The sequence below is a fragment of the Apaloderma vittatum genome, unplaced genomic scaffold (genome assembly GCF_000703405.1).
Source record: "Apaloderma vittatum isolate BGI_N311 unplaced genomic scaffold, ASM70340v1 scaffold9622, whole genome shotgun sequence".
NCBI classification, from domain to species: Eukaryota; Metazoa; Chordata; class Aves; order Trogoniformes; family Trogonidae; genus Apaloderma; species Apaloderma vittatum.
In genome coordinates, this window is record NW_009705277.1 from 15,077 (window position 1) to 75,536 (window position 60,460).

At 38.5% G+C, this 60,460-nt stretch overlaps 1 protein-coding gene across 1 annotated transcript; it reads right to left on the minus strand.

Moving 5' to 3' along the window:
* Positions 1–22,576: 22,576 nt before the first annotated feature.
* LOC104270853 (neuronal cell adhesion molecule) lies at positions 22,577–57,632 on the minus strand (the record flags this gene model as incomplete). Its single annotated transcript, XM_009865333.1, has 14 exons — positions 22,577–23,088; positions 23,664–23,675; positions 32,747–32,825; positions 35,811–35,942; positions 40,173–40,325; positions 41,358–41,483; positions 49,707–49,742; positions 50,860–51,036; positions 52,245–52,367; positions 52,568–52,772; positions 55,757–55,872; positions 56,151–56,376; positions 57,251–57,321; positions 57,435–57,632. Coding segments are annotated over 14 exons (1,892 nt in total), but the record flags the coding sequence as incomplete, so codon positions are not given.
* Positions 57,633–60,460: the final 2,828 nt, after the last annotated feature.

Below are 60,460 nucleotides of genomic sequence, written 5' to 3' on the forward strand. Positions count from 1 at the left end.
CCCAGGAAGTTGGCCGGCAGCCAATGAGAAGCCGAGATGGCTATGATTGACCACAGTCATGATTGACTAGTCTTTAAAATGGGGCTCTTGCAGCAGCCCCCTTGGAGTTACCTCGTGGTGATGGGACTGCTGAGGTTGTAAAGTCTCCTCTTTGGTATAGGGGACCCCTAGGCAAGGTCGACCAGGTGAGAACGGGAACCCCCACCTGGTTAAGGTACCCCTGGCAAGGTTGAAAAGGTGAGAACGGGAATCCCCGCCTTTTTAAGGTACCTTATTGAGGACAATCAAGATGAGAAAGGGAACCCCCATCTTGATTGAGGTGAGTGTATGATAACCCGGATTATCATTCTTTTGTCAAGGGCTAGTATTTGAGCTTGATCTTTCCCTCAACTGATACCGAACCTTTAAATTTGGAGGAGCTTATATTCCATAAATAAATTTAATTTAACTACATGCATGAATTTATTTTTTGGATATGTGCGCGCTACTCACCTCCTTCTTTACACAGGATCACCTACAGCAGGTCACACAGGAATGTGTCAAGGTGGGTTTTGAATGTCTCCAGAGAAGGACACTCCACAACCTCCCTGGGTAGCCTGTGCCAGTGCTCTGTCACCCTCACAATGAAAATAAAATTCCTAATGGCTTTGTGGAACCTCCTATGTTCCAGCTTGCACCCATTGCCCCTGGTCCTGTCATTGGACATCACTGAGAAGACCCCTTGACATATTTATAAACATTTATGAGATCACCCCTCAGCCTCCTCTTCTCCAAGCTAAAGAGACCCAGCTCCTTCAGCCTTTCCTCATAAGGGAGATGTTCCACTTCCTTCATCACCTTTGTGGCTCTGTGCTGGACTCCCTCAAGCAGTTCCCTGTCTCTCTTGAGCTGAGGGGCCCAGAACTGGATGCAATATTCTGGATGTGGCCTCACCAGGGCAGAGTAGAGGGGCAGGAGGATCTCTCTTGACCTACTAGCCACAGCCCTCCTAATACACCCCAGGATGCCATTGGCCTTCTTGGCCACGAGGGCACATTGCTGGCTCATGGTCATCCTGCTGGCAACCAGAAGCCCCAAGGTCCCTTTCTCCTGCACTGCTCTCCAACAGGTCAGTCCTCAACCTATACTGGTACGTGGGGTTGTTCACCACCTTTCTGTATCAACTCTCTATGATGTCCTCTTCCCTGTGGCCTGGGCTACACGTAGCTGTTCATGTGCATGGCTAAACACTTCAGTGCCCCTTAAAATCTAGGCCCTAAACTCTTACGTGTCTGTTTTTTTTATCAAAGTGAATGTGGAAATTCTCTGTAGGAGGTCAGAACATTTACATGCAGTGCGTATTCTGGGTTGTACGAGGATGGCGAGAAACTGCATCTCTGATCTCAGGTTGCCTGCAAGGGCAAACTGAGTGTGCACAGGGGCATCCCAGAGGCAGTCCAGAATCCAGGGTCTCTTGGGTCCAGATAGTTCAGCTAAGATAGACAGGATGATGGAGTCACAGTGAATTCACAGCTTTTATGAAAGGGGACAGTTATTCTGAGCAACAGGCCCTTTCTCTTACCACCTGCATCACTGTACACTATCGCAATGTTTTTAAGTAAAAAAAAAGAAGAATCATTTTAGACTCTAGTTTTCTTCATTTCCACATAAAGAAACAACAACAAGGAAACATCTGGAAATAGAGTAGTTCTAATCATTCTCCTCAGTTGCCCCTGAAGTTGTGTAGGAATGTTAATAGCCATTATATCCATGAACAGCTCTGCAGGTCAGCAAAGGGGAGATGAAAGACAGATCAAGAAGTGTGTCTGCACATAAAACTGAATCCTGTGTAATTCAGGGATCTAATGAGCGTTTTTCCAGCTCTTCTTATGAGAGAAGTCTTCTATTAGAGTAACATTTTGCCCAGCACAACACATTCCCTTTTTCTAGAGAGTCGGCAGGGGGAGAGGACAGAAGCTCTTCAGGCTGTGGAAGTTGAACTTAATAGGATTCACAGGAGAGATTTAAGAAGCTAATCATCCTTATAGCTGCCCAAGTCCAATTTTTATCCCCCAAAGCTACTAAACTTTTTAAGCATGTATTTTTGGCAGCACTCTCCAGCAAATATCTCCCCTTGGAGCACAATGAATCATGTAGGCTGTATTATATAAATGAAGTTCTTTGCCATCTCTGTAACCCCTAAATACCAGTGAGACATATAACTAGGTATTCCATTATTTCACCAAGCTGACCGAGTCTTAGCCTTCCACTTAATAAAGCCAGAAGACAGACATTCAACACAGGGCTTGGGACATGATGGCACACAGCCAGGAACTCATTGTATTGGGTGCCCCAAAAGTCCTATCCAAATAGGAGGAAGGCTCAGCTGTCTACATCAGGGTGCCAAACAATTGTTACTTTTGCCCTCTGCCAGCTAAGGGAAATACCATAGATGGCAGTAGGTTTGATATTCCATGTGCATCTCTGCCTTTCTATATAGAGGAAAAAGGATGGGCAAATGCAAACCAAGCAAATGATTCATTTGCGTATGTTTATCCCTCCCTGGCTTGCCTCTGCCGTGGGTTCAGCATCCTTTAAATGAATGGAGTAGGAGGAAAATGGCTGGATGGTTGCACCCAAAGAGTTGGGGTGAATGGTTCAATGCCAAGTGGAAATCAATGATGAGTGGCATTCCTCAAGGGTCGATATTGGGACAGGTGCTGTTTAACATCTTGTTGGTGGCATGGAAAGTGGGACTGAGTGCACCCTCAGCAAGCAGATGACACCAAGCTGTGTGGTGTGGTAGACACACTTGAGGGAAGGAATGCCACCCAGAGGGACGTGGACAGGCTTGAGAGGTGCTCATGCAAATCTCATGAAGTTCAACGAGGCGAAGTGCGAGGTCCTGCACCTGAGTCGGGGCAATCCCAAGCACAAATACAGGCTGGGCAATGAATGGATTGAGAGCAGCCCTGCACAGAAGGACTTAGGGGTGTTGGTGGATGAAAAACTGAACATGAGCCAACAATGTGTGCTCACAACCCAGAAAACCAATCACATCCTGGGCTGCATCAAAAGAGGCATGGCCTGCAGCTCAGAGGAGGTGACTCTCTCCCCCTACTCCACTGTCATGGGACACCTACCTGCAGTACTGTGTTCGCCTCTGGGGCCCCCAAAATAAAAAGGACATAGATTTGCTGAGCAAGGCCAAGGGAGTGCCATGAACATGATCAGATGATTGGAGCACCTCCCCTGTGAGGGCAGGCTGAGAAAGTCATAGCTGTTCAGCCTGTAGAAGGCTTTGGAGAGACGTTACTGCAGTCTTCTAAGTACTTAAAGGGGGTCTACAGGAAAGACGAGGAGGGATGTTTTGTAGGAAAAGGAGTAATGGTTTTATAAAAGAGCGTAGATTTAGACTAGATATTAGGAAGAAATTCTTCACTGTGGAGGTGGTGAGACACTGGAACAAGTTGCCCAGAGAAGCTGTGGATGCGCCCTCCCTGGAAGCTTTCAAGGCTGGCCTGGATGGGGCTTTGAGCAACCTGGTCTAGTGGGAGGTTGTCGTGGAGGCACCCAGAAAAAAAGACAGGGCTGCTACAAAAAGTCAGAATTTATTCTCACTCAAAAAGTCCCATGCACTCTGACAGACAAAGTATATTACACATTCAGATTCAGATGCAAGTTGGGAACTATCACTATGTACTGGATTTATGAATTTGCGACTATTCCTCTAGAAATATGAACAAAATGTGCACACGCTCACTCACTAAAAGGGGTAAAACCACTCACTCAAGGGTACCCAGCAAATCACTCACCCACAGGGGGCAAGGGCTCTCTCAAGGATATCCAGAAGTATCGATCACCGGTGTGGGGTGCTCTCAGTCCGGGGAAGCTTCCTTGGGTGTCTCGATCCAAGGCGGAGGGAGTGTGTCCCCCAACTGCTGACCTGCTGCTCTGAGGAGGACCAACTCAAATCTCAAACTGGCTCTCCAGCGAGGCACTGTTTATACCTGAGTGGAGTCTGGCTGTGGTCAATTTTTAATTAGCTCAGAAGCCAGTGCACAAAAGACATGGTAAACAAAGTCATCAGGCCTCAATGGCCGGCTTCAGGCCTTAGCAGGCCTCAATGGCTGCCAGTGCCAGATCCTTGGAGCAGGCTTTTGCAGGGCCTTGTGTCCTGTCTTTTGCAAGGCCTGTTGTCAGGGAGGTTGCAACTGCCATAGAGGCGTCCCTTCCCATAGCAGGGAGGTTGGAGCTAGATGAACTTTAAGGTTCCTTCCAACCCAAACCATTCTATGATTCTATGACAATATTGCTCATGGTTTCGAAGGAGATATTTAGGTACTGCTTGGACACCCCTTATGTCCTATAGACCTGTCCTTGCCATTGGTATAACGCTTGTGAAGAGGGCTGCCAAGTGCTTTTAGCAGGCAGCAAACAAGTAGGGATGTGAAATAACTGTAGTATTTGAGGGTTTTATCAGCTCGCTTTAGAAGGGAGAGATACACAGCTCTGTTTTCCTTGAGCTCCCAAAATTTCTCTTTAAAGAAATACCCATCTTGGACAAATCTGTTATCTCCATAGCACATCCTCCTTAAAACATGAGGGCATTATCTTAGCTTAGCAAATGCAAGGACACCTGGTTTGATTACTGTCCTTTCTGAGAAACCATGAATGTCTCACTTCACAGCAGTTCCCTTCAAAAGAAACGTGTATCTCGGGCCTATATGGCAGAAAAGGTTCATTCATCAGTGGCTGGGCTCACCGCCCTGCTCTGGGAGACAGCCAAAACTCGTCCGAACCTCACAGCCTTGATGCTCAGGGAAAGCAGGCTAACTGAGATTTTCTCATCATTTCTTATTTAGTGCAGCACACTTTGGTGTTTACTGCAGCGCACTGGAAAAAGAGTAGGGCTGAAATCATGTAGATCTGGAAGAGTTGAGCTGCCACCATTGTTTTCACCAAGTCCAGCAAAGCTGAGGGGAACCCATACACAAATGTTAGATTCCTTCCACCTGCTCTGCTCCTATTGCAGAGGCAAAACTGTCTCATGGCTCCTGGGCACAGGAGAGCACAACATACTCTGAAAACACTTAAGAGAAAAGTCCTCCTGCTAACCTCAGGTACCAGTGTCAGACGAATAAAAAAGTAAATATCAGGGCTTTGATTATTTCAGTTTTCAGAATTCATGCACAACCCATGCAATGAACCTCTCCAAGAAGTGTCACATTCTTCAATCCTTCCTGTGGGTCATTAGAGTTTTCCAGCTACCATGTGCTTGCAAAGCTTTGTCAAACGTTTTCTGTATTCCTTGTCTGGAAACAATTTGAGTCTTGTAGGGTAAATACTGGGTGAAAACTGTCAAGATTGATAAGGACGATGAAGACACAGAAAGAAAGACCTGGAAGGTATCGAGATGTTCAAGACATATCTGGAAGAGGAGTTTATGAAGATGAGGAGCCGCAGTTATGTGAGTCTTCCACCTACCCAATATTCTGTGAATAGCAGCTGTGGCTGTGCTGAGTCAGGCAGCAAGAAATCTCCTCAGCTGAATGAAGACTGTAAATTAAATACTATATAGAGCACCTGGGTCTTTTTGGATATCCTTTAATCATCTAATTAGTCCCAACATTGAAAACTGCACAACCGTACTTCAATTATTATCTGTTTTCTACCTAGACAGAGTAGTCACCCCTTCACCTCAAGAAAAGCAGGTCAGTGCCAGTGTGTATCAGTCATACTATGTGAAAATAAAATGTATCTTGTTTCTGGGGAATCTCTCATCCTGAAATTGTTATCTTTGCACTTGAAGAGGAAGACGTTTAAATTGAGATCACCAAGGCTGTCTATCAACTTGGATGATAAATTTGCACTCATTCCTATAGAATTTAGGAAATAGGATATTTCATAGCAATTCTGAAGATTATTTTATTTTGATTTATTTTCTTTGTGGTGTCATGCTGATAACACGAAAGATACGCAGTATCACATATATCTACAACAGACAAAATAATTACACTAGTAGACTACTAAAGGCTTATTTCATCACATTTTTATAACATTAATATGCTAGATTAGAATATCTGTCGGTGTTTGTCAGATGAGTGCCAAAACCCAGTAATCACACAGTTTCTGGGAGCTACTTCTGTACTCCCACAAAAGCTGCACTCATTTACTTTCAAACTTGTGGCTACGAGCCAGTGCAAATGGGCAGCCTAAAATTATTAAACAAGGAACTGCTTCTTCAGTTTTGAGAAGCTCTCTGGCTACAGACCTTGGGTAGCTCCTGATGCTATTAAATCAAAAGCCTGATCCAGTTCTTAGCTTTGTGTGGGAACTTGCTCAGACTTGCTTCATTTCTTACTTGACCAGGGCTGAGCTTTCCAACCTGCACAGTTTCTACAATATTTGTAAACTGCTGATGGTACAGAACTGTATTCCTCAAACATTATTTTGCATTCTGGTCAGAAAAAATAATTAGCATAAACATAATTCTATGATTGCAGTGAAAAACTTTGCTTTCTCGTGGTGCTAAACCATATTTTTAATTGGATTCACAAACTGAATTAGTTTTATATAATTGCCTTGGATTCTGTAGTTCAACTGTTAAAAATCATTATCCTGGCTGGCCCCTAGCAGTCTTTCCCCACATCTGACCAACCAGTTCTGAATACAGACACGTGTGAAAGGCTGCCTTGTGCTCCAGGGGATAATGGAAATAGGGGAAGCTATCAATAGCCAGTGCAGGCTAATGGAAGCACATCTCTGCGGGGGCTGAGCAAGCTGATGACTGGTTGTTAATTATACGGGGCAAGTTCAATTGCATTTCCCTGCAATAGGTTATGTCTGTTTGACCATGATATCTACTCATTTTATATATCCGTTTAATTACATTGTGGTCTTCCTATTTGCAAAATGCAGAACCTCTTATTAAGTAAGTAATTCAGAAATATATGTTATCTCATTTTTAAATGTTTTTTTGTGAGTCTTATCATACAAACTCATAAAGAATTTTCATTGTATATGTATGCAATAGAAATACTAAGGTATAAATACTATTTTGGTATCTAATTTCTCCATTCCAAAAGAGCAGTCCTCAGCCTGCTCCATGTATCTCTCCTTTTTATCCTTACCTTTATATATCTACAAATGGGCCATCAATGGCTTCTGCATAGAGCTCCTCTGCTCAGCTCTTTCCTTGCTTCCATTGGAATTGATTCAGCCTCCCTTTCGAAACTTCTCGGCACAGAGCTTTCACAGCATTTTTGGAGGAAGAAGTATTGTGTCATCCAGCTCAATGCCTCTTCTGCTTTCAGCACAGCAGTCAACAGATTTTTTCTTGATATCCCATCCTATATGAGTTTTTGCCTGACCCCTTTTTAAAGATCTCCTTCTCCTATGTGATCCATCTACTTTTCTCCTGCACTTCAACTCCATTTACTTTCCAAACTCTCCTCATGATGTCCTTTCATTGACACAGTTCAAAACTTTGCCATATCTATCTTCTCCGTTCTGTGACAGTCGTATTTGATTTTCCTTCATATTTTATTCTCTGTCCAAATATTAATAGTTGTTCTGTCAAATCTCTCTGTCTGTGTCTCTCTGTTTCTGCCTCTTGGGAAATAAAAGTTAGATAACTTATTACAGTAATTGGAGTTCTTCTGAGGCCTTTTGCCCATTTATTTTCCACACTTGGTAGTGTACACCCCATGAAATTGGAAAGGGACTATTTTGGACCCGTAAAGCCATTCATTAAAGGATCCTTTGCCACTGCAGAGTCCACGTTCATTTAGTTTGCAAAGCAAAGAGTGCCAATCATGGAGTAAAGGATGTCTACACTAATATGTCTACTTCAAAGTTAGAGCCATGAGAAGCCCCTTTGCTGAACTCAGCAAGTGGTTTGAACTCAGCCAGTCCATAAACAGTGAGCAATGGTTCAGCTGCAGATCTGTCTTCGTAGAACTCATTTTATATATCGCCATGAAAACATTCCAGTTAAGCAGCCAGCTGTGTTATCACAGCACCAAGCTCTGACCCTTGGGGTTAGGTAGGATCTGCTCAGAACTAAAGCCTCAATAATGTTTCTTTCCTACTCTTCTCAGACCTTTATACAGCTTCCAAATCTGAATCACAGTAGCTGTATTCAGTGCCTGGAAAAACAGTTCATTATCATCTCTCCTTAGTCTTTCCAGTACTCCTTAGGTTGCCAAATTGCCATCAGTGCTTTTACTCTCAGCCTGTATTTATCTTCGTGTCCCACTGGCTCAGTTTCCTTTTGTGTTCTGTGTTCCTTTGGGAATGATAATTAAAAAATGTATCACGCATTTGTTTGAAACAATACCTTTTTTAAGTGGCATGGCCAGCTGCAGGCTAGGGTGCCTACTTGCTCTTATTCTAGAGGCATTCTCCAAAATACACCAGTATTAAATCATATCACTAAGACCTGTGGACCTAGTATAAAAGAAGGCTATGGGGCTTCACCTCTTAGGGATGTCAATGCACAAGAGAACTGGGCTCTGAGGGACCTAAAGTGTCAGGATTCAGCTTTTTTTTTGGCAGTTGTATGGGCAAACCTAGAAGTTTTATGAAATGTTATTTGCTGTTCATAACTCATTGATTTTGGATGGGACCTAGAGGTTTGCACTTGATAACTAAAATACTGGGTGATGGGATATCACTATCAATATAATCTTTACAATTTTTGTATTATGCCCAGATGTTTTGTAGCCATTTTATCTTCTTGGGCGTACTTTCAGGCTATTTTTCAGGCACATATAATGATTTATGCCCTATCTCTTAGAGTGAAACTGATTTCACTGCAGTAATCACGGTTTCCAGTCTATCTTTTATCAATGACATCAACTCACTCACCAACTCGATGCTCCATTATCCCAGGAACATCACACTGTTGTGGTATTACCTTTCCCTGAAGGAGGCTGAGTTGCTTTTATTACTTCCTGCTTGAACAACTGCTAATCTCTTTTCTGGAGTTCTTCCAACAGGATGACTATACTTTTGACAACACCGATTCAAATTGCCCTTGCCAGGATTTAACAGACTGAAATATCTGTCTCACTTTCTTCAAGGACAGAGGTTTGACTTCCCATGGAATCGGTGATTTAAAAATAAGTGTTGGGTTTTGTGCAGTTTCCCATTTATCCTCCTGTTTTGATGAACTTGCCCATGTTCTGAGCCTCCTGATGCCAAATAGATAATTATTGGTACACATAGACAGGCTCTTTGAGGGTTTACAACCTGTAAATCTCATTGATTTCTCTTCCTACGCAAAACCTAAACTACCTATTTTCCTGCATTAATTTTCTGGATGGTGACTTCTTAGTTTGTTAACAACAGCTCCTAAATCATCTGCTTACTTTAAATCTAATGTTTAGTATAGAATAAATTTTGTTAAACTTAAACCTGGACTTTACTGATGTACAAAGAATTTAGATCTTCTAGGCCAATAACTTAACAGCAGTCACAGGACAAATACGCACTGTACCTAGCCTTTACAAAGTGAATACTGTGGCTGAATGCTCAAAATATAGTGAAGGGACACTCCTATTTCTAAATTAACAAATTAAATTCCTCTGACATTAAGCAGTAAAACTGCAGTGATTATTATCTAGAAAGCTTTCAGTTTTAGCGTTGAATATAATGCCTGCAACAGGGCTTGGGACTTCCTGGGGTTCCTCCCTTTCCTCTCCCAGTCTGTAATGCGCCTCTTTACTCTGGGCAGGAGGATTTAAGAGATGGGCCTGAGTCTAATGGTTGGCTGCCAGTCAAGACAATTGACAAAAATAAGGGGAACGGCTTGTCAGTGTCTCTTGTGAGACGATGAAGATGAACTTAAAGACAACACGTAAGGGTTTTTTCAAAGCAATTTAAATCAAATGAGATGGCCTCATTTCATTTTTAGTATCACTTAGCACACTGGGATCTCCAAAAGCCTCCTTGTGCCATTGTAACGTAAACAACAACCACCACAACAACTGATTCCTTCTGATGCTGCATCTGATCTCATGGAAGGAAATCACAGATGTGAAAGAGTAGGAAAAAGAGACACATGTAATTACGTTGAGATCTCTTTTCCAAGTTGCCTGGATTCTCAGGTAGTCCAGGTTTCTCATTTTTACTAAATGGCTATTTCAAACCAGTTTAATACTACACAGCTCAGCGAGAGGAGGTTGACAGGAACTGGTTGAAGGTCAAGTTCGTTCTCCTTCGGTGCTGGAAGGTACAGGCACCACAACAGAAAGCTGAACCCACTGGAAAAAAAGATAATTAGCAAAGTATATGGCAAGAACATTGAAAATTTGATCTTTTTTCTGTTAACTTCACTGCCAAATAAATTTCAATTTACCATTATTAATCACAGGAAGTTGTTCAATTTGAAGCTGATAGCATACACGTCTATAGCCTACCACCTGTAGCCTGACTATCCAAAACATAAGCAGAATTTTCTTAGCTTCTTTAGCGCTCAGAGCTGTTTTCAGGGTGGTGTGGGGCCCTGAAGGGACTGTGCTTTTAACCGTGCCTGTGTCTGGATTAAGCAACAAAACTGTGCACTCAGATATTAGGTCCATTAACAAAGACTGCATTTTTAAATTGAGAGTGTGACTTAGTTGATTATCCATTTAGTCAGAACACGATTGCTGAATACCCTTTAGAATAAAGTATTTAAATCAACCCAATTCTCCCCGGATGTCTTATTATCCACTATTCAATAAAAGAGTGGCAATTACTTGGCTCTAAAAGTGCTTTTTTCTTTCCAACAAAAACATTTTAAGGCATCACACAAGTGTACATGCGGCAGTGGGCAGGAAGTCTCCTTTTAGGTTTGGGCAATCAGCCATTCATCTCTGTTTTTTTGTTTCCTCAAGGTTAATCCTTCTTTCATCAAGTTTTAGTAACAGTGATTTTTTTTTCTAGATGGATTTATTCTTGCCAATTCACATAGGAACCCAATGTCAAGATCTTACAGATTCATTTCTTTCAAAGCTTTAGAATCAAATATATCTGTGGTAGAAAAGCCTTGCCTTGGTCACTTATACTTTCCTTATCTCTGATTTTTTTCTCCAATCTGTTGCTTTCCTATTTACTCACCATCCTCATTCCTCCTGTGCCCTTTTTTTCTGGCACTTAACCCTCAATTCTGTATAGGCATTAGTATTTGAATAAATGTATACATGAAACATAACTTACATTTGGTACACATACCCGCCACCCTCTATGCAAGCAATACATTCATGACTTCTGACCTATGCACTTTTTCTCATTTATTGCTGCTGTTAGTTCATATCTCTAAAAATTAAAATAGTTGGTTTACTTGGAATATCCCTTCTCAGCATCATTACACAGATGTTTATATCTCTTTGAAAAACACGCTTTAAATGTACATATTTAATACTGGCAATTTCTTGTGTCTCAAGCAAGTAAAGGAATTTAGTTGCATATTGTCTGAAGAAATAGATCGTGCTGTAAAACAGAGAGAGGAGAAGCAAGTAGTCTCTGACAAGCCAGCCTGAGGTAAAACCTGTTTGTGATCACAAAGCAAAAGCTAAGCAATAAGACACACCAGCTACATGAGATAAATTAACTCTGTTAGGATCTCCCTGTATCCAATCATTAGCTGAGAAGAGTCTCCAACATCTCAGAGAAAAGTGGAATATTCTCCGTGGTCACCACTTGTGATTTTATCTGACAGTGGGGTGAACTCTGTGGGATCTCCCATCTCGCTTTCTGGTGGGCATAGTCACTTCTCTGCTTGTGGAGATGGGTTTTCTAGATCAACTATTTTCCCAACATGTCCAGAAAATACAACTGGGTCACTTTGGGCTATTTTCTTTAAAGTTATCATTGTTTGAGGGATGTCCTCTCTCTCTTCCTCCCTCCCTTTTCGGGGTGGCATAGCTGTCATGGTGAACGAATGGGAGCACGGCAGTGCAGTTATATGCATGCCTTCAGATAGAAGAGGGCTTAGGATGATTTGCCCCCCAAAGCCAAAGAGGAAAGCCCTGTTTGTCACCTCCCTCCATACATCTGACTCTGCAGGGGACAAGCTGCACCCACTGAGGCTCAGCCTGACCCTTCTTTGTCCCCAAGTCTAAAGCTGTGGTAGTGGTATGGAAATCTACTCTTCTATGGGACAAACATGGTGTGTTCCAGCTGTTTGGTGTACGGAGCATGCCAGGTTGGTGCCAAAGGGAGCCAGAGCTCACACAGTCCCATTCCCATTGCCTTTTGGGAGTGGATACCTCCAAGGCCCTACAGAGCCCTTGCAGAGCTCTTCAAAATAACCTGGTAATGAGCTGATGGCGATGCTGCGGGGCTGGTTGGGTGTCGGCAGTGAGCCTGGCCTGGGGATGCCTCTAATTAACAGCAAAGATAATAAACCTGCTGAGGCCAGCGCAGAGTCAACAAGGCTCCAAATGTGTGTTTGCATTAGGACTCAACTTCAGTTGTTTTCTCAAACACAGAATGAGGCAAATAAACATGTATCGACGTTACATTGAGCCTTAGACAGGAATCATGGAGAAGCTTCAGCACTTTTTTGAGCTTTCTGAGAACTTATGACCTGGGTATATGTATATTTTTTAGTGGAAAATATATATATTCTGGATGGGGCTTGAGCACACCTGTTGAAAAGGTAGGGCTGCAGTTGGTTACTACAATATTGCATTACTATCATTGCTTGGTCACATGCAGCTGGGCTGTGTGCCATTCATTTTAATCAGTTTATAATTCAATTTTACCTGTGGTTACAGAGAACACAGCTCCTCAAATATGATTTGGGCTATAACATCAAGGCTAGGGATGTCTGCAGCTTATTAGGATCTTAGAAGGGGAAAAAATCAGCAGTATATAACTTAATGAAGTTGAAAATGCTTCCTGCAAGGATGATGCAGGGACCTGTACCAAAAGTGAAGCAGAATGCCTGGGGCTCTTCAATCTGGACAATAACCTTTCAATGAACATATTTATCCAGCCAAACTGTATAAAAACCATATTGGTTTTAGAATAGCTGCACCAGGCATTTTCAGTGCATTGCCTGTTGCTGTTAGGAGCAATGAAACATGGAGAGAATTACAGGTCACTCCTGAGCCACACCACGTGAGTCACAGCATGTGGCTGCGGCCAGCCTGCCGCATCTCAGGAATATACCAATTTTGTATGACATAAGATTTCTCAGGATTTAGCTTTATATTAATACAATAGTGTACTCATTTCTGAAGTGTTTTGCACAAACTGTAATGTTAACTTGCTTAAGAAATCCATGCCGATATCTAAATTTCTGCTGCTTCACATATGCCTCAAGTGTCTCTATCAGAGTTAAAAAAGCCAAAAGTCTGCAGAATAGTTCTGTTTAAGTGTGCTGTTGGCCAGCATGTGAGGTAACAGCACAACATACACGCTGTACAATCATCTGCCTATCACAAGGTTGGTAACAAGTGCTAATAAAAGGTGGCACAATATATTCAGGGGTGCATTTTCAGTATATAGTTTGTCTGCCCTGCCAACAGCTACCATATCAAGCATTTTCCACATGCGTTCTGTCAATTAACGTTTCTGCACACAGCGTCTAATGGCTTGACTTTTACATATGTCAGAGATTATTGCAGGAATCAACCACTATTGCAATGGAAAAAAGATCCTGAGAATGACACGTGGCTTTACCCACGAGAGCATGTCCTTCCCAGGCAGCCATGGACCCATGGCTGTCCCCGTCAACCTCTTCTATCATCAGCACAGTTCACTTGTGATCAATCATTCCAGACAAAGAGTAATTCAGCAGGGGTTTAGACACATAGCCCTGTGTAATTCCTGCTTTGGCCATCTCCTTTTTTTTGCCCTGGAACAGAGTGGCCAGACACTTGCAGAAGTGAAAGCTTGACTGCCAGCACCACCATCACACCAGCTGGGAAGGAACTGGGCCCTCGGTGCTGCTGGGTCCCTCTATTTTCTGACCAGGCTCTTCCCATGCTGGTGAAGGAAACACACCAACTAATTCATTGGAAATAAATGCAGCACTTTCTTAGAGTGTGCAAAAGTGGCTGTGAGGGGCTGTTCCAGTGATGAGGAGCCTCATGACAGCAGGCAGACTGCTTTTTCCTCACCTTAGTAAATATTCGTGACTGTGTTGATGCAAATCTCTCCCCTGTGTAGGACAAGGGCGTGATCCTGCTGACTTAGGTGAGTGTCTTCATGTGTCTTGGACCTGCTACCACGTGACACACTGTCCTATTTGTATTTGCTGGCCTGAGTAAAGGGTGAGCGGAGCCCTGGTTTACTCTCTATTCCTTCACCTGTTTGTAGAAATAACTCCAGGTGAGTCAGTTCTTTATAAAGATATCTGGTTATTCCAAATGTATAGTATTTGTAAAGACAAAGTTAACAGCCACCCTGTTAGCAGGAACCATTTCTAGTGCATGTCTGGTTAGGGTCTCAGATGTTCACCTAGCACTTTGAAGGGGTGAAAAACCAAGCCTCCTTCAATCATTAACCTTCCTTTAGTGACCTCTCTTTTCCTTTTTGGAGTGGTGGTGGGATTTGGCCCTGGGTGAGACCATGGAGTCTCAGTGGTGCTGGTTCCTTAAGGCTGTGCATGGGGAAGATGAAACATAACCCTTGATGTGAGGCCAAGACAAAAAATAATGACAAAATCTTTAGCAAGGCTATAACTTCTGCCCCTATAGATTTCATTATACATTACCTTCAGTGGAAGCTGACCCCCTAGAATTTACTGTCTTTCCATTTGAAGTAGAGTAATTCATATGTTTCACACATTAGTTTTTATTTTGTCATTGAAGTAGGTGATTTTTTCAGATTCAATATCTCTGTATTTTTATATCAATTCAAGTCTGACAGGGAAAGCTAAATGCAGGACTAGGCTGCACTGATTGTCACATCTGATTTTTGACAGACATAGTCTTATGGTATACAGCAATTTTTCTCTGAACATCTTACTGAAAACCTCATCATCCATGGATGAATGGATGTAAAGCACTCTTGAAACCTATCTTAGTAGATGTATTGAAAAAAATAAAAGTGTGGCAGGCAACCAAAACCAGAACCAAACCTGCAGAAAAGCTTGAGATGAGTGACAGGGAAATTCATCCTGTTTCTTCTGTTATCTTTTACATGGAACATCAAATTCTAGCCATTAAAACCAGAAAATTTTATCTACAGTTTAGAAGGATATCACAATGATTCTCCACAAGAGTTTGCATGTAGAATTAAAACATACTCTCTGAGAGTGAGCCTCTTAAAAACATGGACTATGCCTCTGCTATGGTCCTGTCACATTATTTGTATTACAAATCTTTAGTAAAGAACTATGAGCAATAATCTCACCAAAATCAGCTACATAATTAAAGTTGTTTGCTGTATTAGTATTTTTAGTAGAATATTTTTCAGTTGCAGCCTGAAATACACAATTTAGAAAAGAAAGATCATGGTTCTGCTGTGCAACTGCCTCCAGCACGTGAACTGGCTGTGGCTGCCATGTCCCTGCTGGAGGCTGCTGTCATTAGCAGAGAAATTCTGACACTCTATTAGACAGTTATTTGCTACAAAAACATCATTATGCAAAATTCTGCCCAATGACCTGCCTAAAATGCCACAAGCAGAAGCCTCAGCTGGTGTAAATGAATGCAGCTTCATTGTTTTTGGCAGGGTGGTGACTGCCTGCTCTGTCTGAAACATCTGTCCTGGGTTCTGGTTTTCAGCATTTCTGCTCTCACCACCAGCAAAAAGAAACAACTTGCCAAATTTTCTGTGTTGTTGATCATTAACCTGTGGCTGCATTTCAACCTCTAACCTCAAACAGTGCTCAGGGACATGGTTTAGTGGTGGACCTGACATCACTAGGTTAACAGCTGGACTCAACGATCTTAACAGTCTTTTCCAACTAAAACAATTCTATGATTTCATTCTATTTTGTGTGATGCTGATACATGCTGATTTTTCTATAGTAGTGTTTTGAAAACCTGTTTTTTTTCTCAGTGCCTTAGGCTCTGTTATTTTATTCTGCTGCCTCGATCCATGCAACAAGTCTGCTACAAAGTCATGCCCTCCCCGCAAATGTCTTCCCTTTCCACTCCTTGCTGTCACCGTGAGATGATGTGATGCCAGCTCCAAAGGGCAGAGCCTCTGTCCTCCTCACATGAATGGGCCCTGATGTGCTGAGATGGTTCCTGCAGGCAGAGTCCCTCTGAAGATGATGCTGTCTGACAACGCGAATCAATTCGGCGTTTCTTCACCTCGTTTCAGAACAACGGGGCTCCTATTGGTGTGATACTGAAAATGGGCTGCGTGTTGCCTGTCCTGATCAAAAGGATTAATAGTGGTCACTATCATGGACACACTTTAAAAGGAATGACTTAAAGGGTGTCAGAGCAGGGAGACAGGCACAGTGCTGAGCTTTGCTCCTGCTGCTGCAACACCCGCCCTGCAATCTGCTCTGTGACAGCTATTCCCATCTTCATGCGTCAAGACCTTAAGCCTTTCTTCTTTGACACAGAGATTAAGGGCAATCCTGACAAATTCAAAACCAGATCAAGTACGGCGCTCTGGTGAGATGAACTACTGGCCTACAAATTACCCAGCACAGAGTAATTTTGCAGGTTGCAGGGTGGGCAGCATATCCCCTGTTGCTGAATCCATTCTGTGTGGTGGAGGCTTTAAGTGAATCATAAAAGCTGAGCTGGTTGGCTACAAACCAGCCAAATCAACACCATTTTTTTAACCTTTATTATCGTATAGCTGCCAAGAACAGCTACCTGCAAACACTGATCTGCAAACTGACAACCCTGCAAGGTGTCTGGCTGGTTGTGGATTCTGCCTCCAAAAAGCATTATTTCCATGGGCCTTTGGGACGGAGAGAGATGCTGAATCTCAGACTAAGCATCCCTGTCCCATAGTTCTTACCAATTCAATTTGCAAACAGCAATTCTGCCCCAATTGTCCCTGTATTTTATGATCACTGTAACAAATGGGCGAATTAGAATAAGCTCATTAATATTATTGCTTACACAAATAGCATATTGTTTTGTTGCAAAACAAGCAAATCATTATGAACTTATGTCTTATTAGCCACTATTTTATAGTAGCTTTATATATATATGTATGCATGTGCGTTCACACAGGATGTGAACTTAGGTGCTATTCTTATTAGGCACTATTTTATAGTGTCTTTATATATGTATATATTTATATATGTACGTGCATTCACATGGGATGTGAACTTCAATGCACTGCTTTGGGCAGCGGTTTTCCCCAGGCTTCTACTAACCAACAACTGTGACTTCCCTCTAGTGGTCAGTTATTATTTTTAAAAATGAATGATTAAAGACTGGGCTGCCTCTCACATTTAAGAAAAAAAACCAACAGCTTGCTTTAGAAATATATGAGCCTCCCTTTTGACAAAGTTTATGGTCATTGCTTAATAGAACAGCAGAGGCTGTTTTCTTATTAAAGCAAAAATTTGGAACCAAGCATCTGTTGGGAAAAAGCCAGGAATTAAAAATAATCTCAGCTAAATAAAAGTTACTGCTGGCCAAAAAAAACCTGTCTCACTTTTTTTGTTTTCTCTCCTCAACTTTTTTTTCTGAAGAATCTTCAGAAATGTTGATTTTGGTATTTCAGCTTTGGAGTTAATTTTCAACTGAGTTTGACACAAGTTTCAAAGATTAGTTAAGATTAGTTTTCTTAGATTCCTACACAGCTTCAAACAATGGCTGGATAAATATAAACTAACCAAACTATAAAATTGCCTGGAAGGAGAATGACATACTATCAATCTATTATATGTTGTTTGTCGACAAAGTCTGTTCTACACCAAGCAGGTTGTGCTGCTCAAGACCAGCAAAGGCTCCTGCTGCCTCTCCCATGTGGGTACAGCAGCCTTTGGCAGCTTCTCTCCTTTTCCCCTCTAGGCCAGCTATCTTACTGGCTGTTTCTCAAATCTTTACAGGAAACCTCAAATATGATACCGTTTTTCTTTCTTTTTCTCTATCCCAGCAGTTCCATTTTTGCATCCCTTCCTTCCTACTATGCCGGACAGGCTAACTTTTTATGCTGGCATGAGTGTGAGGCCTCTCTCCTGACAGCACATATATTGCAGACCATCTGCTTGGAACATATCCTGAATATTGCTATTTAGAAAATTTAAATCTGTCCCCTTAGTCCTATGAATACTTGAAGCCCTCTAGATCTTTGCAAACACAAGGCAAAGCAATATACAGAATGGACTGCTATCCTCTGTCAGACAAGATTCCAGGTTTCAAGGCCAAAGCATCCCTTTTTGGAGGCCTTTGACTGGGAAACAGGGCAGCACCTTCTGGAAGATACATATCAAGTACAGTTTATTATCAGAGGGAACTGTAGTTCATTCCTTAATACAGCATGAGACCTAGCAATTTTTAAGATGTTCAGCACCAGAATTAAGCAGTCTAAACTTTTCCTGTTTGAAGGCTGAGGTCTGAAAACCCAGGCAAGCATATTTGTACAACACAGCTGGCTGGGGACTGGGTAATCTTCCTCCTTTTCACTTATATCCAAAATGTAATAGAAAGCCAGGCAGAATTAAACCCAATTTACAGCAGCAGATCAGACTTTTTACATGATGCCATGTTTTGTTTTGTGGTGTTTCGGTGTTTTTCTTTTCAGGTGACAGGGAAACCACACTAACATCTAAATCCTTTTATTTTACCTGAGGACCTGAGGGTAAGGGAGAACAGGACAAAAGGCTGGCCAGGTCCCAGTGACGGGAGCTGTCTCCTGCCCTGCCTCAATCTCCAATTTGTAACATCTGAAAACCCATTACTTGCAAGCTGGCTTCAATTTTATCCCACAGGGCTTCCCCAGGGGACAAAGCCAGTGCTGCCAAATTCACAGTTAGGCAAATTTCTCCAACTCCAAATGAAGGATCCATTTTTCAGTTATTAAAATTTATCTTAATTTTTTAGCAGCTCATCTACATGTAAGCATAGTAAGGAACGTTGTTTATATTTTTGTGGCCAGAAGTAGTGAGTTCACAAGGATCATAGTTTTCCTCTTTGTTTACAGTCACGATGGATCACATCCACTGTCTGTCAAAGTCCTGTTGACATGCACTTATCTTGACAGTTTGGTCTAAAGTTTCCACTTCATGTGTACAAAGAGCAGCAAGAGATCCCTTCAGAGATTAAAAAATCATGGCCTGTTGGATTTATTTACGACCCAAGGGGCATCATTTGGGGGCAGATTCACACAAGTAGCACATTCAGTTATTTCCATCTTCCTGTGATAGCAGTTGTTGCTTCTGCCAGCTCTCTGAAATGGTCTTTCCAAAGGTAGTAGGAGGGGGAAGACTGAGGGAGGGAGGGAGATAGAAACACAACAAAGGACACTTATTTTTCTGAAATTATGGAAACCTCATCCTCTTCCTGCTTTTCTCCCTAGTTCTTCTTTCAGAGAAGAAAACACTTTCATAACACAGAAAATAATTCTTCATATACTAAATCTATAGGTTCTGTCTTAAAACAGGCCAGACAGCATACAAAGAAAATTAGGTTCCGAAATATTTTGCCACTTTGCCTCTGCAATGTGGAGCCATGAGGAAACTGTATTTTCCTAGGAGCAATGTGAGAATAGAAGATTACAAGAAAAATTACCATTGGGGTATCCTCTTTAATTCCCTCTGGATTTATACAATCACTTCAGTGAGAATAAAACCAAAAGCAAAGGTATATCACTAAAAGGAAAATGTAGCAACTATATGTATTAGTACACTGTGGGGAACATGCACAAAGAACGTACGTGTGTCTCCAAAAATGGTTATCATATGAATTACTCTGTCTCAACAAAGCCTAGGGAATTCAGACCCCTCTTTTCAGGAATTATTCTTAAATCAAAATAGAAACATCTGTATTTCACATCTCCCAGTCAACGCACGTTGCTGGAAAAATCAACAGGTACCTGTACAGACCAACAGGCAGCCCAATATCTGAAGGTGCCAGAACTGAGACTATGCAGATGACAGAAGCTGGAACAGCCAGGGGCTTCCAATTATGCACAGGAGGGCTGACAGAATGGCTTCTGATTCAGTGATAAAATCCCTCCTTCAAGCATCATGGCCAAACATCAACTTTCTGATGTATCTCCTGAAGCATCTGTATCCCTTGGGTATCCACGGCTCTCCTGCAGTCTTCTCTGCAGAGCAGTTGCCCTCCTGTTCAGCCTGTTTCCATTCATACACAGAATAGACAAGATATGAAAAGAGCATTGCAATGGATTTTGTGTACTGTAAAAGACAATAATTAAAATTTCCTCACTTCATGCACTGCTTAAAAACAGACGCCCAGAATTCTGCAGGTCAGACTATGCCTTTAGGACACAAAATCCTGATTTGGGATCCTATCTGAGGGCTCCTAATTTCAAATAAACATTCTTATTTTCTCTTATTCACTCTTGCAAGTACTGTCTTTGTGGTTTTTTTCTTTGCAGAAATACGACTAAGTAAAACATCCATGGAAGTAAAATGTAAATACCAGGAGATTTCAACGGGAAATGGTCAGACAAATTCACATTTTTTCAAATGGTAGCAAGTAAATATATGCAACTTCCCATAAAAAATTTGGCTGCAGTAAGTAAAGTCCTATAACATCATGGGAACGACTTCTGCCAGAGTTGTTTCATGCTTTTTTCCACTTTGAATTCTTAATTACATGGTGAATCAGATGTGATTTTTACAGCTAGTGTAAACAGAACAAACAGTGATATTTTAAAACCACATTTATTTTTAATACAAAATCTGTCGCACTATTACAGAAGTGAGCCTGTATGTTTACCCCCACATGCACAGATAATTCAGCATCTACAATTAAATAAGAGCAAAATTATATTTCTCTTTTACCAAAACCATTGGCAAATCTTACTAAGAAATGTTCTCTTTGTGCTTTGTAATCAATGTTTGTAGAATTCATTTCTTATTTCAGTTCAGTTCAGTTAAGAAAAATGATCAATGGAAAGCTCAAAGGTGCGAAAGAAGCTTATTACAGCTAGCTTACAGTTGTGATTACTCCAGTTGTGCTTTACCTACAATATATACATGAAAGCTGCGAGGTGTACTATGGTCTAATGTAATGCACTGGCAAAAGCTCTGCAGGGTTTAATTAGGAATCTGCAGTAAATAAGCAGAACAGTTCACTATTTCGTTTCCACAGCAAAAAAAAATTAAAAATATTTAAGTAGATGCTTTAAAATACCATGCACACCATTGGCTATAGTACTTCTTACACAGTACAACATAAGCTTTCTTGTTTTATTTGTCTGTAACACCTAGAAGCATATAGCATCTACGCTTTAAGTGTATTTACAAATTCAACAAAATATCTACATATAAAAAGCTTACTTAAAATTAAACTTGATGCAAGTTATGAAAAACCAATTTATTGGCAAATGAAACTGAGCATTCCTTCAACCATAGGTTGTTATAAAAATTTATACTTGGAGGTAAACATTTGATTGATATAGTCTGTGAGAAAATAATTTTGTAACCGATAATGGTAATCTTTTACCACTAAACCATATTAGCACTTGTCAGATTGAATTCTGTGGTTCCGAGCGGTCACCGCTGCACTGCTGCAGGGGGTGGATAATTACAAAGCTGCCACACTGATCAGGCCAGGACACAGAGGGAAATGCGCTCTCACTGGTGTAGTCAGCTGGTTTAGTTCTTTAAGAATTCATTTTAGAAGAGCTTATACCTTTCTGCGTTAGTAAATAATGTAATTCTGGTTGCCTCATCTTCATTTTTTAAAGCCTTCTAAGGCCATGAAAACATGTTGTGTTGTAACTGTCTCAAAAGCATTTATTTTAATTTTAAAAGGAAAAAAAATCATACTCTTGTGTTATTTAAAATATTTAAACCTTCCATTTTTAGCATAATGGTTCCATAACACTTTTTTTTTTCTTCACATTTTTACTTTATTTGGCAATGATAGTAGTCTGCTACTCACAGTTTACTGCACCAACTGATTTAGTCGTACAGCGCATTATGGAATGCATATTGTATAAAGGCACTGAATGTATTTTGCCCTGTGTTTTCTGGAATATTTTCTCTCATTTTTAAAGTTTTTCTTTCAGTGACTGTACAAATTCCAAAATGCATTGCAATGCGTATCTTTTATGCCCTAAAATCAATTCAATGTGTTTTGATGTAAAGATAGAACACTGTACTGCTGTAATACTTGATAGATTAAAAAGGCTATAAAGTAATAGGAGCAAAGAGCAGATAGTAGGGTCTCATTAAGCATCAGCAAATGCAAGTGTCATACTTAAATCATTTAGCAATTATATACTGTACATACTCTTCCTAACTGTCTTGCAAAAAGACATATGATAGCTAGACATTAAGTCACCAATTTCACAACAATGTCCACAAAGACATTGAAGTTCTATATAATACTACTATAACACTCTGACAATGAAAACGGAATTCATATCCAGGGATTCATCTGAGGACTGCATAACAAATTGTCGAACCATGTTTTTATAGTGTACACGAGATTATCTGTGAAATCTGTAGCATTTTTTCCCATGCATTATACGTAGGTTCAACAGGAAATAAAATTACAAGTCAATGTTATTTTTTTGTGTCAGTTCCTTTAAAAAAAAAAGTTTGAACAAAACTTGAATTTCGTATTTTAATTTGTAATAACATACCACTTAATGTGTCATTATGCTGTGTAACTGTATTGACCTGCATGTTCTCATAGCATTAACGTCTCAGGGTGAGGAGCTCCGTTACCTGCATGTTCATAGTATGAGAAGGAGGATGTACAAGTGCTTTAAACAAACGGAAGATACAAGGGAATAGAGTTCTGTGGTTACACAAATGAATTCATGGCATTTACAGGAGAAGGAGCCTCAGAGCTTTCATTTCCTTCTGCAGGTTCTTTCTCTTTTTTACCACTATATTGTCCAATAAAGGAACCATCCTCATTGAACTGACCATTTACACCTTCTCCATAGTCAACTAAACTATCATCACTGTCTTCTTTTTTCACAGTTCTGTCTGAAGGCGTCCGGCTTCCTTTTTTTAGAGGTTTATGGTCCTCTGCATCACTGGAGACACAAACAGACAGACAAAAGGAATTAACTGATGCATTACATATTAAGTCAAAATCAGTCATGCATGCAGCGTTTATAAAGAGCATGTGTGCAGCCCTATAATCCTTTAGTAAACCCACATCACATTGTAGAGACAAATCAATATGATGCAGTTGACATGAATACATGGTGTAAGGATGGTTTAAACAGAGAATGTCTTCAGTGGAAGGGGGAGATTGTGGTTTCTTTTCCCTTTTTTTTTTTTTCCCCACCGTGCATGACTTTTCAATGATAAGACTTGGGCCCTTGGCTTGGAAGCAATTTAGATGCAACTGCAAGCATTAAAAAGTGGGTTGAAAAGTTATAAAAAAAATAATTTATTTGTTCTCCAAAGTAACAAGCTTATGATGTGCTGTGAAGTTAGTCTGTTAAACTTCTTACTTTCTTTGACTCCTTGAACATGAATGAAAAATGAAATCGGTTAAATGAAATATACTGATTTTCTTTACTAGTATAAAGAAAATAAAAATTCTGCATTTCAAATAATTTGTTACATAATGCAGGCCAGACTTGCAATTTTTCAACCTTACCTTTCAAGAGACCTACATATTCCATTAAAAGGGTGCAGAAGAAACAAATGAAAATAGCCTAAGAAGAAAAGCAAAGTCCATATCCTGATAGTGATCAGTATTTTATCAATAATAATTTGCTCTTAAAATTGCTAAAACATTTAATGTACACAGGTATAGCAACAACTTAGCTTACAGTAGCTACCGCTGAGCAGTTAAGAGCATGCTTAGTTTTTGTCATTACTTATCAGATCAACCTTCTTATCCTAATCCATAACTGATAACACGTTCTGACAATGATGGTGGTGATTTGGAGGACAACGGGAAAAGTAAAGGAAAGGAAAGGGAAGGAAAGGCACGGAGGAGAGATCCCTGTGGAAAAGGACTGTGGTCTTTCCCTTCTCGGTGGGAAAGCTGCAGCACCATCAGAATCCCCAAATAAATCTGCAGCTGTGGTAAGCTTGTATTTCATGAAATAGATGTAGTTGGGCTCTTTTCAGAATCCTTTACGCTGCATTTCAGTTTCAAGATGAAGATTTCGTCAGCAGCTCTAAAGTATGTATAATTAAAAAACCGATCTTGCCACCTGCATTTTCAGGTTGTCCAGAACAGAACATTTGACTTTATTTGCATATATGGTACACAAGAGTAAGTGTATTTTTATTTAAAGACTCCTGACTTACGGAAAATATAAAGAAACATGCATAGAATATCAAGGGAAAATATATTTACTATATTCACAACATTTGACTGAATATGCATTCAGCAAATCATTTTAATTCTGAAATATGTAAACCCAAATACCTTAGTTCTCCCAATAACTGTATTTTCTCTTTTTTCCCTAATGAATATCTTTGAACACTCAGAGAAACCACATATATACAGCACACACAAGGTCACACAGATTACATTGTTAGCCAACAAATGCCCTGTTCAGAAACATTTCACTGTTGCTAGATAACCATCACACCAACCTTCCATCAAGCTGCTTCTCCTCATCTCACCACCTTTTTTTTAAGACTCTTAAGTTTTGAGATCCTAAAAGAAGTACACCTCTAATATGCATCTACTTATGGAAAAAGCATACTAGAGATTTTATTCTTCTGTGCATACACAAGAAAGAAGTGCTAGGAAGATCTATCATTAACATGTAAGATAACCTTCGTGTTGAAAATGCACGAAGACAAAAACTCTAAACTTGACTCTGTCAGTCTTGACTTTGCCTTGAGTTACTGCTGTGTACATGGCACAAGGACAAATATCGTATCATTGATCTACTGTGCTCACTGATATTGCAAACATATAGGCTGGTAAACATTTAACAGAATGCTACTGCACGTCAAGTATCCAGCAGCAAAATACAAATGTGTGTAATGCTGCAAACACAAGCAGATTATGGAGACATTACTGAGCAGAGTTCATTCTTGAAGGACCCTATATTAAAAAAAACTGAACACAGAATCAAGTGTTTAAAAATCACATGTGATGCAGTTTCTCCATCGCCCTCATCAGAGAGCATCAGAGTCACTGTAACATATTATACAAAAGAAACGAAGACCAGACTCTCACTTTGAAGTTGTACCAGGTCCTATTTCTAAAGAATGACCTGCAAGTATTCAGTTTAATGCTTTCTGGGTAGTAGCATTTAGTAAAGAACATTGCACATATATTTTGCTGTTTAATTTTAGATGAGTAGCTTCATAACTGCTTACATGTTAATATGTAAGAATGAAAATAAATAAAATTGCATTTGTACCATATTCCAACTAGTCAGGAAACTGCAAATATTCTAAAGTGTAACCCTGTTCAGTGTAATTTGCTAAGCTGGAAAATACATTAAATAAATAATACACCATCACTGTATTGAAAATATCCATATTTTTGTGTTTGATCCCATATAAATCTTGATTTTAATTTGTAACATATAAATCCAGGTACAAGAACTTCTGCACTTAGGGTTTTTGTGTTTGCATTTTTGAAAATAAAACTTATGTGCAAGCCAAACAATGAAGAAATACTTACACAGTTGGGTGCACTGTGTCTATGACTTTTCCATATTTTAGTAAGGATGCAGAGTCAACTATCTCTATAATTAAAAATAAATAAAACTGCAGATTTACTCAGGAGTGTACCTGCACAGGGGTGAGCACTGGTGTAAGAGCATGGTTACAGTCGATGAAAAAATCACATCTGAATCTAGGAATTCCCTCCCTTTTTGGACTATACAAGTCCAGAAAGAAGTTCTGCCAAGAGTCTGGCAGTGGAGAAAGATGTGGGATTATCCAGGGTGCTTTTCACTCCTTATTCAGGAAAAGGAAACAAATGCCATGCTACCATTTATTCTTTATCCAACTGGATTAGGAATCTTGCTTTAGACAAACATTATATTTTGGGTAGAAGGGAAAGAAACTGAGGAAGAAAAAGCAAAACAACAAGCAGAGAAAAAAATGAAGACTTCAATGTTTTGGACAGCACTTTTGCAACCCTAGGGGTGCAAAACAGAGAAAGGACCCTGGTGCTCTGTGCGTATTACTATATTTTCTGTCTGCCACCAAGAAGTAAACTGCAAAAGTCACTGAATTCCTTTAGAATATGCATGCCCAAAGAGCTATAGAAAACTTTAGGCTGCAGAATACGTAATACTGTGTTTCAAAAAACATGTTAGAGCCATAAATTTTGATACAGTATGTATAGGATATGCTAATCTTGCTTTCGAGCGTTCATAAAACTATTCCAAAATGCAACCAGGATAGCTCAAAATGTCTTTTAGTTTTCGCTTGTGGTTTTGCTTGATTACTATTATACTTACCTAGTGTAACATCATGAAATAAAAAGTAAAGTGCAAATTGGATTGACTAAAGTTACAGTGGAGAACTGAAAAAGTTTTTGAAAAGTGTCATATATGCAGTGCATAAAATTATTCGTGAGACAACAAGTACTGGGAAGGAACAAAACAAGAGGTGAGAATGGGTATGAATTCTGTATTTAGATCAGACAGCCATGAAAGTTAAGTGTAGTGATGCTTTTACTATTTATTTGATAAATAAATACCATACTAGTAGCTTTCTAAGGATGAAAGTTTCTCAATGAAGACTGATATGTAACAGTCATTTTGTTAAGTACTGATATGTACCACACACATTTTTTGCCCTTTTAGTTGGAACAGTATTTAATATTGAAGTATACTCTAAAAGCATGATATAAATACTTTTCATAACAATTGCTAATATATGAATACACATTTCTTCTTCTTAGTTTAATGAAACACATATTAAACTTGAAGCTAATGGTTAAGAGAGATAAGATGTATGGAGGTAACAATAACATGCAAGTGCAAAGTACAAAATTATTTTTTTTAAAAAAACCTTACTTCCACTTCAGAAGCTCATCTGTTATTGAAAGAAATATGTACCTTGAAATCTCCTTTCTTCTTTCAACCTTTCAATTTTTCTTCCTTAGATATGGGAACATGCAGCAACCAGTCAGAATGGGGAAGACAGTTTTACGATGCCTCTGCAGTCCAGCAGGCAACTAGTTCCCACTAAACTTTGCCACATTCATAGACATGCAAAAAGACTCAATATATGGTTAGCAATATACTACTTTTCCTTATAACACAACTGTCAGATGAAAGGCAACATAAAACAAACAAAAAGGGTAAAGCATTCTGGGCTGTTGGATGCAGAAAGAGGATGTAGACTGTTTTCAGTCGGCAGTAAATTCCTTTTCTCTGTGCTCTCGGGTCAACAGGCCAGAAATATTTAAGTGTAAGCAGTCATGTAAAGCCACAGAAGTACCTTACATTAGGATTTCTCTGCAGGGTCCAGGAGAACCTCTGCCCCAATACCTGGCAGGTTTCTGTTCATGCTCCTAAACTGATAGGACTGTGCAGATGAAAAACCCTGTCCCTATACACTTATGCACCAGTATCAATCCAGACTTCAAAACTTTTTACTATTTCTAATCTACCTAAGACAAAAGTACATGTGTATTAGTTTTCTGAGTAGTTTTTCTTCAGCATCTCTGTAATATCCAGTCTTCAATCCTGGCAGAGACTCAAAACCTGAAAGATTAAGCTCTATATTTGAAAGGCAATGGGTTGAAAAAAAGTTTGTTAGTCAAAGAACCTTACTCACTCCTGCTTGAGAGAAATTCAACCAACTTTTCACCTTTGTTACATCCGGTGAAAAATTATACAAAGGGAAATTGAAGCCCTGATTCAAAAAACAGTGACACAGAAGTTCACTAAAATGAGAACTCTCAAAGAAAGCACGTGTGTATAAATGAGAGCACTGTAAGACCATTGCCGAATCCAACTGGACTACTCAGAGACAAGAATTCTTCAGGCAGTCCATTGGCATCATCTCTTGCACTAGAAGGGACTGAGCTTAGAATTACAGTGCTGAGGCACAAGTCATTGCTAGCCCTCCCCTGGAAATACACCTAAGCTGCAACAAAACTTGAGTAACTACAAGAGAAAAAAATACTATTGTAGTTACAAGATATATTCTCATTGTTAATCACCTCAGCAGAAAAAAGAATAATATATTATCCAGCAATCTCAGAACTCTTCACCAATCATTTCCAAAAAATCTCCCATAGCATATCCAAGAATTTCTACAGAAAATATTCTGTCTGACAAAATGTTGAGGAAAAGAGGCAAAATAATTCAACAAAATGTGTAAACATCCTGAATTACCACATTAGCAGTCCTACTACTGTAGTTGCCTTGTCTGCAGACTGCAATGAGATGAAATTAAATAGGAAATGCACACTTGCAGTCTCTCCCTACCCATGAATCCACAAGTCTGGATTCAGGGCCCAGGATGGAGATTTAGACTAATTTATACACATACACTGATCTGAACAAGAGTCTGAGATAATTTTAATTTAAATGATCATAGAGTTGTGGTACTTGTATTTCTTTCAGTTACTTGGTGTAAGCGTTGACTGTCCACAATTTCCTGTCTCAGCCTCCTACGATTCAGGAGATCACCGGGATTGTAGTGCAGTTTGCTACAAAGGTGCTGCTTTCCCTTATTACGTAAAAGTGCAGATACTCCTCTAGTCACAGGAAAACAGTGTAACTGGTCATTCTGTGGTTCCTGAAACACCTGTAATTTGTGTAAAGCACTATTTCCTTCAGCAGATGGCTATGGCAGGAAAACATGATGTCAGCTGGTTCTGCAGAAAGTATGCTCTTCCATGAAGCGGGAGAATGCAAAACTTCAAACAAGTCCAAGGCATCCTGGGAAGCCCAGAAACTGAATGTGACAAAAGCCTTCCCTAAAATTAAGTTATTACTTTTGCAGAACATCTTAATTAGTCACTAAGATTTAAGTAATTTAACAATTTAAATCTTATTTTGAAATAATTTATTTTCTAAGCATTGGGCTTACTTGCCCAGAAATACTGAAGTCTATTCAGTATGAATTTCCCAGTCTTTCACTCCCCACAGTTCCTGAGAAAGGAGGAAGCAAGTCTGTGTTTTTAGAAAGTTCCTCTTGATGGTCTGGTGTTTCTCTGAAAGTGAGATGACCTTTCATATTTGGCATGAAATGACTGTGAGACCTTATACTTTCCCTTCCCTCCTTTAAACTTCGGAGGAGAACGAAAGGAGCTCAGACACTTGTGAGGGTAAGAAAATGAAGAGCTTCCACCAGAGCTCTTTTTTTTCAGTTGATGTAAGCAGTGTTTGCGTTCTGAGAAGTCCCTCATGATCTGGACCAAGGATTCACCAAATAGCTTGCCGCCTGTGTAGGGTAAAGACAGCAATTTACATTTTAGATCTAGTGATGAGGTCCAAGGACGGAGCCATATAGCTCTCCAGGCTACAGTGAGGCATGCCATGTTTTTAACAGTGAGTCTAAGAGAATCCTCAGCTGCATCATGAATAAAATTAGCTGCAATTTTACAGAGCCTGCGTTTCCTCTGCGTGGCACCAGATGGGACCCATTTCTTTTTGAATCTAGCTCGTTCTTCCCCCAACCATATTAGTAATGCTCTAGAAGCGTAAGCACAGTAGATAGATACTCCAAGCTGGGCTGCAGCTAACTTGAAAGATCTTTTAATTGCTTCCTCAATCTTTCTATCGGTAGGATCTTTAGGCAAAGCATCCACATTAGCAGGCACCGATGGCATAGAATCACTAGTAACCAATGCTCTGTCCACGTGAGGCAAAGTGCCCCACAAAGCAGCTTTATGCACTGGGAAAGGATAGAGCTTATGTAGAACTGCCGGGGCTTCATGCTTTGCCTCAGGATTACTCCAAATCCTAGAGACAAGATCTTCCACTGCTGAATCGATAGGAAGTGCATTATCTACCTTGACTTCTCCAGAGGGAATAAGCAGCTCTTCTGAATGGCATTCAGATTTGGAAGATTTTAGCATTAACGTTCTCTTTATGTGCTTGAACAGGTAATTCTGTTTTGCCGTGTCAAACTTACGCAGAGGATCTGGCCCTTCTTGGTCTTCTGTAGGGGATTCAGATGACATCTCTCCATCTTCAGGGGATGACTCAACCTCCAAGCCCTTGTCAGCCTCACATTTCTCCTTCCCAGAAGCTCTTTGATCTTTTAAATTGTCCACATGGTCAGACTCAGAAATTTGGGAACTGGTCCCAGTTGCTTCTAGAGGAACCACTGGAACTTCTGTAATTGATACTCTGGGATGCTTTACGGAACGGAGCCTAGTCTGTGCCGCAGAAGTTATGCTTTGTCTGGCTGCTGTCAAAGCATCCTTTAAGACAGTAGCTAGTTCAGGCAAAATTACAGATTTCATTAATGAATTCTTTTCAGATTCAGTGAAGTGAGTAGTAGCAGGTCTTACCTTCCTGTGGTAGGAGCACTGAGCATCTTCTGAATCTGAGCTGTAGGCTGGGGCATGGCTGAACCAGTGTTGGAGAGAAGAATGCTGCCTTGCCAGTGAGCCATGAACTGAGTTGCTGCTGAGGGGTTGCTGGAAAGGGGATGGTTGTCCTGCCTGAGAATCTGAGCTCTCCTCCGACCCCATTATCTGTTGCTCAGAAGCATGATGTCTAGAGCCATGCCTGTACTTCCATTCGTCTGACCTCTTTTCCTCTTGGCAGAGGGAAGCAGAGACAGAACTAACCCTTGTAAGCTCTGAAGACTGCCTAGCCCTCCTCCTGGTGTAGGAGGTCTCTGATCTGGTGCTGGAGTATTGATCCCCTGACCTTCTGAAGAAGCTGGATCTGTCAGATCTCACAGACTTTGCTTTGGTAAAGACAGGGTCTGCTTCAGGAGAATTGGCACAGCTACCTTTTCTTTTCTTTTCCTTGTCCAGTTTCTTTCCTGTCCAAGCAGACATGGACCTGAAGTGATGAAAAAAGGTCAAAATACTCGAATTCCTAGATCTTTCAAAAATTACTCTTTTTTTTAATGTTTTTTTTCAAGGGAAACCCTATACCCTTTTTCCTCAAAGAAGCACTGCATCATGACCAGTGCCATGTGAGGCAGACACACTGGGAACTGAGTGACTGCAGTGACGCTGGGGTGCAGAGAGGGTGCCAAGATATCTTCTGTAATCTGACTGGTTGCTGCTGCTGCCCTGTCTCTAAGGAAAAAAGAGGAAAGCCCAATATAGACTAATTACACAGAAACACATTTTAGAAAGGAGTTTTTGCATGGCAAATAGGATGAGCTCTTTTGTGTGAACAAGACTGAAAGCTTGGCATGCATCTGTCCATATTCACTAGACAAGAGGTAAATAAATGCATTGTAAAATAATTTAATAAAGCACTAGATTATTCTACAGATTAACTCAAGCCATTTAAACATGCAGAGATAAATTCAAATCTTGCTGTAGGTCACACATGAAAGCAGACTTCAATAGTCTTACTCTAGGCCTGAGAAACCACATACTGAAGTCATGTCATTTGTGCAATTCTGTATGAAGTTCTGTTTCTGCTGCTGAAAGTTCCAATTATCAAAAAACAGGAGCAATAAAGAAGAATGCAAACTGGATTGCCAAGGAAAACCTAAACAGTACTTATTTACCTCTGCTTCCAAACATTGCTTCACACTTCCCTTTTATCAGCTGATTTATCCATATCCATATGCATTTACTGGTATAATAAAATACTATTCTGAACTCATTAACCTAAGAATACAGTGTTATTTAAAAAAAAATCAAAGAAGTATAAACAGAAACTGCTCTTTGGCATTCAGAACTGTAAATCTATTCCAGTCAGATCACGACACACATTTCCCTTATAAGAAGAAGCTATGGCAACAGAATGGATTCTTTTTGAAAAAACAAGATTTTTCTATGTACATTTGTAAATGCCACATCTTCAAAATAATAAAGGGCTTTTACAGTGCTTTTGACACAGGAATGCACTATAAAATCTATGTAACATCCATGTAAAATATATTATTGACATATTTAGAAAATAAAATGGTGCTTGTTTAATAAGCTATACTCGTAATTGTTATATGAATAGACTTGCCAAGGCAAGCTTTTAGTAATGCCAGGAGATTCAGCTAGGCTATGTTTACAATAAGGGAAAAGAGTCACGAATCAGAGCTGTGTTGCATGCTTTGAAGCTGCTTGCTCTGTATCTTGTACTGAAATACATGAAAGGGAGATTTTTTTTCTTGTGGGACATTTCTTCACCTCTGTGTATAACATCCCTTCCCTGTTACTGGATTAGGTGTTAGTAGTCACAGACATTCTAAATGCATTTGCTTTCCAGTCAGTAGAACACAAGTTTGTCTTTATTAGGCTTCAGTTAGAAACATATTTTCAAAAAACATAACACTAAATGTGCTCCAACCGAAAGAACACTGTATCTGGTATTTAGTTATCTGAAGGATGGACTTGTAAATACAGATTGCTCACTTTGAGACAACTGTGTCTGAATCTGGATTTCACCTTGCACTAGTGAATGGCTTATTCTAAGCTTGGATGTTTAATTATTTTTAATGGCATGGTGGAAATGCCGTCTATAGCTTTATACAACACTGGATACTGAATCTTTGTCAACACGGAAAAAAAAAGTTAGTTTTAAATTAATAAGTGTGATGTTATATACAGTACATGTGCGACATGAACAGTGAACATGACAAACCACAACAGTCACTCACCTGTATTCACCAAATGTTCCGTCATCTTCCTTCATAGGTTGTATTTCTGGATCTGCATGTGCATCCTCCTTTTCCTTCACTAAAATATTTGAAATAGCAATTTTTATCATGGAACTGCAGGATGAGAAACTTAACAGCTTAATTTCTCACATTTGGTAGGGATGTGGTTTCAATAAAAAACATTTTTTGAACTGGGGCCTTAGGTTGCTACATTTTTTATTTTGAAGAAAAAGATCTGTTAATTAGTTATAGAATTTTATTTTCATTCAAGTACAAAATACTGCATGTCATTCTGCATTAATAAAGCTCTTTAATTTCTAAAGAGAAATCCTACAAAAATACTTCCTTTACTTATGTTATTAACAGAGCTCTTGTTTATTGAAATCTGAATAATTTAGATTTACTTATCCATGCTCCATATTTCCTCTTAATCCTCTCATACTGACTGATAAAATTGAATCAGATTTACTTGTTTTCACTGTCTGTTTATATGCTTTCTGCCTTCATTTCATGCACTAAGACTCCAGGGAATTTAAAACAGTACTCTAAGAATTATTAATATTCAAAAAAATAGGTGTGGTCCGTTAATTTCTTCTTTTCTATACCATGACCAAAAGCAAGGCAAACTCACTTAAACTGGATACTAAATTTAATAAAATTACATCTCTTGCACATCCTTGTTACAGGTTTAGTCATCATTCACTGCTGGGAATAAATCCAGGAACGTCACTTTTCCCTATAAAAACACTTGCATGGCACTGTGTCCTTTGACACAGAAACCCTCCAGCACCCCAGAAGGCAGACATATATTCCAATAAGTTTTTTGGAAGAGTAAAATAATACGCTGACTATTAGAATTATCTTCATGGTTCTTCCCTTTGTCTTTTCATTTCTGTTTTTCTGGCTACTATTCTAATCTTCCCCTTGTTTAGCAGATACAGTTATATAATCCATTATAAAATCTCTTATCTTTTACTCTGGTAATTTCCACACTTAATTTGTACATCATTAGTTTATATGCTGTCATTTAAGATTATATGAATCACCCTGGCAGTATTTTCTAAGACTATAATTATAGTAACAAAAAATACCTTGAAATGTATCTGGCTGCTATAATTTCATGCTGAAATAATTCATTACTTTTTTCAAACCATAGGCAATATCAAGATGACATGCTAAAAAGTACAACGAAAAAGAGTTAATAACTTTGTGCTCTGCATTTTTAACTATCTGTGGAACGGTACATTTGCAATGACACAAGAAATACAATTGGCTCTAGAGTCACTCCTACAAACGAGAACATACTGAATCTGGAAATCCTATGTACAGTCAAGATGTCCTGGTTCGAGCTAAACAGAACAAATTCTACTTTTCAGCTCAGTCTTCTCTGAGAGGCTGCACTTCCTCAAGTTAGCAGCATGTTTTTGCAGACGGTGTGCACAGTAGTAACACCTGATGTTTACAGTTATTGCCAGGGATTGGGATGCAGAAAGGCTTTTGCTGATACTTATTGCTATAGTGACCGAGGTCACTGCTGGATCCTGTGTAACACATTGGGGATGGTGGGAGGTAAAAGGGTCACTAGAAAGTAAAAGGTTGCAGCTCCCATGAGGAATGAACAGAACAGGTGACCCAAACCTGACCAACAAAATATTCCATTCCACATACATCATATTCAGTATAAAGCTGAGGGATCACAGGGCTTAAGCCCTCTTCTTCAATGACCGGTGTCTGAAGATGACACTGTCTATTCCTCCACTTTAATCCTGAGCCAGAGTTCCTGAATCCGGCTCCCATATCAAGCTCCCCTCTGCTGATGAGCCTGGGGCTTTCCCCATGCCGCCTACTCTCTAGCATCAATAGTGGTTGCTATCAGAGGGGCTTTGGGTACAATATCGGGTTCGTATATATTTCATTTTTTCCCTTACGCCCTTATTAGTACTATTATGGTTTAATTAAAGTTGTTTTAGTTTTCTTCTCATAGAATCATAGAATCACAGAATGTCAGGAGTTGGAAGGGACCTCTAGAGATCATCCAGTCCAACTCCCCTGCCAGAGCAGGATCCCCTAGGGCAGCCACACAGGAACGCGTCCAGGTGAGTTTTGAAAGTCTCCAGAGAAGGAGACTCCACAATCTCCCTGGGCAGCCTGTGCCAGTGCTCTGTCACCCTCATAGGAAAGAAATTTTTGCTCATGTTGAGGTGGAACTTCCTGTGTTCTAGCTTACGTCCATTATTCCTTGTTCTATTACTGGGCACCACTGAAAAGAGATTGTCTCCTTCCTCTTGACATCCACTCCTCAGATATTTGTACACAGTAATAAGGTCCCCTCTCAGCCGTCTCCTTTGAAGGCTAAAGAGCCCCAGTTTTCCAATCCATAAGTCTCTCTACTTTATTCCCTTTTCACTTTGGTGGGGGAAGAGATGTTATTAGAGAGCATTTGTCATTCGTTTACTGTCTGGCTCAGCCCCAACCCTTGACACAACGTCTACCTTTATATATGTGTGTGTATATGCATATATGCAGAAGCAGAGAAATGAAGGGTATAGCAGGGATCTTCACAGAGTAATGACAACCTCAGCATCAAACTGACCTCTACGCTTTTACTCAAACTGTGGTTTACTCTCTTCTAGATGGTGTCTTGTTCCAACTGTTCCCTACTTCTGTCAGTTTCATCACTTCACTTGTTTCATCTCCTAATTTTTCTTATCTTTACTCAATTCTCTCCACCAAGAATCCCTTTTTAGCTACATGAGACTTCAGAAAGTGGAATGTACAGTACTAGTGGGAGAACCAAGCATCTCAACCAAAGCTCAAACCTCTCTAGAGAGGCAAGGTAATATTCTGACCCTCCAGGAATGAAGGAGATACTTTTTTTTTATGCTTAAATAGACTGAGATTTTCTAACAATAGGCAAATTGCCCCTGACAAGCCTACCTAATGATAAGACTGTTTTACCATGTACACAATGTAAATGTAAACCAGCAGCAAATGTAATTTCCCCAGTAAACCTGGGATTCGTCTTAATGTATATGATTTTTACTCTCATGGTTATATATCATACCTGGATATTTGCCACCCTTATTTCTCCTTATGAAGCAAACAATCAGTAAAATCAAGATCAGAAGAGCGACAGCACACATCAGACCAATGAACCACCCTTGAGTAGCGATGTCTACCTGCCGACTTGCCATTGCTGGAGAATAAAAGAAAAAAACCAAGATGTTTTGCTGCATTTAAATGCTATGTTAATTCAGATAAATAGCTGGTATACATTGTTCATTAATTAAGGAATTACATTCACTATGAAAATCAGTATTAAGAAAAATAGTCATACTGTATTTTCTGAATAATTTCATTATTCAAAATGTTTCCAAGTACATGTGCAGAGAACTTACTTCTGAGTATATAAGAATTGCCAACATTTAAGCTTAGCAACTGCTTTGCAAAATCTGTGCACGTACTATGTTGCTTTCCACAAACCTCAAAACTATTCTCAACCATTTTACATTAATTAAACTACGGAAATTAAATTGCAAATTATAATTCATGCAAACATGTCAACTGCATTCTCAAAATGAATAAAGAGCCAGTAGTCATTAGCTAATGCACTCCCATCAGTCTGAAATGGGGAAGCAGATGGGTCATTCAAGGCTCTAACATTCACTTTCAACTGAAAATCAACAATGAAGCATCCTTTAAAGCCTTATTAAGCATCATGTTTTCTTCCTCTCCTCAAGCCTGTACCTCATCCTACAATTTATCATGATTGCCATGATTTAGCATTAGTGAAGACTTAACACAGTGCAATTGGGAAGCTTTTCCTTGGCACTGCTTGTCTGCAAATGCTGACTCTAGCTGGAAAATAATGTAAATGATAATCAAAATACACAGGAAACACTACAGTCACCAATAAGGACAGTGGCTGGGTCTCTCCTACTGGTCTCCAACACAGCAGGAAGGTTTTCCTGGTGAGGCTTATTTTCTACTCCCCTGTTTGGAAACACATTACAGGCAACTGGCCTTAGGATTTGCTGTTGGGAGGAAGTGGGAAGGGTGAGAAGAGTTAGGGATAAGACAGAAGACATGGAGGAAGACGGACACTCATCCAAACCTATCTTGCTCATTCTTCACTTTCTCCTCCAGTCTCAAAACCCAAGAGTTTGGAACGTTATGAAGAGTTGCCCAATAGACCTTGCTTTTTTCGGGAAATAGAGGCAAAGATCACCTTCCCACACGAATATAGGGAGTGACAAGCAAAATACTTTCTATACATAACTCATATGGCATTTTCATCCAGCATTTGCTGCTTTTTCTGGCTTCATGAGTTAAGGTAGCAGATCACTCACAGCCAGTATATTACCTAGAATTTTAATAAGGATAAGTAATATTCAGCTTGGTGCACACTTTGCACTAGGACCAGATTATATTTGAGACCTTCGGTCACTGTCTTTGTTTGGATGCTCTGGGTACATCTATATCTGCTAGAGAAGATGCGTAGACTTGCGCATGAATAGCTTTACACAAAGAGATGTGAAAGTCCCCGAGCCCCAAAGGATTTCCACCTCTCCTTAGACAAGATACGCTTTTAAGGGAAGGCTCATAAAAACACATCAGAGAGAAACTATTTTCAGTGGAGCATTGACTGTTTTTCTAGCTACAATTCCAAGTGACACAGTGTAAACTCTCCTCCTTACAAAACATGTTGGATAACAAACTGGGAACAGTCCTGCACTGGTGCTGTCCCTTGATCAATATCTGAGCCTGGCATGGCAGGCAGCTAGCTGAAAAGAGGCTGCACTGGGCTGGCAAACGCACTAATAAAATGTAACAATATTCAGTTACAGGCCAGAATTCAAGCGACCTCTCATCGTTATTTACTATATAAGACAAAGTCTGAGACAGCTAGCTTCGAATCATCAGCTCTCAATGGTCCCAGATTCCTGAGGGTCTTCCATAGACTGGATGAAAACTCAAAGTATCTCTGATGTCTAGAGACAGTATTTACCCTCCATTCCATATGGAAGATCACTGTGTATTCCACTTTAGAAATACTACACTAAAATTAATTCTTTACTTTCTTTCCCCTTTTTGGTTTTACTGGATAAGTTATGACTTGACTTTCATTCAAAAAGATAAATGAATTAATGTGCCTGGCTACTGTGGAGTTACGGTTAGGAGATTTCCCAGCCTTCATTTAAGAATATGTTTTCTGGTATTTTAGGAACAGACTCTTTCTTATATGCATAGTAATTTAAATTATTTTTTGATAAAAATGTCTTCAAGTTAGATAAATATATAGCTTATATAAATATATACATTTATACTTTATTTACAACATATACCATATATAAATATATAAAAGGATCATTTCAGGAAAACAAAATCACAACGGCAATCTTCCTCTGAATTATAAATCAAATTAAAATAAAATTTTGTTTCTACATTGTGGTTAAAATTATTCCAAGTTATGCATATATGCATTCATAATAAGGCATTAAAGATTGTGTAATATACACTCTGACAAAATGCAAAAGCACATATAACATTCAAATGTAATAAGAAATAGCATCAAGCAAAACAACTCATGCATAAAAATAAGCAAGATAGATGGCAAAGAGTAAAGATCAAAACTTACTTATGCAGCTTTCTTTAACTTATTGCATATCCAGTAGGAAAGAGCTTCTAGATCTCAGTGCAACTTTAAAAATGGCACATTCCCTGCTTATGCTAAACAAATTATCTGCTTTAGGCAGAAAGACATTTACTCTTGGTGCACTGTTAATGTAGGGGTCAATGCAAGACACTGCACTGGTATGCTTAAAAGGATAAAACTCCACACTATGAAAATCCTCTACAGGAATGTTTGTGATTAAGAAAAACATGGCAAAAGCCTGATGTATGAAATATTGCAGTTTCATTCCTAATTTAGATAATATTCCATATTCCAATATTTTCCTCTTTGTCCACTTCGGTTTTTGTGGTATTTAAAAGCTTTGATCTAGGCTGAAGACAGTGTGATGCAATACTTTTCTGCAAGAAATATGCTAAGAAGTATAATTTAATGCTGGATACTGAACCTTTCCATTATCAAGAAGCAGAAAAGAGTGTCTTTAAATTCCCCTCCTCTTCAACTACTCAAGGCCATGAGCCAAAGTGACCAGGTACATACAGGATTCTTTATCTAATGGCTCGGTACCTTTTGTGCAGAGAGATGTTTTTGGGAAGGCTTCCATTCAGCTTGTTTTGAATTATACTATAGTCTTGATCCGCACTTTATTGAGGCTTTAGGCTTTGTATGTGTATTTGCATAAAACTTTACAGATCAACTTTTATACCATTAGCTGTCTCTGGCATAAATAACCTCTGTGTTTAGCCCATACATATTTACTTGGCAGTGTTACTCAGCATCATGTTTTTGAAGCTTTCCTGCAACATGATAAACTGTGAACAGAAATGGCACAAAGTAAAGCAAAAATTATGATTTTAGAAAGTGCCTGCTTTCAAACTGGCATTTTCATTGTTTACTTTGTTGTCTGATGTTCATTGCACATTGTTCAAGCATATTTTCATATTTAAACCACTTTCTTAAATCATAATATTCTGGAGTTGGTGACACTACTGCTCAATCACTATGCACTGACCAAATGCTTGGAATGCGTAGAAGTGGCTACGAAGCACACAACAAAAAATATCAGCTGACCAAGAACATGCTGTGATGGCAATGACATATTCAGCATAATATCAAAAAACTTCCAATAAAGCTCCTTCTCTGAGTTAAATGAGCAAGCATTACTGATTTGCTTATGAAGAAATACGACTGAAATTTGTGCATAAGGAACTGAAACAGCCTTACTGACAGAGAGAATATAGCTGTGACATCAAAATCTATGTAAAAACGGCATACGACAGGAACAGAAAGGTTTACAAGTAGGAATCTATTAACTCTGGTATAAATAGATTACGTGAGACATCAAACCACACTTCTAATTATGCAAACATTTTAGCTCAGGCTTTTTGTATTAAAACTGATCGTATACAGATTGTTTGCATTAAAAATATATACTTTGCTCTCTTAAAGTACACATTATTCAAATACAGACATCTAATTATATTAACTAGAAATAAATAAAATAGGTCATCTGCAGCGCAGAGCACAAGGATCAAGGTGTGAGCAGTGAGTATCTTGCCCCCAATGTAAGTATCAGATGAGTAGAATGAACTGAAAGGATAAAAACATTCGTAATGCACATAATAAATGTGCTGGCATTATTCAGGATTTTATAAAACAACTTGACATCGCTCTATGAGAAAAACATGCGAAGATGCTAGCTACCACATCTCTTAGCTAGAAGCAATTCAACGTTTCAGTGCTTGGTCTACCACGATTCTGACTACAACAGGGAATTGGGACGGTGTGCCTCACCTGGACCTGTCTCAAACACATCCTCTGAACTCCTAAAACCAGACAGGCCCTCAGCACCAACCCGGACTTTATATGCTGTTCCTGGTGTTAAACCCTTTAAGACAAAGAAGCTTCGAGAACCATTTACAATTTCTTTTTTCCAATCTTCTTTGCCTACAAAAATTTCAGGAAAACAACATATTGGAATTTTAATTTTCTCTACATTACTGAAAGTTTCTAGACAGAATACTATCAATAGTTACCGACTAAATTATGAATTGGCTAAAAATAGCCCTGTTCTATCAAAAAACAACAAAATCATATAAAATTATGACATCAAACAACGTATTGCATGCAATATATTGAAGACATTGCACATGAATTATGAAACTATTTTAAACATTTGTTCCCTTGTACTAGAGAAATACTATTTTCATTTATTTTTATAAAAGGCTTATTGAACTTGCAATTTAAAAGTAAATTAATATAGATTCGAATCATTTAATTAAATTATACTTCTCTAGTTTTACTTAATTTTTACTTTAGTCAGGGAGAAAAAACCTGAACCTCTTTTTCTAGTACAGCCTCAGCTGCTTCTTTAACCAATATCCAGAAAAATGTATTCATGTACTGTTTTTCAGATTGGTCATCTTTAGTCATAACTTTAGAATGACAGGGCATCAAAGAGAAATATCTCAGTTTTGTTAGCTAACTGCATTTTAATTATTACTGCTATTATCAAAGATTAGAAACTGTTTTTACGCCAATAAATGTAGGTTGGTTGATACTTTAATTTAACAAAAATATTGTTTTGATTGTATCTCTTATTTAATACTTTTCCCTGAATTGGGCATAATTTAGGAAAAATGTTGTATCCTATTTTGATGCAAGTCATCATGTTTTTACACATATAATTGTAAAAGAACTTCATGTAAACTACATTTTTAGAAGTTCACGTTCAAAAGGATCTATAAAATAATACAAAGGAACAAAGGTCAATATTTTCTCTAAGCTTCAATAGCTGCTATGCATTTATGCTTATTAAAAGGGAAATTATTTGACTTTTCCAATTAAATTAAAAAATAATTCTTCTAGACATTTAAGAGCTATCATCAACACTGAGTGAGATTAGGACCGAATTCACTATTAAAAACTTTGAAAATATATCTGAACACATTAGCAAAATTTAATGAAATGACTTCTTACTGCCTGCTACACCATATTCAACATAAAAGTTCGCATGATCTGGTCCCTCATACTCCCAACTGATATTGGCATAGGTCTCAGCGGCAGCTGTCGTAACATTTCTGATCCTTGGATAAAGTGGTTGCACTGAATATACAATAGAAAAACAAAGCAGAATACGAAATTGTGACTTCATACTTAAAAAAAAAATACTGTGTGATTTTAGACTGCATACAATGAAAGTATAGTTCATTTGTCATTGTTTCCATTACTGGAAATTAGTGACTAAAGTAGTGTATTTGCTAACTGAATCCTGGGCAGTGAAATTATCAAGTAAAATCTATGTATTTTACTGAGCGTGCCCTGTATCACAAAAACTGCCGAATACTTAAAAATAGCTAATTGCCAAAATTCCGGAAAGCATTATTTCTATTCATCTAGAGGTAAAATGCAGACAGCTGGAAAGTGAGGACATTGTCAGAGTAACGAGAAATGGTAGGAGAGAACAGAGTTACGAAGAGGGTACATACACACCTCCATTTATGCCACCTGTCACGGAATGTCTCAACTGCAAGCCCTTACAGGATTTTGTCTCTATTGCATCAATAATGATAAAAAACGGAAGACAATACCCTTATAGAATGTTGGACGGACAGTGTGCATGACTGGGGAGGTTGCAAAAAGGATTTCTGAATATCCTTCACCATCAGAGACAGTAGGAGAGAGAAAATAAAGAGTAAAAACACTTTGCGTCAAAAATGCAATAATAATACAGTTAAACCTTACCTGTTAAATAACACATGCACACTCTAAATTCATGCAGAATTCAATTAGTTTTACGTGTTAAAATATGAAACAGCTAAGTGATACACATGTATTTGAAAACAAACTGAAATATGTGTGTACTGGCACCTTTGCTTCCACAGAACATTTCTGAAATCAGCTTCATTAGCATTACGGATTCAGGGCACCTTTAGACAGTGGAACATGAGATGCCAGGTATTAGAAAGCCAGTATCAAAATATTCTGGAGTGAAGGACACAAGTCACTGGAATGAAAGAAGCCGATAAATTTAAGGTACTGTGTCTCAGTGCTGACATTCTTGTTAGACAACAGGACTTTTCACAGATATGCATAATGCCCACATCTATGAAAAGAAGCACTTCTCATCCTGTAATTAGCCACTTCTTTGCTTATACCTTAATTCTTTGTTCTCCAATTACGCTTGTTACAAAGGAACATATTATTTCGGTATTTTTGTTTTCCTAATATTAATGAAAAATAGATGCTCTAATACTGTAACAGCGCAGATATAAAAGATGCTTCTCAAAGGCACGAAATTAGTTTTCAATGAAAATGTCTCACTAGGTTTGATACTGACTTTTCTATCCTGCTAAAAATATCTTTCCTGTTAGAAAGAGCATCGAATATATTTCCCAAAATATTCCTCAAAATATATCCCAACTATTTCCAAAAATATTTCCCATGAAATATCAGAGGTAAAAACCTAGACTCAGTAAAGACAAACAGCAGAATTCCAATGGCATCATCTACATTAGAAAAAAAAAAATGAGGAAAAGCCTGTTCTCAAGGCGAGAGGTGCTGTCCATATGGCTGACTGGAAGAAGTTCCAAATTAGATTCAAAAAGCAAATCGCTTTGGCATGGTAAAATAAATTTGTATACAACCCCCTAACATGGACTAAATAATATGAGTACCAAGTCTATCAAACTATAGTTTCTGAGTATTTTTAAAAAATACCTGAACTGTGCAAATTCCATCAATTCTCTGATTACAACTTTTAAGAACATCAGATTTTTTATTGAAATATTCTTCTCCTTAACTCTATTTCAGTAGTACTCATTCAACTCTTCAGTCTGTATTAAACTAATTACTCCCACATCTGATGTCTTTGGAGGCAAGTTGTGCTTATGTATTTTATATGTAATATCTTTCACCAACCAAAAATAACAAGGAATATATGATTTAAATATGATTTAAATATGATTTAAATAACAAAGAATATATTTCTTGGCTAAAAACTCCTGAACAAAGTTGAATAGAAAGCACTAGATTTTTATAAAAGCCATCTACGTTACTAAGTAAACAACAAACCCCTTAAGAAATACTAAAGCCAGAGCTGGCTGTGGGAAATCTGGCATGTAACCATATACACTATGGTAATGCAAGGGGATTAGATTCTGCTTCTCTGTTCCACTTGAAGGTAGAGAGAGGAAAGAACGGTGGGCTCTAAATTTAGAAAGGTGTGGAGTCTGAGACTGCAGGCAGGATACATAAACTTCCTCCCACATCTCCACATATGAACAGGTGCTTGTTACAATCAGTATCTAAGCATTTGTTCTGTGCCGAGAAAAGAACCTGTTTGTATTCCAAATATGACTTTGTTTTCTTTCATTAATCATGTTTTCTCAAACACTGTATTTTCTTGGATTTTGCTCTTCCACAAAAAATGTCTAATTAGCAGCACAACTGTATGACTCATCACCATCAAAGACAGAACAAACTATTAGCAGTAATGAGTTCCAAACTCTTGCAAACAGATCACAGAACCACAGAACCACAGAATGTCCGGGGTTGGAAGGGATCTTGAAAGATCATCTAATACAACCCCTCTGCCAGAGCAGGATCACCTAAAGCAGGTCATACAGGAACGCGTCCAGGCAGGCTTTGAGTGTCTCCAGAGAAGGAGACTCCACAACCTCTCTGGGCAGCCCGTGCCAGTGCTCTGTCACCCTCACAGTGAAAAAGTTTCTCCTAATGCTTTTGTGGAACCTCCCATGCTCCAGCTTGTATCCATTGCACCTTGTCCTGTCACTGGATATCGCTGAGAAGAGCCTGGCTCCATCCTCCTGACACTTGCCCTTTACACATTTATGAACATTAAGAAGGTCACCCCTCAGCCTCCTCTTCTTCAAGCTAAAGAGACCCAGCTCCTTCAGCCTTTCCTCATAAGGGAGATGTTCCACTTCCCCCTCCTCGTGTCTGAGTGTTTGGGGATAAAGCACTCGTCTTGTCTTATGTAAGACTCCAGATGACAGCTTCTGTAACACTAAGCATATTCCATAATCACCTTCCCTCCATCTCATCTTGTGTTTTGTGGGTTGTTGTTTTTTTTTTCATATCCAATTTCCAGCTTCTGCTCTGAGTAAAGAGTTGCCTGCTAGATCAAAGACCTGGTATCTGGTAGATGTCTTTCTGTTTATATGATTATATGTAACAATGAAGTTAGCTCTGAAAATCACCATCATTTCCTTGGTGTTTTAGTTTCTAAATGCCATCAAGTGACTGATTTAGGCCTAGCCTCAAAGCGAAATTTTCCTTTCTTTTCATATTAATTCCAGTGCTTTTTTAGTGGAGTTTTTTGTAGAGTTGCATTTAATCTTCCAGCCTTTCAGGAACACAGTTCCTCCAAACAGCATATTCAATACAATTTAATAAGACGTGATGTGGGGAATGAACGGGTTTTAACAACAGAATAGGTGCTCTCTCTCAAGATTTAGTTGAGCAGAACAATAAATAAACTAATCCCCAAAGTGACTAAACTTTAGAAATATTCCTGGCAATCACCTGATCTTCGGGGAAAAAGGGCGGATAAGTGACAAGCATGCATTCATAGATTGGTGTTTTATGGAGAAAAAAAAAACATAAAGCACAGACAAATAGTGAAGATGTATATATAAAAAGGAAAATAAGGAAAAAACCCCACTCCCACACACAAGAAAAGCTGAAGGTAAAAGATAATAGATTTCGTCAGAGCCTATAAGACACAGAGAAAGGTTTTGGTTTTGTTTGCTTTTTAACCTACAACTTCTACTGTATGAAATTCAATCCTTAATATAACGCAGGAGTGAATTCCTTTTCTGCAAGCGAGAGATGGCCATTAGTCACTTCTGAGATTACTTAGGCCACTACAGGAGCATTCCTGTAGTGCAAGAAACACAGAAGTGAGAGAAGAAATGCAAGGAACCCTTTCACAGAGACGCATTCAGCATGGCATGGATTATGTGTGACTTCTACGAAGAGAAAGGTATTGGCAGGAATGTTTGCATTGCAATAATCATTGGTTTCTCTAGTCTAGCATGCAAAGCATTGTCATTGCGCCCAGGAGACTTAAAAGAGGACAAAACTGATTCAGTTTAGCAGGATGTACTGAAAGAATCACACAGATTAAGGAGAGCGGCTGAAGACAAAATACAAAATACTATAATCAACTTGCAAAGAAAAAGCAGCTTGAACTTGTTGGCAAAAAATATGGAGACACCATGTGAAATGATTCAAAGAGGGAGGGAAAACAGATGGTGGGCAGGGAAGGAAAAGCATTTTCTACAGAACAAAGAAAACTGAGATGAACCTCTCCTCTATCAAGAAATCGAGATATGAACTCAGCTGAGAATGATTTCTAGCCTACAGTAAAGAGCTACATATTGGAGACACAGTCAGAAAAAATGAATCATTCAAACTCAGAGGCTAGACTACTTGTTTTTCTCACCTGCAACATGTGTATTTCTGTCAATAATGCTTGAGATGTGAAGCTGACATGAAGACAGACCAGACTGAGTACCGCATTGAAAGGAAGCATTAGCTTCAACTATAAGCAACTGTGATCTCACAGCCTTACCTCAATTGTACTTCAGGACTGCCAGCTGCCACGGTCTGCATGCATGCCACTACCTTGCTTTCAAATAAAAGTGTTGACTAAATCGTAAAGAAACTTAAAAAGTGAAACAAGGATGTTTGTGAAACAAGACATGTCACCCTGTGACTCCCTACACTTTGCCTTACAGCAAACACAGTAACGAGCCCCTGGGACTGATTATTTCAATCAGCAAATTTCATTTCTACCACTGGTAAAATTTGTATTCTCTTCCTTCCTCTACAGATTAGTTATTTCAAACTCCTAATGGAAAAGGGTAGAAAAGACTTGACTCCAGTGATCACTTTCCAGCTGCTACTATAATTATTTTATATGTAATCAGGTTCTTATTCCCCAGTTTTTCTCACACCTGTTACCCGATGCCCATGATTAGATGTCAAAACATAAATAGTAATAGTAATGCATACTGCTTATCTAATACTGGGTATAATACATTATACTTTACATGTAAAGTTTTCAGACACATTTAGAATACTGGCTGCTGAGAAGAAAAACTATTTTTTCTTTTTAGTGCCATAATTTTATTAAATTTAAGTAGTTCATAACAGCACAGTATTATAAAGAAAAAAGATAGTGCTAGTCAAATAGGAGTATCAACTATAACAGGATAGCCTGCCTATCTCGTAAAATAACATATCTCACAATTTACTCATATGGGCTTGTGAGAGAATGAGGTTAATCTCCTCTACTACGTTTTCCTTAGAGAAGAAAAAAAGCTTCAATGTTTGTAATTCATCAAGATCCATTGCATTTCTGCCACTTGATGAAATGTCAGTTTGTTTAAAGAACTTTTTAATTAGGATGATGCCCATATTACAGGGAGACAATAATTTCTTCCTTATATTGCCCCCCCATTTGAATATAGCTTCTAAGTTCTATTCAAGCTACAGAAAAGAATATTTATCTAAATCCCCCAGCCTTCACCTCATATTTCACTTCTTTTTTTAAAAAAAACCTAAAATTGTTATTTTACCTTATGGGAAAAATGCACAGTGCTTGCTTCTCTACTTATTGGTCTATAATATACTGGATATCTTTCCTTAACACCAGTACAGTCATTGTAATCAGCCAAACTCAGGTGGGACAAATATTGTGTCAAGTGCAGCAGCAAGCACACTGTGGGCACATTCATTGTTTTCAAAGTAATAAAAAGAGGCAGTGAAGGGCCAATGCCTATCTAAAGAGATGGTAAAAGACATATGGTGCCAAGAGACAGGGAAGGTATGTCAGAACTAAACAAAAATACCAAGACATTCTCAGATCCTTAGATTTACTGTAGCAATATTTCCTTCTGCACTTTAACATACAGTTTTACTCTGAGAAGAAATGAACGCCCTAAGTCGCACGTCTCACCCAGGTTTAGATGATTTGAATTCCTCCTAGATATTGTGTCTAATGTTTCTGACAGGTCTCCAGAGGCAGACAGCCAACAGAAAACACCAAGTGCAGAAATCTCAGTGCAGTTTAGGCTGGCTGAATCTGGGACCTATTGTCTTAACGTCCAAGATGAATGTGATCAAATTGAAATAGAAAGGCTAATTGCTTATTTTTCTGCTAAGTTCTGCCCTTCAAAATGAAAAACTGAGACGTTTTTGACAGATGACAATAGAGTTGAGAATATCTTAAGGGGGCTGGTTAGCTCAGTCAGTTGAGCGTGGCACTAATAACGCTAAGGTCGCGGGTTCGATTCCCGTTTGGTCCCCATGTGTTGCCTGATCCCGTCAAGAGGTGGCGGCCCTGGTGACAGGGAGGCTGGATTAAAATGATCTCTAAGGTCCCTTCCAGCTTAGGCCATTCTATGATTCTATGATCTAAAGTTCACCTTCTCCAGTGGCTTTGGGTCACATTATTAAGAACTGTATATATGTATAGGCCCTTAACAGAGGAGTAAAGATTCTCTGCTGGGTATGGCTTCTTCTTGAGTGGGACGACTATTTCTATCTTCCAAATCCACCCACTCATGAGACCAAAATATTTTGCACTTGATCTTAGTAATGTGATCCTCCTTTTCCTTCCTCATAGTCCCTGATGAGTAGTGAAACAGTTAATCACTTTAATGTAAGTAACCACTGAGAACATTCATCTCAGACCTGCAGCAACTCAGATGTCCTAACAGATGTCAGGGCTTTAGTTCCACCCTGCTTGCAGTTCCAAAGTTTTCTTTGCAATTGTAAGAGTTAGATGTTACAGGAATATGTGAAAATCTTGAAACCATAAACGGCACGGAACCAAACAAAGACATCTGCTTAGTTTTCAGAGAATCTGAGATGACAGCTCTGAAACGTGAGCTGCTCCAGCTGATCTTACAAATAAGATGCTTTCTGCTAGCCCTAGACTCTGATACAGCTATAATTAGACCTCCAGTTTTCCTTGCATGAGGTTTTTATTGTCAGCTATAAATAATGAGACCTTAATTTGCATTTCTGCTGTTAATGTCCAGGACTAAAAGCCAGTTTGATTATTCCTATCTATGCTGACTTCTCAGCTACAACTGGCTAAAAAGCAGTAAGAAGGACTTGTCATTAAAATAAATCCACAACTCCATACACTTAACAGAAACGCATATGATATTAGACTATGCCAATATATACATCATATATGCACAAATGCCTGCATGCATGCATACATATATATAGCGAGACTGATTTATACCAGATTGAGTGAATTAAGTTCTTTTTTATGGCTACTACAATTCAAAGCACCTGATCACCAACTGGAAAGAAAATATATGTAAAAAAATTTCTGCTGTCTTTTCCAAGTTTGTAAAAAATGCTGGATATTTCATGTACAGATTTTAATTTGGGATGTTTATGATCTGAGAATCTGAAGCACAGGTGTTCATTACTGTTAATAACACTTCTGATAGAATGACACATACATTCAGAGATACCCTCTGACTTAGAGCTACCTCAGGATAATCTTTCCTTCTGACAGTATCAAAATTCATAAAAACTGTGTGCGAAAACACGAAGAACACCTTGTTTGACAGAAGAACTGCGGCATACAGAGCTAAGTATTACTGAATTCAAGAGTAAGGATGATAATAGGTTCCACTCTCTGAAATGTCCTCAAGTATTCACTCAGTATCTGGGAAACTAAGGCAGCAGGAAGCCACTTGCCTCTGTATTCAATCTGATACCCAAACTGAGAAGTATACAGAGGGGATTGTCAGTCATCTGTCTCCTATGCATGGCTGGCTTGCAAGTGAAATAAATGTGCTCAAATGGGTAGCATTAATCAGCAGTGAGAAAAGGAACACACCTACTTCTTTTGAAACAAAAAAATGCACATGGCACAGGCAGTAAAAAAATCTCCTTCGCAAAAGTGTAGTTTTTTCTCTACTCCAGCTAATCAGTGCTAGCGCACCTGGATCCTGAATATTTATGAGAGTGACATACATCTGTTAAATGTTCAGAAATAATTAGACTTTGCTGAAGCAAAGCTAATGAATTCCCCTGGAACTCTGTGGTAAAATAAACAGATGAAAAGTGTTAATAAGCGTTCTGGATCCCTTAAAAAAAAGAAAAAAAATAAACAAAAAAACCCAATAAAACCCACAAATGTTTTCTTCCAGCACTGATTAATACTTTGTATAGCAATGTGTAGTTCAAGATTTTCTGTCCTTACCACTGCAATTTCCCCATTTGCAACACTGCAAAATCCACACATTAACAAATCATGCAGTTTAATTTTACCTTTGCCTGCACCTACAGCAGGACGGAGAATACCAGCTTTAACGGAGGAAAACAAGAATAGGAACACTATATAATTAGATACAACACCAAAGGGAACATACATACATAATTTCATTATAAACTAGAAAAACATGCAGACTAGATAAAAGTTATTAATTCAAATAAATTAGAAACATTCCACTTAAGCTGAACATTGACAGACTATATTACAAGACAAAAATTAACATACATGCGTTTACAAAATTTTATCGCTCATGCTTGTTAAGATTCACGGTTTAAAATAAATGTGACTCATATGCAACCTTAGTACACTATTAGAGAACTTTCGTTGTATACCAACTCATCTATGGCAATTCCAATAAACTATGATTTTACTAAGCATAAACATACATGAAAAGATGGTATCAATAGACTTAACATTAAGATGTGCAAAATCATAACAGACTTCCTGCCAAAATTTCCCTTTTGCTTGAAATTACTCTTATATTATTAAGCTTTCATGCTTAAATAAATAACAGTTTCAACAACAGAACTGCCAAAATCAGAGACTAGAATGACTACAAATGTAAACATCAATAGCGACAGGACTGAAAAACATACTTAAGAGTTTTTAAATATTATATGTCGCCAGTTATTTGGGACCATAGGTTACAAATTTATTTCTGCACTTTTTTGGAAGTTACAGTTTTTGCCAGCTCTGTGAAAAAAAGTTTAGAACTCACAGAAGCTGTTGCATACTTCAAAAGAGAAATATTTTCCTCTTGCCACAAAGCTGCATCATTTCAGTATTGTTCTCTGTGACCAGAGCAGGGCAATGAAGCAGAGTAGGTGAATGGAGGACGACTACTTAAAATGCAAAGTTACTCGAAACTCTGAAGCCCAGAAAAGCCAGTCTTAGAACTTGTAAATTTATATCAAAAGTAGGGGTTTTACACATCTTTTAGGGCCTCCACTACAGTAGAAAACCTCTGCATATCTTTTCCTAAAAACGATTTAAAATCTTTTTTTAGTGTATAATACAGTTAAGAAAGCTCTAGGGAAAAAAGCTTACTAGGGGCTATTTTATTAATGGAAGGAAGTTGTAGCAATATTTTAAATAAAATTTATGGTGTTTTTTAAACTCAGTGGGCTTTTTTATACATACCCATCTTACCTTCATCCATAATTGTTACTGCTTCCTCAGTTATCTGACTTCCTGATCCAACTGAAGTTTGTGCATTAAAGTAAAACTTGTATCGTGTACTGTAATTTAAATTCTTTAATATCATGCTGCTCTCATTGGCAGGAATCCTTATCTCTACCAAGGGACCCAATTCATGTGTGTTGTTAACTGTGTTACAAGAGAAAAGAGAAGAGTTAGGAAAACTAAAAAAAAAACACGACCACTGCATTAAAACAGGTGCTTTTTTGGTTTATATTTATTTGTTTTGTTTGTCTGCTGCATAGAATCATAGAATCATAGAATGGCCTAGGCTGGAAGGGACCTTAGAGATCATTTAATACAACCTCCCTGTCATGAGCAGGGATGCCTCTCAGCTAGATCAGGTAACATATTATTCATTTCAGGTTGTATGAATGCCAATTTACAGTTTCATAAGAAAGTCACTTTTCTGCAAAAAGGAGCTATGTGAGGGGCCAAAATTCCACAAGGAGATAGGAAACAGCTACAAATTTTTAAAGTTCAAGTTCCATTCTCACAGATAGCCAAGGCAACTTAGTTCATATCAAATGATCTGAAATTACACACATTTGAGACACTGATCATTAGAAAATTCTGAAACTCGAACAAGCTGCCTCATAATAAATTGAGTATGCTTAGGAAAAAAAATACTGAAGTGACTTGCATCTTGGTCTAGTGGAGGATGTCCCTGCCCATGGTGGGGGGGTTGGAACTAGATGATCTTTAAGGTCCTTTCCAATCCTGACAATTCTATGATTCTACAATCTAATGCCAAGGAACAGTGGAAGAAAACGAATTTCCTTCATCTGTTCCATACACACAAAACTCTTAAAAAATTTCTAGTGCCACTGCTGAAAAAATTCTGGACAAATAAGCAGCAGCACGGGGATCCTAAGGAAGTAATTTATAGCTCTGTTATGAGTAAATTTCACATTTATGAATTTTCATTTTAAAATTAAAATATCATGAAAACTGAAGAAGGAAACAACAATAAAATTGTTTGATGGATTTAAACTATTTCTAAAGAGATTTTCTCTGCAGTTACAATATAGGATTTGTAAGTAGTAGCATATTGCTTCCAAGTTGTGGCTATCAATGATATATAGGCCTTCACATCCATTTTTCTGCGAAGCATGGCTTAAAGAAACAAAAGTAATAGAAAAATGCGAACCTTGTTCTTGAGCAAGTGAAGTTTTCCAGTTACCTATATTGTCAAAACACTTTAATCTTTTTCAAACTTGACATCAACAATGCAATCATGTCTTTTGTACATTAAAATATAACAGATCTTTTTCTTAATAAATGGATTGCTATGTGGCCGACATATTCTCTGAGTTATATATTCATAATTAACTTACTTGGCTGAAACTTCAGTATATATGATATCAAAACACCATTGGGATGGGTAGGTGAACCCCACTCCAGAGTCAAAGAGTCCAGTGTTGGGTTAGTGATCTTCAAAAAGGAGGGTGAGCTAGGAACTTTTAAGAAGAATATACAGTAAATAAAAAGGAGATTAACTTAAGACAGTTCACAAATTATTAATTCTTAAGGATATTACTATCACGAGACAGATTATTATATTATGGTGTTCAAAACACAAATTCAGCAACTACACCCTTAGTATTCTATTTCTGAATATACCACATTTAAGTTATTCTCTAGCTTTCTCATTTCATACCTCCTTCAGGGGTCTTAAACGCTTTGTCTGGGCTTGCTGGTCCTTCTCCTTTACCATTAACAACTCTAACATTCAGCTTGTAAGAACTATAGGGCTCCAGCCCTGGCAACATTCCAAAAGTCTTGTTTCCCCTGAAAGTCAAGATCTTTTTCTCTACATGCCGCCTACTCCTTCTGGATAGACTCTGCACTTTCCAGTAGTAAACCTAAAGACAAAAGAAAATCTAGAGTGAGTGTTTAGGTGTTCTGAATTTACCAACACTAAGCATTTCCATGAGTATCCGTGAATTATAGGTAGGAATAACTGAAATTTTAATAAGCTCATGAGCAAAAAAACATAGAGCTTTCCTGCTTCAGAAACAGACCTTGTCCTGAAACAGTCATGCCTGCACAACTGGGTGAAGACTATCACCTGCCACTTCTGTTAATGTTCAAAACCAGTTTGACACAAGTTCTGGTTTGGAACTGCAAGTACATGATAACTCTTGTGTTAGCAAGTCCATCTGAGGGGCAGGACTCCTTCATATCATTCATTCTTTCAGTTAGATATTTACACAGCTTGCATTTTGCCACCTTGCTCTGTCACACACCTGACCAGGCTATTCCCTGTGATATGGAAGCCAAAAAGATACTTTTGAATGGGAAAGAAACCAAAAGATTTGTCTGGGCTGGAGAAACACAGAAGTTCTGAAAGGCTGCTGAGATTACAGTCATGGAATGTTCTCCACCTGGGGAAAAGAAGACTATTTCTCCATTTATGTGACAATTAGATCAGATCACAAAGCTGATTCTGGTGTCCATTTTGCTGATTAAGTTTCTAAGAAACTACAGATGAGCCTGAGAGGTAATTACCTTGACTGCACTCTTTTTACTACACAGTCTCTCTACTATGATAACTGGAAACATATTAAGAGTTGTCCTTACAAAGACTTGGGTTACTCCTAGGATTATCAGCTTCAAATACACCATTGTTCATTTTTCAGAGCATAATTTTCATGCATGTATGACTGTACGCTAAAACTGATACAGCAATATAAACGGATAAAATTCTGGTTCCATTCAGACCAACTGCAAAAGACCTCTTTAATTAAGGAAGCTGGGATTTCACATATGAATTCACAAAAGGGAACTGTTAAGACTTACAAAGCCAACTCAATAGCTTACACAGCAATGTTACACTAACACCAGCTTTCTATGGCCAACAACATACCATCTCACTCTAATCGCTGTTAAATGCCACTGTGTTTTACATGGCTTGAGATAAGGTTTTTCAACACTGTCAGCTGTCATCCTGTAGCTCTCATCCTAGTGTAGAAAGCCATTTATGAGCTAACAAAAGCTTGAAGTGTTGGTACTATTAGTATTGAAACTCCTAAGGTATAGTTCATGTTTTTTTAAGACTGTTAGCCAGCAATGTTTCACAAACCACATTATTATAGTTGGGTAATCACTTGTCATTAGCTAGGCTGAAATTAAGAGAGCTTTAATAAACTGGGTTTGACATGCAGTGATTTGGAAGAGGATTATAACAGTAAAAGACATCACATCACATTTTTCACTGTATTCAATAACCACTGAATTAATAACAGGAAAAATGGAAGCAGTACCAATGAATTCTTTTAGAAAATTCTTGTTAGGTTTGAAATGCTTTATAATACCACAGAATATCAAGTGACAGCTGGATTAATACAAAAGAAAAATATGAGTGATGCGCTATAGACTGCTGCTAGCTAGATGTCTTCCTGCTTTGTTCACACTCTTGTCTTCACAACATGAGTCTTTACAAAAACACCCCTCTCTTTATTAAGAAATATATCCCTAATGCAATACCGCATATTGGTCTGAAATAATTTTATTAATACGGAAAGCCTGAGTTTGCTAGTAAGATTTTGCTGATGTGTTTAAAAAGAGATAGTCATGTGCTTTGTAAGCTATGACAATGATTAAGACATTTAAAGTGTACTCTGCATCCATGAAAAGCTTTCAGCTTCTACTCAGGGAAAGCTTTATAATAGAAACTATACACCAGGTCTTGGGACTTGTCATGTCTTGTCTAGTTTTTAAGCTATTTTAGCTTCATTTAGCTCTATCTGAAAAAATATTTAAGAAACTTTTTTGCCACCCACAAGTTATCCAACAATATACCACTGTCATGTTTATCCTAGCCATAACAGTAAGACTACTCAGTGGTCAGGTCTGTTGTCAGTCCTTTGTACTTGAGTTTGTTTTATTTATGACTATTGACTAACTTATTTTATAGCTTCAGTTTTGCTTAGCTATCTGTAACTGTGTTGTTCTTCTCCCCACAGAAAAAAAAAATCATACCATTTTGTTAGAACATATTTATTAGTATACTTGCAGAGAAGTAAAGAAGTAATTATCTCTTATTTTCTTCTCCTGTTGCCTAGGAAGTCAGTATATCCTCATTTCACTCTTCTCTCTGCAACCAGCCTACCATGCTGCTGCAGTTTCCACCCCTGATGGGCTTCTAGTGCAACCTGTGAAGCAACTTTTGCCATCAGATTTTCCCTGAATTTCTAACCTTGAAGTCCTTCTGCTTCCCATTTTGTATTAACTGCATGCTTCTGTCTCCAACACAGTCTTCTCAGTTATCATCAAAGCCAGTACATTATCTTACACTAAGCCTCCTTCAATTATATGTACACTCCAACTCATCTGCTATTTCTTATCTCCTTAAATTGAGCTTTTAAACTCAGCTTTTTCCGGGTCTCCAGAAAGACAGAGCACCCAGCATAAGATAGGAAGTGGCTAGTTACTCAGAATTAAAAATGTGATTAATCATATTATGGCAGAAAATGAGTAATCTTAGCATTAGACCTAGAAGAGACTCCTACAGAAACTATTCCTCCTCATCCTCTAAATAACCTTCTGGAATAAGATCTGTAAAATTGTCATCTTCTTAATCTATATAAAGTGTGCAAGCTTAATTGCAAATACCTCCCATTTCTCTTCAAGGACAGTCACAGGAGGATAGTGCTACAAGGCTGGAACTCTGCTGAACTTTGAATTAATTCTATCAATGCTGTTGCTCTTGCCAGCAGAACTTGTGAGCTCACTGAGAAGCAAGATTCCTTTTGTATGTCAATTACTTCAATCTGGATACAATCTCATACAGGGAGAGTGATGTGTTTCAATAAATGAGAAACAGAATGCTTTAGACTGTACTTACTTTGTACCCTTGGAGGTGTCCTCGTACAGTTTTTATTGGAACCGGGTCCCAATGCACCTTTGCTAGCGTACTGTTAATAACATGAACCTGCACATTGCCTGGAGCAACCATTGGCACTATGGGGAAAGGATGCAACAAGTTAGAATGAGAAAACACACGAACATACTTTTTCAGAATGAGTCTTTGCATTGCATTCAAGGAGTAGGCTAAACCGTTCCTATGTCAAAAAGCTGACCTCAAGATGAATAGTACAGAGTATCATGAATCCTTGTGATTTCCAAGTGACTTAATTGTAATTAAAAAAACCAAGTCTACTATCTCCCTTTTTCAATATTTTAGATTACACATTTAGCAGCTTTTAACTAAAACAATTGAGTCAAACTACGAAACTTACAGTCCTCCCCTGAATGTCCAATCACCTCTGATGGCTCTGGTGCATATCCCAGGTCATTTAAAGCTTGTACTTTTATTTCATAAGGGACAAAAGTTGGTGTACCAGACACAATATACTTAGATACATTTGCAACTATAACTGATGTCCATTCATCATCAACATCTTTCTGACGCCAGCTGACTTTGTACTGAAGCCCCGGTCCATTAGACTGAAAGCCTTTTAAAGACTGAAATGAAAAGAAATATATTTTAAAACATTCTGAAGCATCTGAAAAATCCAAAGTCACAAAAGGAATACGCTCAGTCTTCTTTAGAATTTTACTGAAAATTTACCACTGTGTTCTGTGATAGAGAAGCACTGTTAAAATTTCCAAGCTTTTACAGGAGGTCAGTTCAGTTGCTCTTCATTCATTTGTAAAAATCACATTGAATGGTGAGCATGGTTAATTCTCATGCAACTATACATTGTGATATCTCTATATAAATTTTGTTTTCAGAAGACAATATTTCTTAGGAAGAGGAAGAGGGAAAACCAGACTTACACCAACTCCCTAAAAACAGTGTTCCCTAGAAAAGGTTTCTCGTCTGGGATGGGAAATTGGTTTTACATCTATCTCCTTGAGATCCTGTCATGATGGTAAGGGAATGACAGATTAAACTTCTCCACAAAAGTTTTTTAGTGGTAGAATGTATGATAATTTAGTTTATTACAAAAGTTGAATTAGTAGAATTAGTTGAATTAGTTGAATTAGTAGAATTAGTATACACATTACAATTAATTCCAAAAAGAAGACTCTACTTGAGATAAACCTCAGTTTATATATATAAGTTCTCCTAAATTGGCAGCAAAACATCCTGTATTACCAAATTAACGGCTTATCTTGGGAAATCACTCATGGAAAATACAGCATCTTAACTTTTTTTTTTCTATAATGCATGTAGCTTTTCCCTGAAAATAATGATGGGAAAATGTCTGGATTTCACTCTTCTTCAAGAATGATTTAGGCAAGCAATGCTTTGGGTATTCTCACAACGTGTTCACAAATCATCACTATTTCTCAAAAAAGAATGCTACTCACAGACCTGAAAGCAAACACTTACCTCCCATGTTATTACCAAATTATCAGGTTCTGAGCCTATCCCTTGTACATTAGAAGGATTTTCATCAGGATCTAAAAATAAAATATTTACATGTGAATAAGAATGACTGCTGTTTGCATTCCAAACTAACTCAGTGCCATTCACAGTATAAATCAATCAGCAATGAGCAGAAATAGTTATTTACTTGCAGATTTTGTCAGGTACTGCTCAGATGGTTCACTTGGCTGACTCCTGCCAATCTCATTGACAGCTATCACGCGGAATGAGTAGTTGACATACGGAGACAACTTCAACTGCACTGTTGTCTGAGTTCCAGGAACTTCCGTCTGGTAATGCCATACCCCTGGTTCATGCAGCCCATCTTCATATTCAATCACAAAGTCTGCAAACAGAAATTAAATCCAACTTTATGTCAAAACTTGCAACACTTTCCTAGATCAGTGAAGGCATTTCTGAATAGGCTTAATCAGAATGGAGCGATCCAATCAACGTTTTTAAAAGTCACGGAAATTGAAACGTAAGTACCCAAACCAGAACACAGATCTATAGTGTGGATCTCAGAAGCACTGCCTAGGTAGAAACATAATAGAAGCACTCTCACTTTTGTTACTTGGTATTTTCACTAATGCAGCTACCTGCCAGGTTATTACAAGAGCTCTCTCTTAGGTACTGGATTTTAATGCAACAGGAACCCTTGAACTATCACAGCAAGGAAGTGGGACAAGATCGGAATTTTGATGTAGAAGTGATACTTGGCTGACAAATACATTGGGATTAGTCGTATCAAGGTGACTGTAAGTTGTGCCTATACAACACTAAAACTCTCTAAGTATTCCATTTTCCCCAGTGAGACTGGCTTAATGAAAAACTATTTAAAGTCAAGAAGCTATACTTGAGGAAGGTTTTTGAGAGCACTTTTCAGAATCTTCAAATTAAGTCAAGGAATGTATGTTCAGAAGCTAAATTTCTTGAGAGTTCTCTGTGTGAATATTACAGTGATTACTGTTAAGACCCCACAGAGTATATAAGCTCAGGGATAAATACATTTGTAGAACTCCAAATAGATAATCATGTTCATTACGAAAGACAAAAGGACTTTTGTCAGCTGTGAAATAGCCCAAAAAAGCTTCCTGCTCTTAGGTATGAGACATAAATTTTTAAACACTTGAAGAGGAATTGTTAGGATACCAAAAATATACGGGAAAAGAATACATAATCTCGAGCACATTCCATGGAATCTTAAGTTTAGATATACAAAATTTACATAAATATCAAATGTTTGTGTATTGTGTAACAAAAATTTTCCCATGTCTCATGTATAGGTGCAGACAAGAAGAGAGAATATGACTTCAAATACATCCTGTCTGCACTACTGAAGAAATTCTGAGGGGCAGCTAGAAATTGCTTTTAGAATACTCACAGTACCACATAGAAATAACGCACAACAGTCTGAGGAGCCAAGATGTTAGAGAAGTAAAACAGGTAAGTAGTACTAATCATACCCTTCTGGACTTAAGGCTTGCAGATGTCATCCTGACCTGAGCAGTAACAAAGAGGGAGAATTGGCCCCAAATTACTGTCCGAGTTACAGCTGGTGTTGTGTGCTCAGAGAGAAAGGTCTTGGGATGGGACATTCTCTGGAACAAAGTCTTTGTTGAAAAGTTGAAACTACTACATGTTGAAAAAAAAAACGAAAACAAACCACCCATAAAATTTTCACTACTGCTTTTGGCTTCCCTTATAACTAGCATTCTTCCTGCAACTCCAGTATAACAATTTATAGGACGCTTCAAGGGAAAAAAAAAACACCTATCTGAGCTTTCAGAGAGATTCTAGCATGTCAATCATATTACTTGGGTAAAGGAATCACTCATAATCAACTGCTACTCTTGAATCTTGATCTGTATTTTGAAGTGACAGAAGCAGCAGCAATAACAGGCTTACTTTGGCAGCATGTGCCTTATCTTGCAGGCTCTCCAGGGACCTTGCAGCAATATAAATTGCATCACAATTAAAACTAGCATTATTTAGCCAGAAGAGTTCAATTTCCAACATCAGAATGCATGCAAAGAGAAACTCTGACATGAGGATGTTCTTTACTATGGAAGTGGTGAAACACTGGAACAGTTGCCCAGAGAGGTGGCAGAAGCTACATTCCTGGAAACTTTCAATGTCAGGCTTGATGGAGTTCTGAGCAACCTGATCTAGTTAAAGATGTCCCTGCTCACTGCAGGGGGGTTGGACTAGATGACCTTTAAAGGTCCCTTCCAGCCCAACACGTTCTATGATTCTATGAGTCAACATCACCTAATATAATTTCTTTTGAAGCAGTTTGATCTCATTCCTATGGAGGGCAAGACTTGGGCCTTCTGATCTGGAAAAAATGGAAATACTGCCACAAAAGTATATGAATAAGCCATATTTTAAAAATAATTCAACTATTTACACTAGTCTTCTATATATTATATTTTGAAAAGTATATTACTAGTTGATATACATTAGACAAATCTGCAAGTCTAAAACTTCCCCAAGATTCCTCGGTGTTTCACTAAAATGCAGTCAAAACTTTTGATGTGTTCCGGAATTTGTGAAATTCTGTATTTACAAAATTTCCTTTCCATATGCCTGAGCATTATGGTTTGTGTTCCGTGTTGATACTGACCAGCATCAGACCCTAGAGAGACACACTCAGTAAGTCAGTCTAACTCACTCATTCCAAATATAACATGTATACTGGTCTTGGTAACTTGTGGAAGTTATTGACAAAAAATACACTGCATAAATAATTCATTAATTGCAGCAAATTGGTCATAATCAAAAAGTTGCCCTGACGAATTTTTATAATCCTATTTTTTATTGAAAAACAAACAGTAACATCCTTCTTCCTTCCTCCTAATATCCCCCTGCACCCCCTCTGCTCAATACAAGCAACAGCATCTTTGTCATGTTCTGCTGAGAGGAATAATAGCATTTTAGATCAATTTCCTGTCTCCAAAGTTCATATATGGTGATTTTCTCTGTCTTATGGATATGCTTGATTCCTTCAACTGCCTTTACTAGGAAACAAAAATAAAATCTGTCTTACATTTTCACAAAGAATGAGCTTCTGTATCAATAGTGATAGATGATCCCTAAAGATATTAATACTGATGCTATTCCAAATCCTTGAGAATTGCAAAAGAATCACAGAATCATAGAACAATTCAGATT